Here is a 72,089-nt window from a genome sequence, read left to right on the forward strand (position 1 = left end):
AAACTCTACCTATACGCCATAATTTAAGTCCAGATTTTTAGTATTCGTATTGTCATCTTAGAAAGTCATACTGATCAAAATACTACAATAGGGAACACTGTGACAATGATTGAATTTAGTAGTGTCAATCCTGTTGTTATGACCAATGTATATAGCAAAATCCTAGATACACCGTATGGTGGTGCGGCTGTCAGATGCGGAACGTACATATAATGTAATAGGTAAAAGGTGAATGTACTATTGGTATTGGTATCGCTTTCGATCCGTTAATTATTGTCAATATTAATTATGTGGACAACGAAAGAGTCTGGAGTGGTTTAATCTTAAATCAACAACATTGTCCTATATTAGCTATATATAAAGTTAATTCTTTTTTATTTATCGTTTTTTGGTCGATGCCACTGCTGGTGGACGTTTCGTCCCCGAGGGTATCACCAGCCCAGTAGTCAACACTTCGGTGTTGACATGAATATCAATAATATGGTAATTTTTTTATAAATTTCCTGTTTACAAAACTTTTGAAAATTTCAAAAATAAGTATTTACTTATTCCAGGCATAGAATTCCTTAGTCGTATTTGGCACAACTTTTTGGAATTTTGGATCCTCAATGTTCTGTAACTTTTTACTTGTTTGGCTTTATAAATATTTCGATATGAGCGTCACTGATGTGTCTAATGTAGACGAAACGCGCGTCTGGCGTACTTAAATATAGTCCTGGTACCTTTGATAAATATTTACACCACTAGGTCGATGTCACTGCTGTTGGACGTTTTGTCCCCTGGGTATCACAAGCTTAAGCCCAGTAGTAAACACTTTGGCGTTGACATGAATATCAATAATGTGGTCATTTTTTTTTTATAAATTTCCTGTTTACAAAACTTTTAAAATTTTCAAAAAAGCTTAGTATTTTCTTATCCCATGCCAGCCATAGAATTCCTTAGCCGTATTTGGCACAACTTCTAGGAATTTTGGATCCGCAATGGTCTGCAACTTTGTACTTGTTTAAATTATAAATATTTGGATATGAGCGTCACTGATGAGTCTTATGTAGACGAAACGCGCGTCTGGCGTACTTAAATATAAACCAGGTACCTTTGATAAATATTTACACCACTGGGTCGATGCCACTGCTTGTGGACGTTTCGTCCCGAGGGTATCACCAGCCCAATAGTCAACACTTCGGTGTTGACATGAAAATCAATGATGTGGTAATTTTTTTTATAAATTTCCTGTTTACAAAACTTTTGAAGTTTAAAAAAAACTAAGTATTTTCTTATCCCAGGCATAGAATTCCTTAGCCGTATTTGGCACAACTTTTTGAAATTTTGGATCCTCAATGGTCTGCAACTTTGTACTTGTTTGGCTTTATAAATATATTGATATGAGCGTCACTGATGAGTCAAATGTAGACGAAACGCGCGTCTGGCGTACTAAAATATAAACCGATGAAAAAAACAACACAAATATTCAGAAATATTGAAAGTTTTTCTTATATTCTTTAAGAATACATTTATTCAAAGGATGCACAAAGGCAACAGTAGTATACCGCTGTTGATTTTTTTTTAATGTTTGTGCCTTATAAACTATTTTACCGTTTACAATGCGATTTGATATCTATATATAACCAACCGTCACTATATTGTCAATGCATGCATGTTCTATCCACTAATTGAAAATTCTACATTCTTGATCAGAAATGGAATCTTTTTCAGAAAGTATTTCACACAAAATCGAGATAATTTATGATATATAATTTGGATGATATAATATATACTGACTTTATCATTTTATGTATGTTTTACTATTCGATCAAATTTAACAAAACAAACTGGAACGAAGTTATTCATATGCGAACGTCTTCAATGTCAAGGGTAAAATTATGCTTACGGAAAAATGGACGGGTTTCCATTCTCAATTTTATTTTATATAAAGTTCCAGTAGTCTTGATAGATTGATTGATTTATTTATTGGTGTTCAACGCCACTTGATACATGTCGAATGTGTTGAAAAACGGAGACAACACAACAATACGCACTATCAACTATATCAACCAAAAATTGAAGAATAAAAGTATAAAGCTGGAAAATGACAGTGTTTTAACGTCTATCGATGTTCGTGCATCTGATTACTATCGGTGCAAAACTGTCGTTAAAAAACATTAAAATCTTGCAAATAGAAGTCTTTTCCTAATCGAATATCGTTTTTTTTTAATTTTATTTTGAAAAACTTTTAAATTCATTCTGTGAGGTCTATTCATGGGAATGTAATTGACAAGGGTCTTAAATGTCCTCTTACAGCTTGCACATTCACTTTACAATTTCATATACGGTCAACAATAAGTTTAACAGTAAGGATACGCATAACCAAAATCTGGAAGACAACTAACAAATAACAACTATAACAACTAGTTACATGCTTCATGAAACCAATCGTCACTGGAAACAATAGTTTTGATTGCTTATTTCCAATGACATAGAATAGTGATGTATCAACAAAACAATAGAAACAGCTGCAAAAGACTGATGTCTGGTTCATAGTACTACCAAATGAGCCATATAAATAACCTTATTGCAAAACAAACGTTAAAAAACAATTTCGTTTTCATCTATTAAAATCAAATGTCCTTTAGATCCTTTGGGTTTGTATCCACCAAAAACTTTCCCAAACATTCCACCGTCCATATATATGAATTTGCTTGGCCATCTTCGCGTGCACATCATGTATTTCTCTTCTCCCAAACCAACTATTTTCCATTCTCTTTTAGAACCTGTCTTTTTATTTTGACCTCTAACAGCTCCATTTTTGTTCATATACATAAACCAAGAAGGCCATTGAACTGCACTGATTAGAAAAATATTGTCGACTTTCGATATTAATTTAAAATGGAAAACAATATCACTTTTATTATTACATTTTTTAGTACTCCATATTGTTCCTGCAGGAAGGTTGGACATTACTGCCCAATGCTCCAGCCATCTTTGTGGACGAATTGCAAACGTTTGATTGTCCAACTCATGTGAGAGATCTTGAAGTACAATCCCTTTAACCTCCATATAATCATTGATGAGTTCATAATTTGATGGATAAAATAAACCAAAAAATGCAACAGTTTCCTCTGTTGGTTGTGCAAAAACTTGAAGGAATTGCTTTTGGGTTTCTTCTATATTCTTCAGTTCTTTGTACATTCGCTCTATATTATCGGACGAACGGCTGAAGTATCTGATACAATATGCAGATCTCAAAAACTGTATGTTCATATAAAGGTTAATTAATGCGTGCGATTTATTTTGCACTCTTATTACTTCATTTTTATTTTGTGTATTTTTGCTGTAAATTAAAGAAGTAATTTTTTTCTGTAAATCCTCGACAAATTTAGTTATATCCTCGACAGTGTTTATACTGTCTTGTTGGTCATCAGGTTCATTTAGACTTCCAGAAAGAGTTTCAAATTTATTTCGAACTGCTACAATTGCTTTATTCAACTTAACAGGCAATTTGTCATTTTCAACAATTTTCGTTAATCGGACTGGCCATATCAGCTTCAAAAGTGCCGCTGGTATTTGAATGCAATCGATGTCATCTCCACAAATAGTATTAGCTTGATCTGAAATAACCTTTATCAGCTTAACGCCTTCTTCTATGTTTATTTCATGTGTTCTAACATGTTTTACACAGTCTATAACAGCTACTAATAAATTAAATACTTCTTTACAACGATCACCTTTTGACTTTATCTGACAAATTGCTGTTCCAATATTAGTATCGAGTTTTGAACATATTTTCTCCAATTTATCAGTCAAAACAGCAAAACGTGTTGTTGTTGTCTGAAATACAATAGAATAATATATAATCAACAGTTTAGCTCTATTCAACGTAGATGTAGTGTGTAATTTAATGTTACAACTTAACATCAATTGCGTCAGAGTTACTTTTTTTAATCTATAATATCTCACATGACATTATTAAGCAGCCGCAGCTTTTAAATTTTTAAACAGGTATAGAGTTACCATAGATTTGGATGACTTTTTCAAAAGATTACATCACAAATTTGCATGCATGTGTTTATAGTGTTTATAATAAACTGTTCTTATTGGGTCAAACTTATCAAAACATCAACCAAGACGTGTTATTGTATGAACAATTTAAAGCTTAATTAACACTGAGATGTGAATAAATTTTAAATATTACTTTAACCAATCAGATAAATATACAGTTTTACATAAAAAAAAAAACAACATGTTCAACGTTTTTCAAAAGGTCATTATTAATTTGAAACTCTCAATAAACTGTTGAAAGTCATACTTATACGCTCGCAAATGTTTAATTTATTGACCTTTTAAAAATACGATCGAAAATGAAAATGACTTAATATAATTTGGTGTGTCCGGATAGCTTTCCTGGATTACAAACCAACAAATTTAAATGTATAAGGACATTCACAATATTCCAGAAAAATATAAAATATAGAAAAAAGATGTGGTATAATTACCAATGAGTCAACTGTCCACAAGAGACCAAAATGACACAGACATGAACAACCGAAGTTCACCGTTCGTGTTCGACCTTCAACAATGAGAAAAGCTCATAACGCGTACTCAGCTATAAAGTGCCCCGATATGACAATGTAAAATAATTCAAACGACCTTATTTTATATAAAAAATAAACGAAACACAAATATGTAACACATCAACAAAGACAACCACTGATGTACAGGCTCCTGACTTGGGACAGGCACATACACAAATGATGTAACGGGATTAAACATGTAAGTGGGATCCCAACCCTCCCCTAACCTGGAAATTGGAAATCAGTACAACATACGAAAGAACTATAAAAAGCAGTTGAAAAAGGCTTAACTCATCAGATGGTCAAAATACAAGTGGATGTGACCGGGTACTTGTAAATCCCGACAACAAAAAGACACAATGAACAGATCAGAGAGTACTCGCAGATATCCGACAGCTAGTTCAAAGCCACTAACAACTAATACAAAAAAAATCATGCATCTAAGACTAAAATATCAATCCGTACACATCCAACATCCAATGGATTTCATGTCATAAACAGTCAGAGAAAAATATACCTTGTACAATGTCAAGTTACAAGTATCGACATATTGTAGATCCAAGAATGTGTAGATGTATATGTTCCGGACCATATGAGTATTTGGACCATACGCGTATACTCATATAGTCCTACCATACGCGTATGGTCCGACCGTACGCGAATGGTCGGCCAATATGAGTATTATACTCGTTTGGTTATTAACGGGGCGGACCATATGAGTATTTGGACCATATAAGTATATTTTTTTCAAAATACATTATAAAAGTTTCAATAATACAGAAACGTTTTCTAAAAAAAAATGGTAACATGACAATGTATTATTTTTCTAATACAAATACTATGTAAAATTTAAATATTGATGCCATAGTTAGTTTTCATCGTTAGTTATACATTCTTATATGTAAGCTTGGGTGACATTTACTTCCATACGGTATCATAGTTTTTTGGCATTTGCAAGTCTTGGTTGTTCACGATCTTTTCCTTTACACCTTTTGTTTGCGAGTGAAAAGCTAGACTTTTTGTAGCTCTTCGTACAGTGACACAGAGGTCTTGGGCCATTCCGATATGTCTATGTCTATGGTGTTTTTTTTTTAAAGAAGCTCTTGATCTCAAATATCGTAACATGACTGCAATACATCATATTCACAAACCACTTAAATAAACTATGTTACTTTCCAGTTACTCGTTAATTGTGTAATATTGTTCAGTTTATTAAGAAATTTTTGGAAGTTATTTTTGTAAGTCGAAATATTGCCATCCACTCGCAATAACTATTCGATATTGACCATCGGTAATGACCATCGGTAACGACCATAAGTATAAAATGTGTTTATTATAGTTTTGACAAGTAAGTAAAATTAACTAGTAGAAACTTCTAATTTTATTTAGCTTATCTCTTTATTATAATATAATAATAAAATTGCACTTATGATAGCTTCTTTTTGATGAACGGTTAAACCATATGAAGAGTTTAGAAGTATTAAATGTAAACTGTAACAGAGTGTTAATTACCCCCCGACCATATGAGTATATACCCATATGGTCATGACCATACGCATATGGTTCAAATACTCATATGGTCCGGAACATATATACCATACTAGTAATATTAAGTTTGCTTTAAATTTACTGAAGATAAAAAAAAATTGCGGGATTAACGACAAATTATCCTTGATAACAAACACACAAACATGCTATATGCTTTAAGCTAAACCAAAAATCTCAGTAAAATGTGTCGTTAAAGGCATGAAAGTAATAACATGAGAATTGTAGACTGATGTGTCCGACTTTTCTTAATTGGTATTAATTACGAATAAAATAATTAATGTGTCAGCCTTATATTTTATCAGGTTTTGCTCGAAAACAAAAGTATGATAACAGTGAGAGAAAGAGAAAGATTTACTCTATTGTTTGGCTATTTACAGGACAAAACAGTAAACTCAAACACACTTAAAAGTAAAAATGATATACCCGACATTCAATGTGGGATAAAATTGAGAATGGAAATGGGGAATGTGTCAAATCGACAACCCGACCATAGAGCAGACAACAACCGAAGCCACCAATGGGTCTTCAATGAAGCGAGAAATTCCCGCACCCGGGTGGTCCTTCAGTTGGTCCCTAAACAAATATACATACTAGATCAGTGAAAATGGTCGTCATACTAAACTCCGAGCTATACACAAGAAGCTGAAATTCAAATTTATACCAGACTTACAAAAGCCAAAGGCTCCTGACTTGGAACCGGCGCAAAATTGCGGCAGGGTTAAACATGTCTTTTTTTAGATCTCACCCCCCCCCCCCTTTATACATCTAGCCAGTGTAGAAAAAACGCACAACAATACGCACAGTTAAGTGAGAGAAAGATAAAAATTAACTCTATAAGCGAATCAATATTAAAGCCAAACTATGCAATTGTTAATGACCTGACAACAGTATCGTAACTATATCCCTTCTAAATAAGACTGTTAAAAATGGTTTTGTTAGTTTTTGAGGTGAATACTGACATTTTTGTGCTTTGTAAAGAATATTACTACAAAAGATTGGATTTGAAATACCTGAACGTATAAGATGTCTGCATGTTGAGTTATATTTACGAATTATTTCTTTATACCGATGAAAAAGTTTAGTAAATGTGTTGACTAGTTTGTGTTATCGAAAACCCTGGTGTAATAATTTTTCAGTAATACATACAATTATCTCGCTAAAATCTGAGACGTTGTTACATACACGAGCGAATTGTACAAGTTGAGATACATAAACACAATAAGATGGCGACAAGGGAACGTCACTATCTAAAAATGGATAATTAACGATAGGGAATGAAAAATCATCTCTTTTATCATATATTTTTGTATTAAGCTTTCCGATAATGATATATATATATATCAAGATCGAGGAGAGTGGTCCTGACTCCTAAATAGACATAGTATTATTTGGAATAAAATATACAGACTTCCATTTTACATTACTAAAAACTCAAAATTACAGTGGCTCCAATACAGGATTAATCACAGATTTTGGGAACTAATAAATTTCTCTACAAAATTAAAGTCTCACAAAATAATAAATGCACTTTCTGTGCGGACTCAATAGAAACTATTGAACACATATTCTGGGCATGTCAAAAAATTTTTTGATGTTTGGGAAGAACTTAATAAATGGATATGTTCAAAAGTCCAAATTGAACTAACACTTGATTTAGATATTGTCTTTTTATGGAGATTAGAAAAACTACATAAGAAATCTCATAATACTATTAACTAAATTTTATATATACAAAACAAAAATGCAATTTGGACAATTACATAGTGTAGCCTTAAGAGATTATCTTAAAGAAAATTCGTTAATTGAATAAATATAATTTTATAAATATAAACCATTGCAAAGAGCGTACACCTGCTGGATCCCCTGGTTCCAACTAATATAATGATTTTATAAGTTAACTTTCACGTAATAAAAATATCTAACCAATCCATGCCACCTCAGATTTAGATTTTCTATTCTTTTTTTAAATTATTAATAATAGTATTATACGTTTATAGAGGGATTCAAAAATTCAACTTTATGTACTTGTCTCGATTTTTCTCATGTACTATGAACTTCTTTACTATAATTATTTTATATATGAAGTTCTTTGCAAATAAACACATTACAAAAAAAATCAAGATCGAGGAAAGGGTAGTAGTGATTGTTAGTATTAGCTTTATTTAAACTAAGTTCAGCAGGATAAATTTATTTAGTATAAAATACTGAAGTCGTAATTATTAAGATATAATTGAGGACGGAAATGGGGAATGTGTCAAAGAGACAACAACCCGACCAAATGAGAAAAAAACAATAGAAGAAGGTCACCAACAGTTCTTCAATGTAGCGAGAAATTCCCGCACCAGGAGGCGTCCTTCAGCTGGCCCCTAAACAAATATATACTAGTTCAGTGATAATGAACGCCATACTAATTTCCAAATTGTACACAAGAAACTAAAATTAAAAAAATACAAGACTAACAAAGGCCAGAGGCTCCTGACTTGGGACAGCCAGGCGCAAACATGCGGCGGGGTTAAACATGTTTGTGAGATCTCAACCCTCCCCCTATACCTCTAACCTAGCCAATATATCATCCAAATATCTAAAAGGATTGTTAAATTTTTGTATCAAATATTGTTTAGATGTTTTTTTCTGATTTCAGTCATACATTGTAACTCATATCAATAAAAAAAAAACAGGTCCGCAATAAGTGGTGCACAGTTAGTCCTCATTGGAATTCCAATATTTTGACGATAAACGGAATCTCAAAAGCGATCAAAAATGTTTTCAAGTAAAAATTTAAGCGCAAATATAGTACCAAAGCATGTCCAATTGACATATTCCTTTTATTTGTTGCTACTAATATCATTAATTATCCCATAATACTGTTTCCGGAGCATATATACCATATAGCACTTTTGCTTTTCAATGATCAACTTAATTTTTTCTATGGATTTTTTGTAGTGGAAATAATGCCTAAGCATCTTAAGGTTTGTGAGTTTTGCACCAACTACAATCAGTTCTTTTGTGTGATATAAAAATTTATATATATATGTAAGCTTCATCTTTTAATTTGAATATGTACAGGTGAATACGATATAAACATAAATATATTGCTTTGCACCGAAACAAAACCATCAAGAGCCATAGAAACAGATGCTTACAATGCATATATACCAACTTGACAGTTTGTCCTTCCTTGATAATATTTCCTTTTCTATGATTAAATATAAATGGTAAATAACCTGCACTAAGTCAAGTCTTTCACAACTAGTTTATCATTTCTTTTGTATGTTTTGCTAGTCTAAATATGGCATTATCTTGGAAAATTAAAGCTGTTTTCATTATTGGATATATGTATATGATTTGTCATAGAACGGATGAATTTAATAATGTACTTTCTATGCATCATTCACACAATGGTTTGCAATCGAACAGAATAAACAAATATACACACAAAACTCCACACCTGTCATCATCATATGTCAAGATAATTAAAGCTAAGTAAAAAATCATGCATGTCCGTAATTAGTCGAACATGTCAGTGTCATCAATAACATTTTAGTTATTAATATATTGCTGACATTGTACTTATTTTACTAAAAAAATAAGCATGATATGCTGACAAATAAATACAATAAAATTGAGAATGAAAATGGGGATTGTGTCAAAGAGACAACAATCCGACCAAATAAAAAAACAACAGCAGAAGGTCACCAACAGGTCTTCAATGTAGCGAGAAATTCCCGCACCCGGAGGCGTCCTTCAGCTGGCCCCTCAACAAATATATACTAGTTCAGTGAACTAACATAAAATTATGTTGGGTACGCATCATTTAAAAAAGCATTAAAACTTACATATTCCTCTTCGTCATAAGCGGAATCTCGTTCAATTCCATCTTCATTGCCGCCAATTTTGGACTGTAAATTTAGTTGAAAAGAACATTTACATTTTATTCCTCATCAACCCTTTTATTTATATTCTATCAGTAGCAAACTGTGAAGTAATTTCAAATTATTGTGTGAGAATGAAACGTTATATCATAAGCCATTATATAAATACAATGACTTGATTATTTCTGGTTGCTTTCCCTTGAAACAATGTGTTCTTTTCAAAATTGTACAAACAAAGCGCTAGCTTTAACCAGGTTCAATCCACCATTTTCTATATTAGAAAGTACCAAGTCAGGAATAGTACAGCTGTTTTTAATTCTTTTTATGTGTTTGAGCTTTAAATGTTGCCTTCCGATTACACTTCAAGATCTAAAACAAACTTAAAAGACCATATTGTGTGTTCCGCCATTAGGTCGAACACACAGTTAACTTAACAAGACTCGAAATAATCTCGCAATTACATAACTGTACTTTAACTGTATTCGACTGTGGTCTCGAATTTTCTTAATACTGTGGATTCATTATTATTCGTTGGATACCAATTTTCGTGGATTTCATGGGAACAGTTGAACCACGAAATTACATGTTTAACGAATGACAAAATTTCAAAAGGCTTGTATGTAGATTTCGACAAAACCACGAAATCAAATATCCACGAACATGTAAGATTTCCTCAATCCACGAAAATTGGTGCCCACGAAAATAAATGAATCCACAGTAAGTCTGATTAAGTCTTGATAATTTTGGTATAGTCTGCATATGACTCAGCCTCGACCTTTAAATTTAGTTCAGACATGATAGAATCATACCATTTATTTCAAATATATATTGATCTTACAAAATTCCAGGTTATTTTGAAGTTTAGTCTTTGCTGTCAAATTAAAAGATTAAATTAATCTATAAAAACGTTAGAATTTTCAGTTTCAGAACAAAACTACAAAATAACCTGGAATTTTGTAAGATATATAATAGAAATAGATGGGCTGATTCAGACAAGTTTAGACTAAATTTAGAGATCGAGACTGATCGCGACTTGTCGACAAAGATAGTAACGCTTTAAGACGGAGTCAAGACTTATCGAGACCATACTCAGACTATACCAAAAATATCAAGTACTTAATCAGACTTATTAGGTAAAAACGACCACAGTCGAATACATTAAGTACAGTTATAAACTGTCGAGATTATGTTGCGTTTTGATAAGTAAACTCTGTGCTGGACCTTACTGGTTGAGCACACAATATGGTATTTTAAGACTATCAGCATTTTGTAGTGTGTAGGACGTTTTTTTTATTTTCCTTTGAGTTCGGATTTTTTTTTTATTATTTTACTTTTGACAAGTACAAAAATCACATGGAAAAAAAAGTAAAATCACAAAAATACTGAACTCAAAGGCAAATCAATTTGGAAAGTCCATAATCACATGGCAAAATCAAAAAACAAAACGCATCAAAAACGAATAAAAAGATACAAGTCCTAAAGCCATACACACGTTTAACAAAGCAGATACTCAACATGCAGATACGCATAAATTAAAAGAGTTAAAGGTGCACAAAAAATACGAAGTCATAGTTTAAGGAATCGATATACAAATATTCAATTCAACATATTCTGATGTCCAAAGCTACTGAATCTTTAAATGCGGTTTAAGTGAGAGAAAAAAAAAACACTTTCGACACCCGACTTCATTTGATACATAATGTGCCCGAGTATGTGCTTTTAAACATATTCGGTTATTAGTATGTATACAAGGAGTACTAAAAACACATTATGTTAAATGCATTTGTTTAAGATGGAAAAGACATCTTATTATTAATTATTATTAATTATGATTATTTCATATTCTAACTAATGTTCATCTACATCTTTGTCATTATCATTATTCGCCTCCTTCTGTACGTTTTTGCAGCTACCTAGGCCTCTGACTGTAAAAACATTTACAAATACAAACAGCATTTACTTAAAAGTAAAATCACAAAAATACTGAACTCCGAGGAAAATTAATTTTGAAAGTCCATAATCACATGGCAAAATCAAAAAACAAAACGCATCAAAAACGAATGGACAAGAACTGTCATATTCCTGACTTGGTACAGGCATTTTGAAATGTAGAAAATGGTGGATTCCTCTCACTTTAATAACAGTCTCGTCAAATTCCGCTACATTTACATGATGCGTTAAATAAACAGTCACAATTAATGAAATAGTCAAAATAGGATAAACATTATTCGTGAGTCAATTAACATATATTTTTTTATTAAATTAATTTGTACACATGTAAATTCTTAACATAACGCCTAAAATGAAACCAAAAACTTGTCATGAAGAAAAAACACGCCAAATGAAAACATTTGTTTAAGAAATGATGTCAGATATTCAAATTATGTCCATTTTTCAATTATGTAATGCAAGGTTTGCTCATATATTGCACATGATTTAAGTAAATTATTACTTAATATATGATTTTAAACAATATCTCAAGTATTTTGAAAAAGGCTATTCAACACTATATTTTTCTTTCTTCTGAACTTCAGGGTCCAAATTAGCTGTGCTAAAAGGTGTAAGAACGTATGAAGAAAAGGGAATCTTACCAGAAATTACAGAACGTACACACTAAGCTTGAAAGCTTACACAGATCACTTCAAGATTTCCATGACGAGGTAAATATATTTTGAACTAATACGATTTAGAAAAAGCATGTTGTTGTTTTATCGTTCGCAATGTTAAATCGTTAGCAATCTACAAAAGAAAATGTCTGTACCGAATCAGGAATACGACAGTTGTTATCCATTTGTTTGAAGTTTTTCAGCTTTTAATTTTGCAATTTCCTAGGAGACTTTCCGTTTTGAATTTTCCGCGTTTTTTTGTTCTCGTTTTTTTCTAATTGCCTAGGTTAAATGAGATCACTAAAATTATTTTTTTCAACTTCGCAGGTTAGCTAATTATGGTGCTCTTGAATAGTCCCTAAGACTAATTAAAAACTGTTAACATGTAATTCGACAAATTTGCCAACACTTTTAAGGACAATTAATCATAAATATACTTCCAGTTTTAAGATAGATACACTACGAAATTCCAGAAATAAGATACAGAGAACCATTAAGTATAGCAACGCACATTTGATATTAAAGAAAACAGTTTGTACCTACCGAGAAAGGGAAAACAATGCAATTACATTACAGGAACACCAACTAAAAAAAGCATTTGTTACTTCCTGTTAGATAAAAATTTCAGAATTGAAATGGGGAATGTATTAAGGTGGCAACAACCCGCCCATATAAAAAAAACAACAACAGAAGGTCACCAACAGGTCTTCAATGTAACGAGAAATTCCCGCACCCGGAGGCGTCCTTCAGCTTGCCCCTAAACAAATGTATACCAGTTCTGTGATAATGAACGTCATACTAATTTCCAAAGATTGATGTAAAGATAATGCGATTATTTTGTATTTAACAATATGAATTATGTGAACTATACGTTAAATCCCTCCTGGTTTCCACATGTTCCATCTATCTCATCTCCCGTATTTCTACATGTTCTAATGTGATCCATCCGCACATGATAACTATCTGAAAGAAATTATGCTTACCATCTTCAATATATATATATCGGTGACATGTGTATGTGCATACTGTCACGGCTATCCTTTGTTACATGTACGAACATATTAATTTTTCTGTATTTGGCAAAACTTTTTAGTTTCGGGTCATGAATGCTTTTTAAATTCGTACTCATTTTATTTTTTGGTTTACGTTTTTTCTGGTGAGTTTTGTTAAAAACGAAATGCGCGTCTGTCGTACATATTTTTAATTATAGTATCTATGATTTCTTTTAATGTTACTGATGTAAAGTTCATTGGAAAAGAAGAATCAGGACACTTATTATTTGATTATCAAACTTTTTTTATATTTCCATGAAATAGAAAATTTAAATTCAATTTGTAAAAACATAAAACATTTATCCGTCTGTCATAGATAACTCATCATAGATAATCGGATTGAAGTTACGATCGAAAATACAATTAATAAAAATGCCAAATAATTTGAAGAGCAATTAGGACCAACAATTTCTAAACGTATTGCCAAATACAGCTAAAGCAATCTATTATTAAGGTAGCAAAGCCTACGTATTTCAAAAATATACAGTTTTTTAAACAGTTAATTTATAAATATGACTATATCAATGATAATTCATGTCAACTCAGGAGTGCTGATTTCCCGGGCTGGTGATACCCTATACTTTTTATTATTGAATATATATTGTAGTGAAATGAAATGAAAGATAGATAACAGATGCATAACGGACATAAGTTGACGGACATAAGTTGAGAATAAACTGACAACGACATGGCTAAAAAAACACAACTGAGCAACACGAATACCATCAAACACTTGGAATAATTTCAGGTGCTCCGTCGTGTTACTCATATAAGTAGAAACCCGGTGACAATTCTTATTCTGTAAATCACATTCGGGAAATAGGAAAAGGTGATGGAGTTACAACAATAAGAATATGCGTCATCATATGTGAAAAACGCTCAACTAACTCGTGATGGCGTCCGTAGATGTTACTAAAGGATGATTTCAACTTCACCACTTCGAACTGTATGCAGGCGCTGATAGAATGTTACTACATCGAAATGAAAATTCACAATTTGGGAGCTGAAACTTGTGTCTTAAAGTTTTGTTTTTAACCGAACCTCGTTGTCAATTTCTATATGTAAGTCAAGATATGAGGCAGACTCAGCTGTATTTGATGTATCCTTTATCTCAAGTTCGATCTAAATAGATGCGTTCAACATATTCAACATGTTCAACATAACTGTACAACAATTAAGCAGATTCAAATTCTAATAAGTTAGCTTTCTTGTTTAAATTGTTTTGCATTTTTCATTCGGAGCCTTTTATAGCTGACTATACAGTTTGGGCTTTGCTAGTTGATGAAAGCCGTATGGAGTGACCGAAAGTTAGTAATTTATGAAGTATTTGATCTCATGACATTTGTTCTTATTTTTTTGTTAAGAATAAAATGTGCGTGGTCAGGTTCTGTTATGCTGAACCATGATAGTATGTAAAAGCGGGACGAAAGATACCAAAGGGACAGTCAAACTCATAAATATAAAACAATCTGACAACGCCATGGCTAAAAAAAGAAAAAAGACAAACAGAAAACAATAGTACACATGACACAACATAGAAAACTAAAGAATAAACAACACGAACCCTACAAAAAAGTAGGGATGATCTCAGGTGCTCCGGAAGGGTAGGCAGATCCTGCCCCGTATGTGACACCCGTCAAGTTGTTTATGTAATAACAAATCCGGTAAATAGTCTTATTCGGTAGGTCACATTCATGAAAGTGAAGGGAATTGTAGTTACGACGTAAGGAACATGTCTGATATTATTTGTGAAACGGTTATTCCGTAAAATTCACGAAGGGATGATTTCTAATTCAGCATTTGGAACTCTTGGTTTTATAGCTTCCTTGTGAGCAACCCTCTATCAAGAAAATCATGATAGGAAATGCAAGCATGAGAATATCGTATCAATTGGAAGATATATACCTCGTATGCAGGTGCTGCTGGAATGTTGCTACTTAGAAATAGAAAATTCACAATCGGAAAGCTGGAATCCTCTCTTTTGTCGTAAAGTTTTGTTTTTAACCGACCCTCATTGTGAATTTCTAGATCTAAGTCAAGATGTGAAGCCGACTTAACTGTATCTGTAGTATCCTGTATCTCTAGTTCGATAGGATAGATGCGTTCTACATAGTCACCAAATTTTGAATTATTTAGTAAAAGAACATCATCTATATAGCGGAAAGTAGAGTAAAAGGATATTGCTAACTTTTATGTTTCTTCCTAAGAAGTTCCTGCAAGAAGTCAACCTCATTATAATAAAGAAACAAGTCGATAAGAAGAGGGGCACAATTTGTTTCCATTGTAATGGCGACAGTCTGTTCAAAAACACGTCCTCCGAACGTAACAACTATGTTGTCAATCAAGAAATCAAGTATCTTGATAAAATCAGTTTCAGATATTTTTTTGTTTGAATCAGAGTGATCCTTTACAAAGAAGGATGTATCCCTCCCTAAGACAAGATTCTTGTATCTACGTGGTTGTGTATGTAAGTTAGGACCATGTTGTTTACCAACGTTCGAAATTTGTTAATCGAATAAAAAAAATACAAATCTGCAAACAATAACTTAGGGAATCGAATGATCTCCAACAACGTGTCTTGCTATGCATGCGTCACCCTCCGTGCTTAAAAATCCCACTCAGTAAAGATAGGAAATAGGACACACTCGACAATATAACAAATATTGCGACTTACTAGTGTATAACGATCTCAGACCCCGAAAATATGTCGCTACTGGGTATCAGGTCATTAGTTTTCTCATTTGATTTGTTTGACGCTTGTCAATTTGGGGACTAATATAGATTACTTTTCAAGAACAGTAGCGATGATTTGTTTTCTAGTGGCGAGGTGTCTCATATGCAATTATACAATCTTCTTAATGTATGTTAAAACTATTAAAGAAAGAAGCTACCCGTTACATTCATCCTAAATTCTAGATTATTCGAGAAATTTGAGAAATAGTATGGTTATTTTTCTACGCTAATTAAGACATTTCTTGTTCTCATTGCTTAAGTGTCCTGTAACAAAATGACAAAATGACAACAAATGTGGAAATCAATTTCCAGCTACAAATACAGTTCACTTTTGTAGAAATGCAACACATCAAATCTTTTCTTGCTGTTGTAAGACATAAGGTAATACTGTTTGATAAGTGAATAAAATAATAAAGGTCGTAACGTTGATATTATTTGCAAGCTAGTATCTTAAAGAATGGTCGTTGAAATCGTCCGTATATCATGTATATATATAATAGACTCTTTGATACTCATCGCTGATGCTGAATACCTCGACTTAAATGTGTTTCTATAAAATTAATATCAATCCATTTTTTTTTAATAATTTAAGGAAGCTTGCATCGTTTTTTTCACGGCATTACTTTGCTATAATTTGTTCAAGATGTTGCACCTACTGTTATGTGTTCCACATATTCTGGTACTGCACGCACTGATGTACAACTTGCCAAACGATATTTTACGTATGGGTACGTGATTACAAACAAAAATGTTGAGAACTGGAGAAGCAACAACAACAAAAAAACGAAACTACAAACATTCATGGAAAAGGATAATAAACTTACGGTACATGGCAAGTGCGATAACTACCATTGATGTTACACATGCTGCTATTGCAGCTGCTTTTTTGTTACTTCCTTAAAATTTAAAAAAAAATCTGTATTAGCAAAGTACATAAAGTAACTTATATTATACTTATATATGAATATATTGATCATGTGGGAGTACGCAGCTCTATCATCATTGTGTTCCTAAAAAATCTTAAATTGAAAGAATTAAACCATGTCAATACATTTACACGACAATGGCAAGCAGTACCGCAACATTATTCTTTGAGCTAAATATATATCTTTGATACGGGTAACTGTTAAACACAATATTGTAGTACATAGTTGACAGGAGAAATATATAATATGCAGGTATTTGCATATACTTGTTTTTACTAGTTTCATTACGAAATGTCTTTACAACCATACTTAAACTGTGACACTTGAATACGGTATCATACAATGTTATATACAGATTTTATAAATGTTATCAATTGATAATAAAAGTGTGCCTGATATCTTTTGTCGGTGTTCTGGTTAAAAGAACGACTTAATAAGTTTTTTAGTTGTCTATGACGCAAAGTAGAATACAATTATATAATAAGTACAGCAATTTTTAACATTAAAGTCATTTTGATTAATGTGTCACTGGTTAAAGGGTGGACGTGTGTATGGTTCTGAGAAAACAACAACATTAAAACTCTATGAAATGTTACAATTCGACTACATTTTTATGATAAAATATTTCGATCTAATTGGAAAAAGAATTCGATTTAGTTCGACATAATTGTAAGAATTATGTATTAAAAGAGGTGCAAACACGGAATTGTTCATTTAACTTTTAAATCTTACAAACGTTATCATGCATTTGCTTTGAAAATTTCCCTTCGACTTCACACAGTTGTATGATTTTTGACAAAGATCTGAAGTCTTAAAAACAAAATAACTAACCGATATATATATCCTAGTCTGTTCGGTATGATAAAGTGTACTGTTCATTGAAGACTTGTTATATTTTAAGTCTTCGTGGGAAAAACGGAAATCAATGGGTGGCATATTTAAACCACTGCCACTCAATAATTTTGAAAGAAATACAGAATCCCCATACGTAATTGAACATAAACTTTGATAAGCTTTATATTTGTTTATTCTCGCTTGATAAGTTTCGTTACATTTTCATAACACAAAATATTTTCAGATAAAATTGAGAGGAAAAATGGAAAATGTGTCGAAGACACAACAATACAAACAAAGAACCTCGTTAAACTACTTTTCATACATTATTAACCAGCTTACTAGTTTAAATTAATGTAATATTAACTCATTCTTTACACAGTACACGGTAAGTTCCTATAGTAACTGATAACTACACTTTGTTCAAAATATTAACAAACCTGTTGGAAGTACTAAATTGTATGTGAAACCATCAACGTTCCCATTTGTCACTGTTTCATTTTGTTTTGACCTGTAACATATAAATCAGGTCTATTTAACTTGACAATTTCATAACAGTATGGTTAAATCTACCTTTAATCTTTCAAGATGAAATAAATGTATCAAACAATACTGATGGATCAAGACATTACAAACCATTAAAGTCTGAAATGGCCTATATCTGTACTCGACTGTACTGATTTTTACTCGACCAGTCTGAATTGGTCTGACTTTTACTTGACATTACTCGACCCCAGTCTGAACCATACTTGACTGTACTGAATCGTACTTGACCCTTATCTTTGCCGTTGAAAATAGTCTGAACTATTACTCGACCTGTCTTAAACAGTCTTAACCCATTCTCGACATGAACTTGACCTATTTTGCCAGTCTAAACCATACTTAACCAAAGGTCTGAACAGTACTCGACCAGTCTGAACCATACTAGACTTAAAACCTCTACGTTTTAACTGTTTAAATAAATTTCTTTTTAACTAACATGATATAACAACAACCAACAAAATTGATAAAAAAGTTTTAACCTTATATTAGAAATATATCTATGATTATATTTAGGATGAAACGAAATATGTTATATACAATTTATTTCAAAAAAGGATAAAATCAAATAAATAAATAAATATTTTTTTTCTAATTAGTGGTCAAATATAAAAAAATATTCTCTGCTTGGGGCAATTAAACTCATAAATAAGATTACACCTGGTCAAAGGTATTAAATTCTAAATAACATTGATTCAAATTTGCAACATCCTTTTTTAGTTAAATAACAAGGCCTTTCGAATATACATGTATGTACTAGATAAGTAAAACACGAAAAATCAATTTAAGAAAATAGGACTTTCTTTTTACCTGTAAACCATTTACTGAGGTAATTAAAACATATCAAAGTAATTTATGTATGCCATATTAATTTGACAAAAAAAAATAATTAAATTAATTGAAATAAATTTTAACTGTTACTTTGGAATACATTTCCTTTTTAAAAAATGTTATCACGGATTGCTATAAAAAAATCTATTTACATGATTACATTAAATTCTTGGTTAATAAAAACAAAATAATTAAGCTCTCATTTTTTTAAATTTATTAAGTGTTTTATATACTATTTTATATATATATATTAATAAAAAAAAAAGCATTCACTGCATTATAAATTAAACTCAACTACATCTATACTAAGTTAATGGTGAAAATACTCCAGTTACCATATATTACTTCCGAAATATTCAAAAAAATTTGAATAAATATTGTAAATATTAGTCATTTGTTCGTCGCAATTCTTTTTTTTTTTTTAGATTATTTGATAAGCTGGTTTATTTGTATTTTAAAGTTAATATATATTATTACCTAAGTGTTGATTAATATTGTATTGAAGTTATATTATGATTGATTAAATTTAGATTTGTTGTTCAAATTTCATTTTTTTAATTTAAAAAAATCCTAAATTGTTTACATTCAGTTGATAGATACAAAAAATAAGTCTAGGTTGGTTCAGACTTGGTCGAGTATGGTTTAGACTAGGTCGAGTGCGGTTTAGACTAGGTCGAGTACGGTTCAGACTAGGTCGAGTACGGTTCAGACTAGGTCAATTTTGTTTTTATTAACCAAGAATTTAATGTAATCATGTTAATAGAATTTTCATAGCAGTCCGTGATAACCTTTTTAAAAAAGGAAATGTATTCCAAAGTAACAGTTGAAATTTCTTTCAATCAATTTAACTAATTTTTTTTGTCAAATGTCTGTATTAACGGTTTGTAAATAAGGTATTGTCCAATCAGGATTTGTTTGTAATCAAAATTGATCACAGGTAAAAGGTATACATGTAAATGTATCTCACTTTCTAGCCGTCCTTTGAAGTGTACACATCAAAATGGACGCCGAACTTCAAGAGCAGATCAGAATTCAAGTCTCGAATATTCTGACGGTAAACCAAAATGACATGATGAACCAAATGCGTTCGATTATATCCAGTGAAATGGGAAAGATGCATGTGCAACAACAACAGCTTGCAGAAACACAGGTTTCCAAGATAGAAGCTACCTTGACGGATGGACCCAAATTCAAGAAACGAGGGAATGAAGAGCAATTTAAGCAAAACGTGAAGGTGCTCAGCAAAATGAAAGAAGCAGACAGTATATTGGACAGTAACAATCCAACGCCAGATACCGTATGCAAAGCCAAGGAGAAGTTAGCGGAAGGTATTTCTTTAATGAACTATAGACAAAAGTTAATACGTATTGCTGATTCATCCAAGCTGGGCTGGCGAGTTGTAAATGAATATGAAACCAACCCGCTTGCAGATGATTCTGAGGATGAAAGGAAATTGTACAAGGCTGAAAACAGAGCGGAAAGAAAGGTGAAAGCTGATAAGACAAAGAAAGCTAGACGAGTGCATCCCTACGTACAACCAGCAGAACAAGCAGTTACTAGTATGACAAGAAAACCAGGCAGATGTTTTAATTGTGGTGTAAAAGGTCATTGGAAACAGGAATGTCCTGAGAAACAGCAAAGAAAAAATGATAAGATAAGTAATATTAATACTTTATATAGGAATAATATAGAAGTACACGTAGATGATCTACGTACAAAGGTTGATACAATTAAATCACCAGTTAATAGTTTGAGAAAACACATAAACAAATGGAAAATCATTCAAGCAAGTGATTACATTTTAAATGTTATTGAAAAAGGGTATATGTTACCGTTAAAAACTTTACCTGAGAATGTTTTATTAGATAATAATAGATCAGCTAAAGAAAACAAATCATTTGTAACAGTTGAAATCGAGAAATTAGTATCTAAAGGGTGTATATCAGAAGTATTTGTACAGCCTAAGGTTGTTAATCCATTAACGGTTGCAGGTAACAAGTCAAAACTTAGATTAGTGCTTGACTGTCGTCACATCAATCCACATTTATATCAGTTTAGCTATAAATATGAAGATGCAACTGTTGCAAGAAAATTGTTTTCTGAGGGTGATTATCTGTTTTCTTTTGATTTGAAGTCAGCTTATCATCATATATTGGTACAGCAGGAAGACAGAACATATTTGGGTTTTCAATGGGAGTCTAAATTTTACATATTTAATGTTTTGTGTTTCGGTTTGGCTACAGCAGGTTTTATATTTTCAAAAGTCTTAAGAGAGCTTATAAAGTATTGGAGATCTAACAGTATTAGGATCCTAATGTATCTTGATGATGGTTTAGGGGGTGCTGACACTTATGATGAATGCACCAAAGTTAGCCATTGAATAAGGGCAGACTTAATTGATTTTGGTTTCATTATTGCTGAGGAAAAGTGTAACTGGAACCCGGTTCAGGTGATAACCTTTTTGGGAATGGTATGGGATATTTCTGAAGGTAGAATTAGAATAACGGATGAGAGAATTAACAGGATATTAAAATGTGTATCCTGCATTTGTAACAGGTTACCAGACAAACGTGTGATATCAGTAAAACTGTTAGCTTCAGTTGTTGGTCAGTTAATATCTACACAAGGTGTGTTGGGTACAACTGTAAGGTTAAGGACTCGGTATGCATATGATTGTGTTCAGGATAGAACATCATGGGAGGCACCGGTCTGGGTTACTCCAGAAGCAGAGGTAGAACTAGAGTTTTGGTTATCAAACATAGTAAGGTTAAATGCGGATGGTGCATTATTTAGTCAGTTGACAAACGGAGCATGTGATGTAAACATGTTTTCGGATGCCTCAGGTGAAGGCTATTGAGGATATATAGCCGAGGCAGGGAACAGCAAAATGGTAGAAATGTTTGGTGCATTGGATGCACATGAAACAAACATGAGTTCTACTTGGAGAGAACTTGAGGCTGTTCATAGGGTTTTGAAAACTAATTTGCCTACATTGAATGGGCAAAGTGTAAAAATACATACTGATAATAAGAATGTTGAAACTATTTTGAAGGTCGGTAGTAAAAAGACTCACTTGCAAGATATAAATATGGAAATTCAAAATGCATGTGAACAAAGCAATGTTTCGGTTTTTGCGCAATGGATACCAAGAGAAAATAATACACATGCAGACACTTTAAGTAGGTTGAACGATTGCGATGACTGGGGTGTACAAACATGGCTGTTTCGTATGCTAGATAGAGAGTGGGGTTCTCATACAGTAGATCGCTTTGCGGCTTCATATAACAAAAAATGTGATAAATTTAATTCAAAGTTTTGGTGTCAGGGAACGAGTGGTGTTGACGCTTTCAAACAGCACTGGGGTAAAGAAAATAACTGGTTAGTCCCCCCTCCTTCGTTAGTTACAGAAACAGTTAAAAAGGTGTTGAAAGACGGAGCAGTTGGTACGTTAGTTATAACCGAATGGAAGTCGGCTCCTTATTGGCCGGTCTTGTCAGAGGGTAACCGATTCAAATATTTTGTTAAAAATCATAAGATCTTTCCGGGTTCAGGGATAACTCATAGAGGAAGAGGGCGAAATGGGATATTTGGTATGATTAAACAAAATTTCAATTTCGTTGCTATGCGTATTGAATTTTAGGTTGTAAGATTATCATAGATTGATTTTCTGTTTTCCAGGAATAGGTTTGAGAGACAAAATTAAGGATGATGTTAAAGAAGCCGGAGTAGACGAGGAATCTGAACTTTTCAAGTATGCAGAACATATGTCCAGTTATATTGTGAACAGTAGAAGTGATAATACAGCAAAATCGTACTTTTATGCATTTAAACGTTAACGTTGGGAAACATTTATTAAAAAATTATGGTTTTCAAGCTTTACCAGCACAGCCGGTTCATATAGCTTTATATACAACTTACTTGCTTGACACTGGTGCTACATGTAACACTATTAATTCTGCTATATATAGTATAAAATGGGTGCATGAAATGAGTAATTTTGCAGATCCAACTAAAAATTCATATTTACATTCATTACAAGAATCTGCCAAGAGAGTGGCTACTGTTAAGAAACACAAGAAGGATCCCGTTTCATTAGATATGTTATTGAAATTGTGTAGCATGTTTTCAGATAGCCAAGATTTACTTGTGGTTCGCGATTTAACAATGATTTTACTGTTTTTTTCTGGGTTTTTGCGTTTCGATGAGATTAGCTCTCTTTTGTGTAAACATGTTGAAGTTAAATCAGATTATTTAATTTTGTATATACAGAAGAGTAAGACTGACCAGTATCGTAATGGTAATGTGGTTTTAATTTCCAAGGGGGATACCATTGCTTGTCCATATGAGATGTTTTTGAAATATGTAAATCTTTCAGGTGTCAATTTGGAATCAAATTTTTTCCTGTTTAGACCTATTTTTCGTTCTAAAAGTATTGTAAACTTATATATAAAAACAAAAAGCTTAGTTATTCTACAGCCAGAGAAAGCATTATTTCTAGACTGAAACTAGTTTCAAAAGACCTGAAGCTTGGATTGCATTCAGGTGGTGCTACTGCTGCAGCAAATTCGGATGTCAATGATAGGGTATGGAAACGACACGGTCGTTGGAAAAGTGACAGTAGCAAGGATGGTTACGTTGTGGATTCAGTTCCGGTTCCCCCTATATTTGTAAGTTTTCAAGCGTACTTGACGGGCTAGTCGGCAAAATTAATGTTGTTCTTAATTTGTATATTAATTATGGTAAACGTACATAGTGTTTATGTACAATATGGTGTAGGCCGGTTAGTAGGTAATAGAGTAAATACATGAATTTTCCCGCGCTTCGACTAGTAATAGCGGGAAAATGTCTGTACTAACGGTTTGTAAATAAGGTATTGTCCAATCAGGATTTGTTTGTAATCAAAATTGATTACAGGTAAAAGGTATACATGTAAATGTATCTCACTTTCTAGCCGTCCTTTGAAGTGTACACATCAAAATTACATTTTTGATAATAGTTTTCAATATCTCAAAGCTGTGGGAGTATTGTATATTTTTAATTTTTTGAATTTTCAATTTCGAAATGTTATACATATTATAAGTGTAGTTTTTGACTAGGAATGAAAGTTCATTATCAACGCAGGTTCTCGTGTTGTCCCTATGAGACGGTCTGTCGAAAGATATTTTTGCTGTAGAACACAGGTTTCCAGAGCTTTTATGACCATCAAAGAATATATGGTTTTATCTCTGGTTTTTCCTGGGCGTGTCTTGGCCGTTGGTACGGGGAAGAACTTTCTTAAGTTAGTTGTAATGATCAATGATTATAAAATGAGTGGATGTTTACTTAAACAATGTTTATCATATTTATTACATGTTGTATATCTAAAATAAAATCCGGCGTCCAGAGTACTTGACGGGCTAGTCGGCAAAATTAATATTGTTCTTAATTTGTATATTAATTATGGTAAACGTACATAGTGTTTATGTACAATATGGTGTAGGCCGGTTAGTAGGTAATAGAGTAAATACCTACATATGTAAACAGTTTAGTAATACAAAAAAAAATGAACATAAGTATTTGATTGAAATGGAATTACCAAATCAAACATCTTTAACCTGAAATCAGATTTTTTTTTAACCTACTTGTAAAACTGGTTTCACAATATTTATATATTGTTCCTACTTTTCATTGGTTCAACCCTTAACAATTAACTCCGCCCAAAAGAAGGTTGTATCTTAGCTATTGGTGAGTGCATGGTTCACGTAGCAAGCAAGGTAGACAAATCTATTACCTTTACCAACACACTCAAGTAAATTTGATGTAATACGTAGAATGTGGTGTAAACTAATTTATGGTACCTTTGATAACTATTATGACAAACTTTGTTTGTACTAGGTCAAATACTAAAAATGATATATTTAAAAGAATCCATCAAACAATGCCTTGCCTTTTTGGATAAATCTCCAATGTACATGTATGTGATTATTTTGGTGAACAAAAGTTACAAATGATTTGCAAATCTAATCGTTATATTAATATCAAAAATATGGAACGAACAGTTTCTGATGCTCTACAAATCATGATAACGTAAGCCCCGACAAAAAAAAAGATGTAACTTCTCAATATACATTGACTTACATGTGTTTGTAAAATCAGCAACATTTTGATTTTATTGCATACTTGTTAAGATATCAAAGTGGCAACCGAAGTTAAATAAGGACAACAAAGACCATAGGCAAAACGAAACGAAAAGCAACAAGGAGAAGGGTAACTCTCGATTTAAAACAATAAAATGAAATACGAAGTATTTCAAACTGATAATTTCAAAAAGTGGTTTTGCAAATTAGTATCTAGTAATCCAGGGAGTTGACGAAATAAGTTTTTTTTTAATAAATCAATATTTTGTAAACACTGAATTTACAGAAAATCAACATTACACTGATGTTTTGATATGCTAATACAACAGTTATATGTACCGGATGTAGGCTTTTTATACCTCTACTATCTTGAGCATTGACCAATTAATGTAAATATTCATACTATACACAAGGTTTATCTATTACTACGCAAACGCGCACTGTATCAATATGCATGTGACAGTAATATGTGAAAGTATTAGTTGGAAGTTGAAAAAGATGTAACAAATACGGCTTAGACAATATATAGCAGGTATGCTTGGCGTAGAAAACTATAGTTGTACGACAAATCAACAGTGAATATACAGTTATGAACTCGGATACTTAATGTAAGTTGAGAAATAATCTACAATAACAAAAACTAATCTAACGAAATTTTATTTGAAATATACACTTATATTCCAGTGTCAGTTTTTTTGGTTAAACATGGGGAGAAAAGAAGTTAACAAGGGTACAGTCAAATATTATTAGTCAAATAAAACAGACAAAACATATGGTATAGCCCCGCATTTTCCACTCTCTAAGTCGTATCAGTACACTTTTATCATCTTTATTATTTTTGTTAACTAAGTAGTTTGTACTTATGAATACATTTCTACATAAGCCCGTGTACGGTTTGAAATTTAGAATCAACAGATTTATCTGAACACCAAACAAGGGTAATACGCCAGTTTTACTTGAATCACTTACTTTGTTTGCGCAATTAATGGAACAAATGAAGGAAACATATAATCTTGTGTACATTCATTATCTACAAAAGATGAAAAATAATCATTATGTAGTTTTGCTGTACATATTTTGTACCAATTATATCTTTTCAAACGTGCACTGGTAAAATGCTAAAATAAGAAATCGTTGAACATGTTGAACGAAAAGTTGAAAGAAAAAAGTAACGGTTGAAATGTGATGGTATTTGATTTTTTAAGGTGTGTGTCTAAACTTACCTTAAATATATCCTTTAAGTTAATAAACATTATTTTTTTGTTCGTTTATGTACAGTTTATTAAACCGTCCTGCATATTTTAGCTTACCGAAAGACGATCCATTGTTCTGCGGGCAGGAGGTAACGTAACATGTACAATCTTCCTGTTCCGGCATGCAAAATTGAATATTTTTAGGACGATGAAGAAAAGTGTATTCATGTGTATAATCACAGCCACAGGTGCTATCTTCTTTTGTAGAGCCAGGATTAAATAGGAGCTGACCTTCTTCATCACATGACGTTTTCATAAATGCGCACTTGCTAAGTTGTGAAGAGAAAAATTTAAATGGTTGATATCTGTTGACAGCGCAGTTCATATTTCTTCTATTGCCTTTAATAACATACTTTTGACCTGAAAAACATGTTCATAATTTATGAATAACTCTTTTTGCAACCCGTGTTGCCTCTAGTCTCTTGTTTGTGTATATACTGGATGTTATTTTGAAACTATTGCTATCTGATTGAATAATGCTCATCTCTTCATGTTCATATATTTTAATGTAACTAGATAAAAAAAACAGTTAGGTGTAAATCATTTATGTAGTATGTACAATTTGTCTAACAAACAGTTAACACATGAAACATAAATAATTTTACTTTATTTACAGAAAATGCATATTTTTGACAATTGTATAGACAAATGTCTATTGTTGAACATTGTGTATTGACCTTTAGATGTATTTGCGTAATCTGTATAGCTTGATAGTTGTCTCACAAAAATATTCCATTCCATATATTGTCCCACAGGTATACGTATTTTTTTACACTGTCACAAAGGGACTAAATCTCACCACTTACTTTTCTTTTTATTGCTAAAATTTTACTATTTCGCCCGGTATACTGCAACAATTTGCGTTTATATTGATTATATTTGAATAGCTTCATATCTTGATTATCATTTTAAAGAAAGTTGGCAAGGACATTAACTTAACGAGAAAAGGATTTCTTTTATAAATATCTGATTGCAGACATTTTTTTTAATTATTTGTAGCAGCATTCTAGCAGCTACTGCATATGTGTTATATCAATTTGATTATACAAAATTAAACGAAATTTCTTTACTCAAATGATTCTTCTGACATCATTGTTTTAAAGCTTAATTTAAAGTATTTTCTTTAAAATCATCTCTGAGCGCTTCTTATTCTATAGAATTTGAGACACAGATGACGAAGGATTATTTATATATGTCATCAAGCTTATAGTGGAGTTACAAAACAAGAAAAAACGTGCATTTTTACGAATTAAAGGTACCGGCACTTTTTTGTTTTCATCCAGTTTAAACATTATGCACTCTATTTTTATTTCCGCCCGATGGATACAACATGTGTGAATTTTCAAGTACATCTATATGTTATTTCTGGAAGATGTATACTTTCTGTAGTCTACTAATGTTTACATCTTTGCAAGCTAAAAGACGCCGTGCTTCAAAGAAGTTTTTTTCAAATACAGGTTTAAAACAAGTAAAAACACCTTCCTGTTTATTTATACTGTGAAACAAGAAAAAAAGTGTGCTTCACACAAGCATGATAAAACTTTAAACAGCCTGACATTTTTAGATGATCATATAGATGCAGTTCACATATTCTTATTTACGGACAGTTAAATCGTGGAGTTTCAGAATTATAACGTGAGAAATATTGTGAAAGTCATTTCTCATAGATGTATAGAATATATTAACGCATGGAAAGTGGGTATAACTTTGACTGTGCAGAATGTTTAAACCCACTGATAAACACTGATAAGCTAAGAGTAGGAATTGTTGTGCACTTTGTTTGATAAATGGAACTTACAGAAAATCTTTCTGATGCGTCAAAAGTGGGCTATTGATGTCAAAATTCCTACCGATACAAACACATAACTCAAAACAAAAAATACGGTAGTCTAACAATACTTCACTTGAAACATTTTTTTTTCTCAGTTACCTAGTAAATTATTTGCCGCTCGCAAGGTGACCGGTATATATTTTAAACAGAATCTAAATTATATTGAATTTATTTTTTTAAAACGGCTTAAAATTCAGAAATGTATTGCTATTGATGTACATGATATCCAGAACGTATCAAATAAAAGGCATGTCTTGTTTCGTCGTTGTTATGTCGTGTTCCCACCTAAATTCCCTAAAAAAATTGAATTTTTGTAATTAAAAAGTTACCAAAGTGACCAGAATATGTATTTTTTTTCTTCTTTCATATAAGAAGAAACTTCTTGCCCATTTTTTAATTCAGATTTATTTTCTGACGTTTTATAACTCCATGTGAAATGGTTGACATTAAACAAAGATCAACTACGAAACTTTGACCTCAAATTTGAAACAATATGCACACTTTTCCGATTTTATGACCAGGCAAACGTTTGAGTTTTTACATTTATCTACACGAACAATCATTGTTTAGTCTGCAGGTAGGGTGACCGATCAAAGTTTAAAATGTGTTGGCTGCGTCATTCCACTAGTTTCTCTTATTTTTGAGTGTAGGTTCACATTGCGATAGGACGTGTCGCGGTCTGTCCCAGATTCATGTATTTGGTTTTGATGTTATATTTGTTATTCTCGTGGGATTTTGTCTGATGCTTGGTCCGTGTCTGTGTGTGTTACATTTTAGTGTTGTGTCATTGTTTTCTCTTATATTTTATGCGTTTCCCTAAGTTTTAGTTTGTTGCCCCGATTTAGTTGTTTGTCCATGGATTTGTGAGTTTTGAACAGCGGTATACTAATGTTGCCTTTATTTACAGGTTTTAAGGCCTCATGTCTTTCTTCAAGGCATGTCAATGTTGTACTTTCCTGCGAATTCTTAATTTTCCTGTTTTCATGTGAAATGAATACACTCCCTCTATCAATATTAAAAATACTAACCCATTCTGACGAAATCAGACTTATATAAGCAAGATTCTCTATAAGAATCCTGCCTGACATCTTTCAAACAAGAATAATTTTCTTCTGCTGTTTTACATTTCCAATGAGCTCGCATCATTCTGTGGGATGCATGTGGACATGCGAAATCATATTGCGTTGTAGCAGGTGACACCCACGTGACGATACAGATCTACCAAAAAATCAATCATATCTGACTTTATACCATCTAGGCCATGCAATGATACTTTTCAAAACTGATTAACAAATTATGGCAATGGCTTAATTAACGCAACCTTATCAAAATCAGTCAAATCTGAACGTTTGGTTTTGAGGCAAAAAAATGATGATGTCTAGGTATCTTTCGAATAGTTCGTTGATGAACAATAGCAAATTTTTGTTCAAATATATTGAGTTGTTTGTGCATGTGGTATTGTGTATACAAAACAGTAGCTCTATTCTTTTGATATAAATGAATGATAGATACATGCACTTTATTGGTGTAAATAAAAGCAATGATCACTAAAAGAAAAAAAAAGTATCCTTCGCGTATAAAGAAGAGATCTGGTATACGTTGCATTTATCGAAAAACAATATGTCTTCCTATAAACACTTAATAGTAAAATATCAAGGTCTTCCTTATTTGAAATATTTTTCTATCGGCAAAAAGCTTAAATTGGAACTTCTTACCGCATGCATTAGTGCCATAAAAAAGGTCATCTTCTAAATGATAAGGCTTCTTTTTTTCTGTCTTTAAAATTGATCTACGGTCCTGAAATAAACGATTAAATCAATAGTCTTATACAAAATTACTGATAAGAATTAATCAGAACCGTATTGCTTGGTTTGTGGGAAACTTTTGATATTTTCTCCAGTATATCAAATTTATAAAAAATCAAAAACTATAATTTAAGCTTATTCAAAAGGTTTAAAAAACAGTATTGGCAAACACACACAAACCAATATGATATGTTTTTGTAAACAGTAACTCAAGTAGACGCGATTGCTCGACAATTTATTTTCTCACACGGTACTCATTACAATTAAAGAGCTACATACCAACTACAAAATATTTTATTAACCAGCAACAATGTCCACAGTAACATACTACAAATGTGAAAATAACGTTAAATTCACATACGCTAGGAATCTGTCGATACAAAGAGAAACAGACAAACTGACATCCACAAATTGTTTGTATATACCATTGTAGTGTTTTCGGGAGCAGTTACGTATATTAAGGAAGGAAACATAGCAAATTGTATTTTGTTTCATATGACCGATATTTTAGTTTACAGTGGTTTTGTACTTAATACTGAGGTCTGATCAACAAGAACTTTAGAATTATATGTATTTCACAGGTTTTGTCGATCTATTAGATTCGATGTTAATTCGTTTTGTGTTGAATGTAGAACTCTTATCGCGCGTCTGGCCTATTACATTATAATCCAAGTACATTTGATAACTAATTTAACCATGCATACATTGGTTTATTTTGTTTTACTTGAAAGGTATAACAATTGTTTTAATGTTTAAACTAGGTTCACTGTTGCCAAAAAAAAAATAACAGTAAGCAAGAGGTTAAGAAAATAAGAAATTGTATTGAACACAAGTAGTTAATGTTCCTGAAATTATTTGATTAAAAGTGAAATGAAAAACAAAAATAAACATTTAATGCAATTTAAGAATAGTTATCAAAGGTACCAGGATTATGATAAAATACGCCAGATGCGCGTTTCGTCTACATAAGACTCATCAGTAACAATCCGATTAAAATAATAAAAAAAGCTAAACAAGTAAAAAGTCGAAGAGCTTTGAGGACCCAAAATTCCAAAAAGTTGTGCCAAATACGGCTAAGGTAATTTATTGCTAGGATAAGAACATCCTTAGTTTTTCTAAAAATCAAAGTTTTGTGACAGAAAATTTATAAAAATAACGATATAATTGATATGCATGTCGACACCGAAGTTCTGACTACTGGATTGGTTATACCCGAGGGGACGAAACGTCCACCAGTAATGGCATCCATCCGGTGGTGTAAATAGTAATCAAGGCTGAAATGATTATAATTCAACCTATCTCTTTATTTCCAAATTTTAAAACAAATGTCTTTCTCGTGCATATTGAATGGGCTGCGGTATGTTTCACACTATGTACGTGACATGAACGAAAAGGCTTTATCATGGTTCAATGTGTATTTGTGTCTTACAATTGGTTATCAAAACTATCATTAGAGTTTCACCATGTTTCCAATACATGGCGTTAATCTATGATCCAAACTCATGCAATGATGACTTTAACGGCATCATAATTATCGCCAAGCATTTAATAACCTAACGTCAAAAACGACGTAAAAGTAAAGTTGTCCATGAGGATATGATTCAATTCCTTACTTTCTTCAATGAAGCAAGAGGGCCACACAAACGAAAAAAAAACGTGTCAATCTCACTACAAAAGTTAAAAAGTCTGAAAAGACCAGTTTTTGTCTTGATTTGCATGAACTTTTACTCGAATTTCTCAAAAAGTATGACTTGTGTCATATTTGTATGAAATTTACTCGACATATTCTTGAAATTCTGAATATGGTCTAAAAATTTCTTGACAAGTTCTTGACATTTGGATACTGTCTTGAAATTTCTCGACATATTCTCGACATTCTTATTCTTTCTCAGTATGTCTTGACATATTCTAAACATTTTGAAGTGTGTCTTAAATTAACTTGACAGTTCTGAGTTTTACAAATCATGACCAACATTCATAATATAACTTTGATCTTTATATCTTTTTACATAATCTACTGTTGTTTTAAGTTACACTTCTTACAACAAATATGAAAGTTGGGCATGTAGAATAATTTTGGGTAAAATTTGGGTATTTAAATAGTTTCACAAATGCAAATATGGCTATGAAATTTAATATATAAAATAATTTAAATGAGGGTGTGTTGATATAAAACAATTTAAATGTGGTTTTTTTTTAATTTTGATTCCCAAATCCTATTAATTAAATGATTTAAACCAATCATACCGTAGACAGATTTCACTCTACATTCATAATATCCAATGTTAATATGGTAAATAATTATTGTACAAAATGGATTATATAAATAGCAAATTATGATAATATAAAAATCATTTATTTAATAGAAGAAAAATTTGTGTTATGTTATATGTTGGAATATATTTTAAGTACTACACATGGACAGGATGTTCCCCATAAAATCAAGGTATTACACACCCCAGAATACACGCAACTGTCAAATAGAAATTACTGATTTACCTGTAAGCATTCATACAACTTATCAGTTGACCTGCCATAATGATTCCAAAGATTAAAAGAAAATTATTATCTACTCCAGTAATAATAATAAAAAAACTTTTCATAATGCGTCCCATCAATGATTTCTATTTAAAAAAAAAAAAAAAAGTTTGAATCAAGATGAGAAAAAATTCGTTGACCAACACGAAACCGCCCCCCCCCCCCCCCCTTTCCTCATTTTTGAGCCACACAAACACAAAGGATGTCATAAACCGTGCAGAATAAGTCAGTACACATTTTGGGCCAAATTTATACTGTTGAGATAGTGTCAAGATATATTTAATACTGTCAGGAATGTGTCAAGACATATTCAGACATTTTTGAGAATGTCAAGAATATGTCAAGACAGATCAAGACAAATTTAAGACAGTCAAGAATTGGTCGAGACTAATCCAGACTCTTATCAGATGATACAGGAAGTGTCGTGAAATTTTAAGACAATGTTAATACTGTCAAGACACTTGTCAAGAAAAATCAAGAACCTTTTTAGACAAACTAATACTATGTCAAGAAATTTTAAAAATAATGCGGACAAATTAAGAATGAGAAGTAAAAATTCATGCAAATTCAGACCAAAACTGGTCTTTTCAGACTTTTTGACTTTTGTAGTGTCTGTTCTTACGGCAAAGCGACTAAGGACACTTTTAATACAAATTTTGAAGATTTTTTAACATGTTTATGCAAACCTGTATTAAAGAACCAAGAAAAACGATAGGTGTAAATTTCGATACATTTTTTTTACGATGAAAATGTTAACCATTCGATATTTAGCATTAACTCTAAACCATTGAATGAAAAACAATATACCACTAGTAAATACTATTCATTTAATATGAACGGTTGAAAAACTTCCATAACGATTCAAACAGATTGCATTGATTATATTAAACGTCCATTTAAACTTTGCTGCGTCGACATGTATTCATATCTAAAAGTGTATACAATTGTGTGTACAACTCCCATGTATTCACATAAGTATTGTCATGTTACTATAATGTAATGTATTGATTTTCTGTATACGAACCTATCGATTCAAGTGACCAAAGAACATGTACATTTGTAACTGTGTTTAATTCTTAAAATAACTGTGTCTTTGTATGAGTTGATAGAAGATTATTTTATGAAGTTTGACGATGTGTCCGTTCTCGATACAGTTTTATTATGATGCCTTTGAAAATGAGCCTGGTCAATTACAGAAGATTTCTGACTTCTATACAATCAACGCAAATGCCAAATATTATAAAATAGAGGAACATCAACAACCAAAGTCATCTAATAAAGTCATCGCTAGTATACATAGCATGGTTGTTCAAAAGAAGGAGATTGGGTGTGAGTGACAGTGAGACAACTCGCAATCCAAGTCACACTGTGTAAAAAGTAAAATATGCATTTTTTTTTAAATCTAAGCCATGTTGTGTAGAAATTCAGCATAAATTTCCTATCTTGAACATTAAAACGAAACAAAATTAATGGAATAAAACCCTAACATCGAAAAGTCACTATTAATTACTTCAGGCTTTTATAATTTTTTTGGGGTTAAAACCATTTGTTTGGTTTTTTGCTGTCTCTGTAAATATCTTATTTCAAACGGGACATCACATGATGTTTCTACTGTGATGCTGTTAATAGTGTAAAACTGTTTCTTTGAATTTACTGAAATTGTCTCTTTCGGTAAAAAATAAATATTTGTCCTGGGATCTTGCAAACGCAGCTAAATATGTAACAATATGCATGCGCTAATTGTCCTACCCTCTATCGATATTTGTATTTTCATATTGCACAAGGTCGTGCTACTTCTCAGACTGTTAACGGCGTATTTACACTTATTCCTGTTTATGTAAAGTAATTGATATATATGTCTTTGAGGACATGATTTATTCTTAAACGTCGAACTAGGCTTTGATCCAACTTGAGTTAAAATGTCAAAAAAACACCTTCCAAGTGCACAAATCTGTATAAATAATGAATTAAAATAACTGATTGTTCTTACCTGAAATGTGATATACATGTTTTTAAAACTTATAAATAATATCAAATAACATTTAAGGTTTAAAGTTATTTAAATAGTTGAAAATGACGGACATGACAGACGGATACATATATTATAAATATTTAAAAACTAACGTTAAATTTTATTGAATTTCTTTGAAAAATTCTTAAAATACATCGGATAAGAAAATTGTTTTTGTTGTTGCCTTATAACTATCGGTAGTGTACCATACTATTGAAGCGTTACATAGAAAGTTGACGAAACATATACTTAATCATATTCATAACTTATAATCCTGGTACCTTTGATAATTATAGCGTTAATTCAATTAAAGATCTTTTAAAAACATTACCTTGATTTAATGTGTTGATATTAATATGCTGGAAGATTGGCAAGATATATATATATATATATAAAAACAATATCATTCGGAAATACACAATTTCAAATAACACCTGCGATGTTTACTTTATCATTTGAAATATGCGAGACATTTAAATGACTTGATTGTACTGAAATCTAATATTAAATGGGAAAAAAACTTACGTTAATGTAATATGCAGGTTGAATCACGTTACATACTAACAAAACTTGAATTAATGTTCATATAAAATTCATATTTACTGGTAGTAATAAAATCTGTAGTTAACGGACAATCTTTATATTGTATGCAGTAACGAATAAATTGGTAATTCATATGTATACAAAGAGTTTATATGAAAATATCCATAACTAAGAAGAGGTAGCCAAAGCAATGTGTTTCCCTGATATTTGATTAAAAAAAGTAACCAATGCAATTTATATTAATTTCTTTATATTAAAGATAAAAAAAGTATATCTTTGATGTGTGTTATATGTTGTATCATAATGTCAATTTATTTCTCAAGTCTTAACTTGTTTGCATTTTATCCTATTTGTCATAGAATTACTGGGAATATATCATGCATATTCAGAAATATGCATTGAATTAATATTCTGGGAAGTTTTGTCATCCCAATTTGAAGCAAGACACATTTGAGCAGCCTTTGAAAAAGGTGTTATGGTACATTGAAACAAATATTAATTCTATAAATATGGTAAGGCTACTAGTGATTATACAATTATTTCATATGAAATAGCCTTATCACTGCCTTATCATTTTCTTTAAATAAGGGATAGAAGCTAACAGGTAATAGTTGGTGATCTACTATTTATGGATTGAACATACACACCTGTAAATCAAATGTCAGCTATAGCATTTAAAAAAAACCTGAGGCGTTGTGTGTATAAACAAATGAATGCATCTAAATTGTGATTGTGAAGAAAACATAGTGAAATTTTTAGTTCCTTAAAAATATAAGTTATTTTTCGTATTACAGAAATTATATTTACAAAGAAACCAGTAAATATATAACCCTTGTCTTACCTTGATACATACCGGAAGTTAAATGAACTGTTAAAGTTGTATTATTAGCTTTTATTTAAAGCCGATATCAACGTTTTGTTTGTAATGGAAATTATTAAGATGTGCACACCAAGTTATCTAAAAAAATAATAATCTGATGTCAATTCAAATAAATGTTAACAGTTCGTAGGTGCTTAAATATCCTTTGATTGAAAAATTGGCGTGTGAACGATTTTGCACAGAATTCGATTTACGTAAATATATGTAATTATTTCCGTAATTCTGTATATACAGAATATGAATAACGTATATACTGAATTCGATTTACTTATATACAATTGAATTATGTATATACATAATTAATTATGTTTATACATGTATAAGTATTTTTGACCCTGATTCCGCGCCATGAATGTCTTCTCTGATAGTGCGAGTTCGTGTATTATTTCCTAGATTTTTCCTTTAAATGTTTATTTGTCGCTGTCATAATGACATCCACTTCAAAGGTATCTGCATGATGATTATAATTGATTTTGGCGTATTCCTTAGATTCCTTCTAGTTATAGTGAATATATATGAATTTTAGAAGACATGTTTACTACGATAAGCCAATTGACTAAAAGGTAAATTACAACTTTGAACAATATCATATTAAACATCTATCGTCCGTTTATGATATGAATGAATTATTCTAAAAAATAGATATTCAATAAGGCTTGACTCGTTTACACGTGTTCTCAGAGGCTTTTACACAGCAAAGGACACACATTAGTTATGATATGACCTTAGATCTGTAACTCAATTTCTTCAAAGAGGCCAATGATAAATAATTACAGGGATTTACGTATAACAGATTTTGACCACATCAATAGACTGGCTAATAGGGGAAAAAATGAAGTAAAACATGCGTATCATCCGAACCACTTTTTGTTTTTATCTAAACACGTATTATACATGTTTAAATATAAGTTTTTTCAAACAAATGTTTAATACTTGAAAGTCCTTAAATGGGGAATTTAAACAACAACAACAATCTATCCATGTTCAAATCTCACAAGACATATTAAGGGAACGAACAAAAACATGATCATGTAATCGCATGAATTTTAAAAAGACCGAGATCGGCTGCATTAACAGCGTACATATAAGTGTCTCCCGCTTCGTATGCATCACTCCATTTGCAAATCAGCACTCTGTCAAAGTTTCAGAATCGTAAACGTTAATAAGACACACTCAGTAGCATTGGAGATTAAACATTTGAATATCTGGTATTCAGAAAGAGAATTGTGTTCAGCATCGTCTATCCTAAAATTGGTTCATTGCAAGCAAACATTCCTACTGTTATAAAGATACCATAATTATTATGTGTATCAGTAAAATGTAAGTATGTGTATCAACGTAGTTCGATAGCATTTGCACTTTTAAAAGGGCATTGATTGTGTGATACAATGTTGTAAAGTTTCACTTTTACCTGAAGTGTATTAAGGTTTCTGCATTGTATGCATATACTTATAAAATAGAGGGTGCATTTTTTCTATCATAAGTTTTTCTAATATTACGCATTTAGGTAGCATTTATCGATAAAATATACATATGTAGTTTTGAATTCGATATGTCAGGTTCCTTTTTAATAACTTTACCCACTGGCTACGTCGGTAACGTAATACTAAGTAAACACAAGACGTAATTATCATGATGGTTATGTTATAGGAATTATAGTTATAGTCATTACGTATGTATTGAATTATTACAGCAAAGTTGTACATATGCAAATTGTTATAGCGATTATGATTCTCAATAAATGACGTATCTTAGTGTAAAAAAAAGATTTTAAAAAAGGCTGATTATACGTTATTACTAGTATTCCAATGAAACGGGAATCAGGAGAAAAGGTCAAACATATTCCAATATTATGAGGTAAATATTTATTATAAATGTTGGGAAACAATGTAATGAATAATACTAGTTTAATAAAAAAAAAAAGGTTTGCATCGAAACTTGTTCAATCGGCCATACAAAATAAAGTATAGCAATTCATGATCCGTCACAAATATTTGAAAAAAAAATTTCGTTTCACTTTCTGACAGACAACACTCAACTAAGTTGATATCAACAAAGCTCTATAATCTTAGGTTCACAAATATAAGGACCCTCAATTAAGGATATTTGTGACAGTTGAATTTTTAGTCCGAAGTTATCATATCATACAATATGTTATTGATGTAAATCCGCAATTTTAATAAATATTTGTAAAGCTCAAAAGGATGTTCAAACGAATACAATTCTCATTTATTGTATGGAATAATGAATATTTCCTGTTAACAAAGTTATGATGCGTTGTTTGTCCTGATAACGAAATTATTTCCTCATAAACAAGTGCCAGATTGCATGCTTAAAAATATGACGGTTCCATTGCTGATATACTTTTTTTCTTTTTGGTGGTGTCAAGTTATTTCCACTGAAGAAGGAAGATGTTATGAAGATTTACGGTAAAACGATTAATGTATTTTGAAAATGGAGAGAACAATTTGTGTATGCACTAAGTGTCCATATAAAGTGATATAGAGTTTAAAGAACATAACGAACAGTTATATATTTATCTCATTTTTGGATAACACTTTTTTGTCACAGGACTATTTTTGGTAAAATGAAATAAATGTGACATGCATGACATATGTGTACAATAACACAATATTTTTATACAAGTTTTCCTCTTGGTTATATTTTCGTAATCGAATACTTTATCAATATTTTAATTTAAATATGTTTGCATATTTATCAATTATAAATATTGATGTTGTGTTTACCATTTGCGAAGATAGTAGCCGGGTGTGAGACAATAGTGGACGTCCCAAAAGGAGAGTGCACTATGGTCCCTCACCCTGGCTACTAGTTTCCATAGTCAATGTTAAACACAACATTAACATAATCAGTAAACTGACTGTTTACTATTTCAAATAGTGCTGATTGTATATTTATCTGTAAAATAATGCTTTATCGTGTGAAAAGTAGCTCTTTTTGTAACTCTGCTTATATATTTATACTGTCTTAAAGAAAGTTGATTTTGTCTTTTTGACTGTTAGAAAGAGTTACAAATGAATATATTTAAAAGTATGTGTTTTGAGGTGAAATGATTGATTTTAACTATTTATGAAATTTAGTATAAATCATTATTGACTAGTTAAACAAGTAGATTTTACTCAAGCTGGTACTAGAGGTTGTCTTTAACCTGCTATAAGGTACCTATATTTTGTTCATTTTGGAAGGCATGAACTCATGTTGACTTGAAGATGACGAAGTATCATAAATGCATTTTGTCATATCGATGATTGCTCAGTATCAATTGTTTTGATTTTGTCCATATGAGGTTTTCTTCACACACCCATCCATTTCATTATCCTTAACATTTACCATAGAATTCAATAACTTACAAAAAAAAACAGTGATGTGATCATAACGATCTGTAGCAAGTGAACTGTAAAGTATTCAAACAATTTAGGCTTATAAACCGATTGTAAGCAGAAGTAACCAAAGAACAAAAACGTTCTAAAAGAAACTACAGTATTTTAAAGTGTCTTAAGACGTCAGAAAAATTGGAATGATACCTACTAATGTGTTCTGCATTGTTTGATTGTTGTAGTTAAGTAAAAAGGCTAGTAAATCGAGCCCACTTGTCTGTGAAAGCAACTAAGCCCCGCCTTTGCACGTGAAACTGAAAATGATTGATGTGAAAATCAATAGTATGTTGCAATAGCAAGACATACTTTTTTCGCATAGTGCAGTTAAGACTATATCTTTCTTTCTAAAACTATACAAAAAAAAGAGCAATTTTACTATAAAAGGACATTTTTACAGGGAGTGATATGATCATCTGATGTTTACATGTATGTTTCGTTTCTTGTGTTGATTATTAATTTGATAAGTTGTGATGTCATAGAAGCATTCTATTGAAAGGATTCAAAACACTGCATGTTTCTTTTTATCCTGCAATAAACCTATATACTTTATGCATACAGCTGTCCTGCTATGTTATGAGTGAACAGTTATATTTAATGCCTAATTAGCAAGGAAATTAGCTAAATTTTAATTTAAATCGAGACGCGTGTTTATCAATTTTAAGTTCGTCACCGTATCTAAACATTTAAGAACTGAATTGCTTGATGCAAAACATTTAAAACGATACTAAAACTATGAGTTGAACAATTTTTTTCAAGTGGTTTGATACAATATGTAATATGTCAAGGGTTTTGTTTTTACCAGTATTAACAATTGGTCAGAACGGATGTAGACAATTATATACATGTATATGTAATCATTTATATACAATTATATTTGTCTAAATATTCGAAATTGAATTAACTTAATTTTTCAATATAACATATATTATAAGCGTTAATTAGTAAATACAATTTCAGGAACGATTAAAGCAATACATCTTAATTTATATTTTGAATATAACTTGAAAAAAGAATAAAAAGGGGATCTTGTAACATAGCATGCTTGCTACCTAAGTTTTGAAAAACAAAGTAACATTTTTTTATTTTTAAAAATAAACAGTAATCAGACTTTAGATTATGCACATACATGTTCCTATCCTTATGTTAATCGTCCAGTCTTTTTACGACTGTAAACAGATGATTATAGGTGTTACAAAATTACTTGCTTAAACCCAAATTACACTGACTTTCTAAGTAGGAAAAAGGTCATTCTATGGAATGCGTCATGAAATTGTACAATTCGATTTTTAATTTCCCTCTCATGAAATAATTGCATAGATGAAAATGATATATGGTGTTAGAAAACTGCAGTAGGTGTTGCCACTTACCATTATGTTTTACGGCTTTGTTTCGAACCTTGACAAGATAACAATACAATTTTGCAAATGCTGATATTGATTTATCTTGGTAAGACTAAACGTATGTCTTAGTTTTTGATGTATATTAACGTGTACATATTTTAATATTTAACTTAGAAATGGAAAGACAAAATGGCATTGTTGTGATAATCGAGAAGAGAAAGATGGAAGATGCACAGGTGAGATTTATGAACTAAGTGTTTAGTTGTTTGAGTTTATAAAGAAACGACCATATTAAAAGCAGAAACATCTGGTAGGTGAATTTCGTCAGAAGTCTCTCTGAAATCTGTTTATGGATTCCGCGAATTCAGATTGAGGAAAATGTTACCTTTGATGTACCATTCTGTGTTTTACAGGCATTCTCGTATTTATATATCAAGTCAGTCCCCTATTACCTACATATATAATATAACGGTTGACATGCATTTCGCAGAATTGTAGAATTTGAATGTATCTTAATATATGTTAAATTTGTCACACTGTACTATCAAAGTTTGAAAAAAATGTTTTATAATAGTTCATTACGAAATAACTCAAACCCTTGGCAAAAAAAATCAAATTATTCTTCAGAACTATGTTATTTGTAGAAAACAGTTTTTCTTATTTGATTTGTTTTAATTGGAAATGATATTGAATATTCCATTTACCAAAACAAATATAAGACATCTTTGTGAATCTATCGTGACATTGATGATTTTTGATTTTTGTTTGTTTCATTTCTTGGTATTCGTTGTGTCTTTTTGCTAAAGGTTTAACCGTAAAAGCGCTATTGCCACAAAAAAAATATAAGTGACGTTTTGTAAATTTCATTTTAAAATATGTAATTTGATTAGAATTGAGAATTATCATTTAAAGACTACACAAAAAGACACGACATACATCGGAAGATACCAAATAAAAAAAACTGAGATATTGTGATTCAGTGATTAATATTATATATGTTATAACACATATTCTAATATGACGACCTATTAACGTCAACCAGTATAATCACAATATATCTACCATTAGCGCAAACGCAGAAATAAACAAAAACGGCTGTTCCGCGTTACGACCAACTTATTTATACAACCAGGTATTTTCAATGTTGGACACCAAAACCTCCAGTTTACGTAGGCAAAGATTCAGATACAATATTTTTGTCTCTATTCTACAGCAAAATCAGTCCGTTTTTATTCTATTTGCATGGTATATTTTCATAAAATGAAAATTCCTCGAAATGATGTTATTGTCTTGCAACGAAACAAGTTGACGTCAGAAGTATGCATCCGTAAACAAAAAAATTAAAATGTGCGCTTTAAAAGCTTCGTGTACGCCTTAGAACGAATAAAGTTATGTTAGAAGAAAATATGCATAAAGTGAAAAATGCAATTAAAAAAGATCTTTAAATAATATAATATTACTAATATATCATCAATATTGAGTAAAACGGAACAGCCTAAACAGTATCGTATGTAAACAGTATCGTTTGAAACGGGCGCTCACGGTTAACAAAATTACCAAATTTGTCCTATTAAAATCGGAATAATTCATGGCAGCCGTAGATTTGTTTTCATTTATGTCCGCGTCACACTGTCCCGATTTTTATATACGATGGACACCCGAAAGCGAAAGCGACAGAAGCAAGTACGATGAATAACGAAGTCTATACGATTGTGCCGAAATTGTATACGATAGCAAAAGATTGACATACGAAGGTTAACCGAAGACGGGTATTTAAGCTTCATATCTCAGCCGAAGCCTACACGATTAATCACAAAGGCTACACGATGGATTACGAAGGCTACACAATGGATTACAATGATGCCCCGACAGCCATACGATGTCTACAACTTAGTTTATTATCCCCTCGCCTACTACATGTAAGTTGCGTGTAGATAAAATTTGTATGGACACTCCAGAACCAAAATGCTCAAAGCTTGGTATGGTGTTACTCGTTTAGAATATCTTAAGCGCTATTGGCTTTAAAGTTCAAAGGTCAAGGTCACAGTGGCAGTTGTAATACAAGGCAATATCATCCTTGTGGACACTCTAAAACCAATATGCTTAAAAAGATTTTAACTACATTTGGTATATTGTTTCTTCTTGTAATGATCTGACATTTTTTACGTTCAAGGCCAAAGGTCAATGTCATGCCGAAGGACTTGTTTTTTCTCCTTGAAATAGCATAGTACACAGGGAATTAGTTGCTTATTTTTACCTGCTGGTTCTATATATGTTACATATGAGGGGATTCCATGCTCGGCATCGCCCTGTTTGAACTACAAAATGTGTGCACTAGTCTGAATAATCACCAATAAGTATGCCCATGTTTACTGATCTATCTTAAAGGTAAGGTAATGGGTTCGTTGATCCCTTTTATTCAAAAAGAGCTGTTTCCAGGAGAATATCATATCATGACAAAAGAAAGGATGTGGGGAAAGCAACAAATGCGACAAAGTATGACATATAGAAAATAAAATGGTTATGGAGTAAACATTCGTGTGACAACATCTCAGACGATTCATAAAAAATCAGTATAATGAAGAAAAAGTTGGTTTCTCTATATACGTGTACATGTACCTGCAGTGTTGGTGTACGAGGCGCATTCATGATTTTGATTATGTTATTTGATATAAAAAAATTGACAAAAAATAAAATTTTACTTGTAAAAGTAAATCCTGAGCCTGTAATAACTGCTCTTCTTGTTCCATTTAAATAAATAGAAACAACGCTGTCTCCTTTCTTATTTTCATAGAATCATATGATATGATCTCCATGTTTTGTGAACGTCTTTCTTAACTGTCGTATTAGACTGACCAGTGCATATCGCGTATGGCACTTAAAAATGTATTTTAGCGCGAAAATTAACTTACATTTAGCTGGATGTATTGCCGTCGTAGTTCCACCTTGTCGCCTTCGTACTTTTATTTGATGGCAACACGACGGGTTTACGAGGTCTTCACGAAGTCGTGTTGCAATCGTGAGACCTTCGTGTAGCTTCGTGATTCATTCGTGTAGACTTCGTAATGTCAACACTGCTTGATGGAATCGATGGAAACACGAATGCAATACGCTCTTCAAAGATGCATTCCCGGTGACATTACGATGGTGAGGATGGTGATACTAACTCAGTACGAACCCTCAACATCGGACGCACCTTCGTGGATTTTTTTAATTTATGTTAAAAAATTTAGAACCCTTCCCGAAGTTGTCCCCGAAGGCTAGAAAAAGAGGCCGATGGTTAAAGATGGTTAAAGATGGCACTACGAATAGCCCGATCTGGATACGATTAGTTCCGATTTTGAAAAGGAGTAGGGGCAATAAGGCCCTTATTTCGCCCAAAAATTACTGCAAATTTAAAAGATATCAGACATATTCTTAAATTACTGAAAACTTGACTAAGGTATAAGGTAATAAGAAACACAAAACAAATTTGACATCGAACAAGTTACCATGGCAACAAATCATGACTTAATTTGAATAATTGATTAAATTTCGTGATTTTTCTTGTTTTTTCGTCAAATTTTAAGCATATTTTAGTTTGATAAAGTATGTGCGCACCCAAGAAACAACTTTATATTTGGTGAGATTATGCCAATAGTTGCAGTAAAGCTTCTGTTAAATTATTTTGTTGTTTCTCGGCTGCGCACGATGTTTTCACAACGGAAATAGAGATAGAAAACAGCATAAATTCTGTATTTTTCTTCGTTTTTGTGAAAATAGCACACATAATGACGAAATTGTGACGTCATCAGAAAAAAATCCTTTTGTTTTTCATTATATTTCTTGACCCTATGCATTTCTAAACATTATGGGCAAATTTGAAATAGTTGTAAAACGTTTTATTTTCTTGGGCCAAAATTAGGCCTTAATGCCCCTACTCCTTTCCATAATCGTATTGCCATCGGCGTAAAAATCGAGACAGTGTGACGCGGGCATTAACCATGGGTTCGGCATTTATATTGGTATTTTAATCCTCGCTAACGCTCAGGAAAAAATAGTCGAATATTAATGCCAAACCAATGGTTAAATGAAAACAAAATCTACGACTGCCACGAATAATTTCTTAAGGTGTAATACCACTTTTGACAGTCTTTGTTAAATTGGCACTTTTAAACAAATTGTACAGTATTTACCTTTATTTCAACCAAATAAATACTTTGCATGAATAAGGTTTAGTCATGTCTAGTACTACAGTGAAAATTTCACACTACATTTAATTATATATAAGAAAGTAACCATCACCGGAAGTAAACAACCCAATTTTACACTTATTTACTGAATACCTGCTTTGGTAACTATGCAACCTTAACGTTCCAAAATATAAGACTATCAAATATAAAAAGAATGATTCTTTCAGACACCCGACATACATGTTTATGACTCAGAAAAAATTAAGTGCATTAAAATGCAGGGCTAATTTTCTACAACTGTCAATTTCAAGGGAATATGTTTGTAGGCCTTCTTTCGTACAACCGGATGTGACGTACCATGATTTGGTGGTATAACACCTTAATTGACTTCTTTACTCTTATTCTTTTTTTTCAATTTGTTTGCCAATACATTCGAAGGCACAATCAAGACATACTAACCGTTCTTTAATTTATAATTTTAAATAAAAATGCATGCATGCATGTCAATTCCTCATTTTAGCACATCAAATAATATTACCATCAAGTATTATAATTTTGACATAAACACCATACCTTATAATGGAGAGACATGTACAGGTTCGTATTCAAAATTTTCGACATATTGTGTACATGATACTATGATTTCTAGTACCCATGTAACCTCCGATTTCTAACATATTTTTAGAAATAAAAAAAAAAGAATGGTGCTTTGAATTGTGTTAGATACATTTTTATGACAGACAATATCTGCATTGAAAAACAGGATTAACTTCCGAAAACTGTCAATTCAAAGGAATATATATTTTTGTATGAAACCGGATATGTCATACTTTGATTGGGTAGTATTACATCTAAAGAACGGGGATCAAACGAACAACATGTTGACTAAATAAACAAATTGAAGAGGTACGAGAAAGGATAAATCGACTAGGAATTTAAAAAGCAAATTCATTATATTGAATAGATTCAATAACAAAAATATTTGAGAAAAAATAATAATATTTTGTTTATTCTTTAATCTTTTCTTTTGTTCATGCACATATTTATGAACATAATTGTTTTACATTTGACAGAATGTCTGGTTGGATATAGGTCAGATGAAGGTGAACCATGTCATCCGTGTTTAGGTGAAAACTATGGTCGCAAATGTGGAGAAGTTTGTAGATGTATGGGGTACCAGATGTAAGTGTTATAACTGGTATAACATCATGACTTACCTTAAACATGTCCTTTTTAGCTCAACTGGCCCGAAGGGTAAAATGACCTTTCTCATCACTTGGCGTCCGGCGTCCGTCGTTGTCTGTCGTCGTCGTCCGTCGTAGTTAACTTTTTACAAAAATCTTCTCTTCTGAATCTACAGGGCTAAATTGAAACAAACTTTACCACAGTCAAAGATGGCCACCATGGGTAAAAATAGAGCATAGGGTTAAAATGTAGATTTTGGCTTATAACTCTGATACCAAAGCATTTAGAGTAAATCTGACATGGTTAAAATTGTTATCCGCGCGTCTGGCATATACATATTTTTTAACCTGTTACCTTTTGATGGCTATTATTCGTTTGTTTCTCTGTCCTTTTTTTTCTCACATGTGTCTGTTTATTTATTGCAACCCTGTCGTGTTATGTTGTCATTTTAATGTTATTATTTACACTGTCATTAATTAAAGCGGGAGGTTTGGCATGCCACAAAACTAGGTTCAATCCACGAACTGTACCAAGTCATGAAAATGGTTACATAATAGTTCGTTTCTGTGTGTGTTACATTTCGGTGCCGCGAATCAAGATGGCCGACATGGCTGAAAATAGTACATAGGGTAAAACGCAGATGTTGGCTCATATCTCTGAAACCAAAGCATTTAGAGCAAATCTGATGAGATATAATTGTTCATTAGGTGAACATCTGTTTGACCTGAAAATTTCAGACAAATCAGGCAACCTGTTATTTGGTTGTTTCCCCTGAATTGGTTATTTTAAGAAAATTGTGGAGTTTTTGGTTATTATCTTCAATGTTATTATATATATAGATAGAGATAAACTGTTAACAGCAATAATGTACCGCAAAGTAAGACCTACAAATAAGTCAACATGACTAAAATGGTCAATCGACCCCTTATGGAGTTATTACCCTTTTCATGAATCCATATTTGTTCTTTGTTTAATATGTACAAGGACCGAGATGAGCAACACAGGCTCTAATGGGCCTCTAGTCTTTCCATAATCCATGTTTTCATTCACGATGATGCGTTAGAAAATGATTGATATATAAGTGTAAAATATGGATTTATCTTAATAGTTTTTTTTTTTTTTATCTAAATTCACTTTTGGATGTCATGGTACCTTATTATTGAATTGGGTGCGAAATGCATTTTTTTAAATATATAGAACAAGCAAGTATACACATTTTGATCGACTTAATTTATCTAATTGAGTTCAAAAAATTCTTAGCAGTTTTTTTACTTTTACCACGTACTAAGCAATTAGCAAAAACATATTAATATATTATAGAATCGCTAGGTCATTCAAAGGATATTTTGGAAAGAAAATTACAAAAACACATCACCCTAATTGACTTCTGGTATTAATTTTTGAACTTGATTAACAGTTGTGATCATATAAGAGGATGTCTGAATAACTCTGTAAGTGTGACAGTGTTACCAAACATTTCAACTTACACTGAGACCGGAACTGTACTTGGAACTAACACTGAAACTGAAAATATGGAAAGTATGTATGAATAAAACAAAACAAATGAATTTTGGAAATGATATTATTCGGGTACGTGCACATACATTGTAGTTTATTTGTTGAATAAAAAAGTGTTTCTAAGACATGTATTTTATTACCAAACTGAACACGTTGTATGAATAACTGGTACTACAATTATGGAAATTTCGTAAGCCTTTTATGAAATGTGATACAAATTTGGTACTTTCTATTGGTTATTTGCTAGGTTAATGATAACTGGGAAATTTAACGACACACTACTTTCCATAAATGGCCGCGGAAGAGGAAATTGCTGAAACAAAGGTCCTTGTGAAATAAAAACACACTTGGTTTTATACTTGTACTTAATAGAGCATGTCTTTAATTATCACATAACAAAAAAGGAGTTAACCAATGGCTGGTTAAAACTTATCGGATTTTAAAAGCCAGTAATTTGGTATGGAAGACCTGCTTTCCTTCATAAAATGTATGGTGGTTGCTCAGCTACATTCACTGTCGATTGTTATCGTCAATACATCGATAATTCTAATAAAAAAAACATTTTTCTAATATGTCATTTTCATTTTTATAATTTTGACAACACGTATCACTAACGAAACTTTTAATTGGCATCTGGTGTAAAAACTTATGATGCCTTTGCTGATGCACAATCGGTGTTACTAGTCATGTGCCTAGTTTTGCTGTACTGCCGTTGAATGGTGAATTACGCATATTTTTTTTTAATTAAATTTGTTATAATAAAATTAAAGAAATTATTATAAAAATCCATACATGAATCACACTCATCTATAGTTCTGATTCACTGTTCACGGTCTGGATTTGTCTCTACTTTTATTCTTTTTCAGTTCTATAAACTATCAAAAATGTGAATACGGTTTAAGATTTTAGATTGTACTAGTTTTAAGCACCACGGAAAAAAAACATTACCCGTCGAATTGTGTAGCATATATTGTAAATTGAAATTATTATTTGTTTATGTTATTTTGTTGTGTTAAAACAACAATTATTACTATCACTATACTTATTAAACAGGCAATAAAACTCGATCAGTTATATGTACATTCCATTTTCTTTTTCATACGAACGATCTTTTTTTTGTAGGAATTGTCAATACAGATGTGATGACAGTTATTATTACTTGCACATGTATTATAACGCTTGCTATATTAGTATGTATGGTATGGTTCCGATATCACGTGAAGAAAAAACGTAAACCAAATGCTTCTCATCTTATCGGAAAGGAAAAGGAAGACGTTTTCATTTCCAATGGCATATATGATTATATAGAGGAATCTGAAATTCGCAAAATGAAGATCCCAACCACAACTCAACAAATTGTAAACGAGAAACGAAGATCAAATGAATCATTCAACAGTACAGACACCAACGTGCTTCTAGACGACGGATACTTGAATCCCTATCAACCAATTTTGGATGTACAAGAGATTCACGAATATTGCGGAAAGGAGATTGCAAAGGGAAGTCTGTCTGACGGAAACCTTAATGATAATGTCAAGGTTGCAAATACAGATACAGCAGACACACATCTTATCCAAGAAGATACTCCAACGGACCATGAAGCCCGGGATTAAATTAGCTATTCCTTTTTATATGCTGGTACTAGTCTATAGTCTTTATAACCGTATATATATATATGAATACATAATATTTAGGGTAGTATAATAACTTACAAATTTGAATGCAATAACCCAACACATGTGTTTGTTTCTGTCTAAAGACAATTGTCTGTAATAATGTGTGTCCTGTTGGTTTTTCTTTTTCTCTTTCGTTCCAACTTTTGTATATACTGTAACTACATCGTAAATGTCTTACAATCATTTTTTTTTCAAAACTGGGTATTCTGTATTCTTTAGAGGTTTTGAACCATGATTGATAACAATTTACCTATCTATCAAAACTGGTAATATATTGTGATAGTAGTTCACACTATATTGATTTGTAAATATTTTTTTATACATATTTTACTGTAAAAAGTTGATGTTTTGTCGATATTATATAAAACATTGTTTATTATGATATATTGGTCAGAGTGATTCCATCATCTTTATTTTCAAAAGATTCTACTATGTGTGTTCCCCAGTTAGTATTGTCGATATAAAAATAGAATTGGGGAAATCTTCACACACACATAGATATATGTATTCTTTAGAGGTTTTGAACCATGATTGATAACAATTTACCTATCTATCAAAACTGGTAATATATTGTGATAGTAGTTCACACTATATTGATTTGTAAATATTTTTTTTATACATATTTTACTGTAAAAAGTTGATGTTTTGTCGATATTATATAAAACATTGTTTATTATGATATATTGGTCAGAGTGATTCCATCATCTTTATTTTCAAAAGATTCTACTATGTGTGTTCCCCAGTTAGTATTGTCGATATAAAAATAGAATTGGGGAAATCTTCACACACACATAGATATATGTTTTTCCTTTCCGTAAACAATGTTTAAAAAGCATGTATATAAATATTTCCAATTACAAAGATAATAGAAAAATATGTAAACGCTTGTCAAACAGGAACAACTCTTAGATTTCTTTTTCGTGAGAATTCATTATCTCAAAAGACATTCATGAGGGTTATCAAATGCATTACCACATACTTCAATTAATATCACCGAACAGGGAAAGTGTTATTTTCAAATAATTTTGAAATTAGAAGTAAACTTGAATTAATAGCTCATACTATTTATGGAATTTATTCACAACCAACAGTAGCTCAGTCGTTGCTTTTAAAGGTATCGTCTGGTACAATGTATCTCCAACTGCATGATACATTGATAAACAGGAGACAATTGCTTTTTAACACTACTAACTAATAGTTAGAGATTATATTAAATTGACTGAGAACTATTTTCTCTGTTCGTTGATTTCATAACAGATTTTCAAACTTCATTATGTGTTACACACATTATATAGTGCTGATCAAATGGATAAAATGATGGGATAATGTGCATACATTTTCTGTACATATAATGTCTTTTTAGAAATTTTGACAGCGAGTGATGAACTCGATTAAAAAAGTAGGAGTATTTTGATATTTGTCATCATAAAAATAGTTAATATCATCTTCACTTTGTAAATATCAAGCTAAACAGTGGTAAACTATCGTGAGTTTCTTTTGTCACTTCCCTGGATTTAAACATTCATAAGATCGTAAGTACGAAGAATAGCTCACTTCAATCTTTGGGCCAGATCAACTAAATAAGATTTGTTATTTTTCCCTATATCTCGACATCAAGTGTATTAGTTATCTTAACGTTCTAAACAGTTAACATTGTAATTTTGAACACATCATAGAAGTATAGAAAAATCTTCATTAAAAGGTACAACAATAACGATAACAAATCGATATAATCGACTAAATTCTGTCGCCTTGCCATGTAAAACACTTTAAATTCCGAATGAAATCTAAATATGTGATTCTACATTAAAAAAAACATGTCAAATACATGCTAAGCATGCCTCCTGAAAACATTTTGTCCCAAAGATCCATCCTAGATCTTCTACTGTTGTTTTCGGGACTCCGGTTGAAATCAGTTCACACTTCATCATATATTCGTGATTGTTATTTTCCATTCATGTGTAATGGTGGTTGCATATTCCTGCACATGCCACATGCAATACGACGGATGCCATATGTAGAGCAGGATCGGCTTACCCTTCTGGAGCACCTGAGATTACCTTCAATGTTTGGTGCAGTTCGTGTGCGGTTCGTATATTTGTAGCCATGGCTTTGTCAGTTTATTTTCAATCTATGACTTTGAGTATCCCTCTGATATCTTTTGTCCCTCTTTTATTGACGGTAACTTTATCGATCAAGTCCATTCTTCCTCGGGTTCTTTTTTTGTAATGCAGAAGTATTCGGATGCTGTAAATTGCAAATTATCACACTGTAAAAGCTGTTCGTTGTACTTTAATTAAGGGTACAATGTAACTTTTGACATTATTACGATCAATGACAAACTTTTATTGAAAAATTAATTAAAAACAGGTACAAAATTCAGAATTTGCGACACCAGACACATGTTTCGTATCCATGTATATCCATTCGTAGAGCGCAAATGAATACCACAACCTATATATTGTATAAGGCCATACTAAATAATAGGTTTGTTTGCCAAAAACCCTACCTACCCAGAAAAAAGCTGTCTATTCAAATTCTTTCATTGTCCTGATTTGAAGAAGTTTTTTTTTAATCAAATAGGCATGAAGACTAACAAATATCTGATACTTCAATTTCTTTTTTTTTTTTTTAATTTAGAAAATGCCTTCATACCAACCCACTGTCTCAACCCTTCGGTAGGGTTCTGGCAAACCAAATTTTGTTAAGGGTGGCCTAAAGCTACTGCTTTAAAATAGTTAACATTTTTTTCATAGTAAATTTACAGAAAATGAAAAAAAAAAATGATGAATCGTTTCAACCCAAACAATAGAACGGTGATAATTATGTTTTAAAACAGAAAGAAATGTACTTCACATATGAACTAGTTAAATTAAACAGTACGAATGAAAGTATTCCTTGTCTAGTATGTCTTAATTGTATATCTTCTGTACCCTGTCAGCACTTACGTTGAGAGTTTGAATCCCGCACGTGGCAGATTCCAGCTGCGTTCAATTACATTATGTATAAACTGTCATTTTCAGTTTTTCTGCAGAAGATCTTTTGTTATCTCCAAGTACTCTGGTTTTCTTCACTAATAAACAGACTGACTGCCTCGAGTAAGACAAAACTGTTGAATTTGTAATAATAAATAATCATACAACACGTACAACGAGTGATATAATTTCATGTTTATTAAACAATACAAATTAAGCGCTGTTGAATGCTGTTCATTGTACATTTAATTGTGCGCAAAATGTAAATTTTGACAGCATGGACAGTATAATGATTAATGAAAAACTTTTCTCTCTATACATATATTGAAAGTTCGAGAGCAATTGATATGATACGAGATTTATAATTTACTACGCTAGACGCCTGTTTCATATACTGTGGCACCCTACTGGACCGCTAGAATAAAAATATTTAAAAATGCCGAATTATATACAAAAAAAGCATGCAATTCGAAAAGTGAACTTAAATGTAACTACTTATAGTATTAAACTTTTGCTTTCGAATAAATAATCTGTCTACATAGTAAATTTATATTACATCAAATGCATATATCAAGTGTGTCATCTCAGGTCATCTCAACACCAACGTGTCCATATGTGAACGGCGATCAACATGTTAAATTAGACGAAGTCTTCTTCAAAGATTGAAAATATCATCAATTTCGGGAACCAATACGAATTGGCTTCCTTCACCAATGAAATTGAATGCCACGACATATTCAATAGTGTTGAAAGTGGCGTTTTACACCAACAATTAATACTTCAATGCGTACAACGAGTTATAAATTGTCATGTTTATGATACATAGCTAAACATGTTAAAATAAATTAAAATGTCAGTTGAAATAAATGTAAGTGAAAGACAATATGTAAAAAAATCGCTGATACAGCATTGTACAGGTCCAGATCGCTTTTTACAAATAAGAAACCAAACATGGGTGTTTGATTATTATTCGATTAGACACATACGCTCTTACTTTTTTGTATGCTAAGTCAGCGCTTGACTGTATTGAAAGTGTTTTAAAGTTACCTTTCTGATAAATTATCCATTTTCTGTCTGTTTGTTTATGGTCTTTACTCGTAAAATGATATTGGTGATAGGGAAATAATTCAGATCTTCCCAGTCAATTTGGGTGTGTCTTCCAACTTACAGCCCCTTTCCTATCATGATATGTTCCTTTTTCCTAGAAATCCATAACGGTCGAAAGAGGTTGCAGCATGCTACTCCCTTTTTTATGACTTTTGCAACAACCTGTTCCCACTGGTATTTCCTCCAACGTAAGACTATCATTGTGTAATTGTTTCCTCCTGAACAAGTTTTTTTAAGATACAAACAAGATTGTATAAATAGATGTGATTTAATAGACTTCAATTTAAACCCCAAAAACATTGTAAAATTGCAAAATTGACTTCACAATACTCATATAAAAAATTCCCCCCTGACTGCTAGATATAGAATAATTTTAGTTTCATATATGTTTCCTTGTTCATCTCTGTTACCATTTGTTGGCTAAGGATTCGTTAAAAATAGTTGAAGATCGTTTACTATTTTTTTCTATTGTAGCAATAATTCTTAGAAATAACCAATGTATAAGAAGTTGCTATAAAATACATCCGCTAATTCCATGTACCAAAAACTTTAAGAATTTTATGACTCTTTGTTATCGCAGATATATTTATACACCACTGGTGTTCCGATTTTCCTTTGTGGTGATTTTAACGGCCGCCCAGGATTTCAACAAGACTTTAACGATTCTCTAGACATAGTACTACCTAGACAACCTATTGATGAAACTAAAAATGCCTTTGGAGACTATCTGCTCGACTTTTTTAGAGACGCTAAGTGTTGTATGTTAAATGGAAGAGGACAAAAGAACAAGGTTAACTTCACATATGTATCGCCGCAAGGAAGGTCTGTTGTGGACTATATGATAGTACCCTATGAAGAACTCACTAAAGTTTCAAATTTTGAAGTACATCTTATATCTGATTTAGTGATTGATTACAATATTCAATTATCGTCGAACGTTCGTCTACCAGATCACTCGATTCTTACATGTGTAATACATTTTTCAGAATATGATTAACTCAAAAAGTTATCAGAAACAAGTCATCATAATTCTAATACGATATCGGGAAATACATTTAACCGTAAATATCATATAACAATGATTCCTCGTGATATATTCAATGGTGAAAGATGTGTACGATCTCTTCAAAGTATAATCGATTTGATGCTTCACAGGAATAACATAGAAAATATGATTAACACAATGTACGAACGCCTGGTAAAAACTTAACATGATGAAATGAACGAATATTTGGAGTACAAAGACTTTTATGAAAGTACAAACAAACGGAAACGTAACATTGGAAAACCGTATTGGAATGCCGAACTACAGCAACTACTGCTAGAAACAAACAAAACCGAAAAAGAATTTCTAAAATTCAAAGGACATAGCAGAATACGGAAACAACTCGAAAATAACTATAAACTCAAAAGGAGAGAATTCGATAAGCGTTTAAGACAAGAAGAACGTAAATACACAACTGAACGACTAAATAGAATAAAAACAATGAACATATCAAACCCTAAAGAATTTTGGCGGGAAATTAATAGACTTGGACCTGGAAAGGAACACACTAAAATTGATTGTGTTGTCTTAAATGAGAGTGGTTATTCTAATGATCCAAATATCATCCTTGGAAGATGGAAAGAAGAGTATTCTAAACTTTTTTCGGGGAATTTCAATGAAGCGAATAATTAATTTATAGACGAAATTGAAAAATTGAACTCAAGATGGGAACAAGAACTGAGTAATATTGACATTGAAACTTGTATTGAAAATGAGCACACTGCAAATGACATTAATGACCAGATCTTAGAAGAAACGAAACAAGCTCTTCGAAGTGTAAACTTGGTAAAGCGGTAGGAATTGATAACCTTCCAAACGAAATTTTACTTAATGATAACTTAACTAATGTATTACACGAACTGTACAATACATGCTTTTGTAACGGGATAGTTCCTGATGTATGGTGTCAAAATATAATACAACCGCTTCTTAAAAGAGGGAAGGACTACCGAGACCCGTTGACATACCGTTGCATTAACCTCATGTCCACTGTTGCAAAAGTGTTTAGTCATATCTTGAATAAAAGACTTGTAAAGTACATCGAGGAAAATGACACTCTTATTGAGGAACAGAATGGTTTTCGAAAATTACGTTCCTGTTTTGACCATATTTTTACGCTTTGTACAATTTTGCGTAACCGAAAAACTATGAATATGGACACTTATCTGTGCTTTATTGATTTTAGTAAAGCGTTTGACTCTGTAAACCACACACTACTATGGAACAAACTATTGTCAAATGGTTTACATGGAAATTTCTACAGAAATATAAGAAATATGTAATCGTATTTGCAAAGCGTTGTGCGAATATCAAGAAACACACTAACTGATTGGTTTTCTGTTGACGCCGGTGTCCGTCAAGGGAACAATTTAGTACCCACTCTTTTTGCGCTTTTCATAAACAGTCTTATCCCAGAAATCCATAACTTACACAAAGGAATTAACATAGGAGACGACATGGTAAGCTCTCTCTTGTATGCCGACGATTTAGTTATTATGTCCGACAGTGCTGATGGACTACAATCTACTTGACTTTTGCACAAATGGACAAATGATCATTTAATGACAGTCAATTACGACAAATCTAAAGTTATGCACATTCGGAAAACTACTGTTAACCAGTGCGGTCATAATTTTATGTTTGGTGATAAAGCATTGGAACTTACCTCAAAATATCGCTATCTTGGCCTAGTCATCTGTGAACACACCGAATATTCTGAGAAAAAGAAGGTATTAATAGTTTTAACCATACACTTTAATCATCTGACAACCTAACTGTCATAATATACTTTGTTTCGTGTTATTAATATACTGCATATATTGTATCTAGTGTATATCTCTTCAATTGTATTAGACATGTGAAGAGGAAAGTTAGTACAACGGGTTTTAGCATTATTTTGTTTATAGATTTTACAATATGTTTGTCTAAAAATTTATGAAATACGTAGCAAAATTTAACAAGACAGAAATAATTAAACAGGCATTCCAAACTCTAACTTTTACCATATTGCAGAAATGACATTGTTGATGTCAGTATGGAATCAAAAACATATGGAAAACTTCAACGTGTAGACATACTATTTTGGAAGTGAGAAATTATATATTAGTATCTACGATGAATAGGAATTGCGTATGATATGCATCTTTACAATCAATTGTTTGCACAAGAAAATGTTTTCCTCCTAAAGTTGATTTTTTTTTTTATGCTATTCCATCAGAACTTGAAAGGCAGGTGTAGACATTATCATCATGTGAATATGTGATGAATTATAAGTGGAAGGTGTGTTATGAGTGCCAATACGACAATTTCCCTACCGTAATGCAGAACTGACATTGTTGATGTCAGTATGGAATCAAAAATATATGGAAAACTTCAACGTGTAGACATACTATTTTGGAAGTAACAAATTATATATTAGTATCTACGATGAATAGGAATTGCGTATGATATGCATCTTTACAATCAAATTTTTGCACAAGAAAATAGTGTTCTCCTAAAGTTGATTTGTAGTTTTTTTATGCTATTCCATCAGAACTTGAAAGGCAGGTGTAGACATTATCATCATATGAATATGTGATGAATTATTAGTCGAAGGTGTGTTATGAGTGCCAATGAGACAATTTCCCTACTTAAGCCTATAATATATTTATTACATCAAAGAATAGATCATTTCTGATGTTTCGTTTGCAAACATAAATGTTTCCAATTTTGATATAAATAAAACAGACTTGCTGTTATCATTTATAAGAATAACTGTTTTCTATCAAAATACTTCAATTCCATTAGATAAAAAAGTGTAGTTCTTCTGAGGAAAACGCTTCGTTTCAACATGGCATTCAGGATGTTAGACGGGTTTGTTATTATTCTTTTCACTGAAAGATCAAGTGCTGGCAAATTCTTGTGAAAATGACAACTGAAAGGCTGCGATAGACATACCTGTTATCACCGCTGAAAGCGAAATTGGATATATCGGGTCTGACAACACAATTTACGGAACTTGTACGATACGAGGTGAAAAAGGCTGTGTCCGTAGCAATGAAGGACCTCGCTGAAAATAATGTGGATAAGAGAATTCATCCTGCCCTCGAAATGTTACAGACTAATAACAATCGTACCATTTCAATTTTTATACAGGAATTGGAAGGTAAGATATGAAGAAATTAAAGGTTAGTGGTTCAGATGCAAATTGTTTTAATAATTTATGGTCTACTTGTTTTATTTCTTTTATTGCAATTAAGTTTATCGATTTCAAAGAGATCATTTGGTATTTTTAATTATTTCTTTTGCTGTAATGATGTCTATCTATAAAGAGGTCATTTGGTATTTTTTTATCATTTCGTTTGCTGCAATAACGTTTATGGGTTTTATTGAGGTCAGTGATGTATTTATGCAATCTACTTAACCAAGCATGGTTTTCAACCGATTAATATTTCAAAAAGGAACTGATATATATGTCGTGTACATTTTATTATTTTGTACAGGTTATTACTTGTACAAAAAATGTGGACCAGTAATTACTTGTATAATTTTTGTTGAGAAAAGATAATAGCTTGTACAACACGATATCTTTGAGTTGTATGTGCTTCCACTTTTATCTATTTGTTTTAAACTTTAATTGCAATGTATGATATTATATATGCAACTTTTTTATCATGATTTATTTCTGAAAATAATTGTAGAAAGTTTTCTTTTTCTTTTTGCTTTTAACAACTTTGTCACTTTGTGCCAGTAGTCAGTATTTAAGTGGCAACATGCTGTTTATCTAAATTTGACCAAATGTCTCATGCTAGATTATGTTGTTACTCTGTGTTCGTCGTGTGTCTTAATTCTAACATTTCAAAAATTATACTTATTTAAAAAAGAAGATGTGATATAATTGCCAATTAGATATCTCCCCACAAGAACCCAAATAACGCTAAAAGTAAAAACTATAGATCACCACACCGCCTTGAACAATGAACGAAGTGCATACTGCATACCGCATGCAGCTGTAAAAAGCCCCGAAATGGCAAATGTGAAACAATTCAAACAATGAAACTAATGGCCTCATTCATGTGCAAAAATGAACGAAAAAAATGTAACACATCAACAAGCGACAACCATTGAGTGACAGGTTTGGGACAGGCACAAACATGCATAATGTGGGCAGGTTAAACATGTTAGCATGATCCCAACTCTCCCCCTAGTATGGGATAGTGGTGTAACATTACACAAATGTACAAAATAAGAACGAAATGCAAAAATCAGTTGACCGAGGCTTAACTTATCAGATGGATACAATTAGAAATAATACACAGAGTAAACATGGCCGGGTTATTTTAAGAATGTTATTAGAATTTTAAAATTTAACCGCAGAGTTAAAGTATTGTTTCCTGGCAAAAAAAACCTAAGTAAGTCCATTTCAGTATAAGTAAAATACGGGAAAAATGTTTTTTTCAACAAACTTACACATGCATACTGTCTTATAATCATAAACAAGCTTCTGTTCAAGTTGGGTAGAAATCCAGGATAGTTTAAGAAAGTGATTAAAATCAAAATAAAATAACAACAGAGTAAATGTAATGTTTTCCGGTAGAAAAAGTAAGTCCATTAACAAGTAATAGAATGGAAAAGCAGGAGTTTTATTTTTACAATTTTACTTTAAAGTACTAGCTTGTGATCATAAACCAGCTTCTTTCAAAGTTTGGTAGACATACAGAATAGTTTAAGAACATTATCAAAATACCGAAAATTTTTAACCATAGAGTAAATATTTGTTGACGCCGCTGTAATGTAGGATCGCTATGTCTCGCATTACTACTAAAGTTTAAGGCTACACTAAAAATAAATAAAAAACATCCGAGAAAACAGTTCAAGAAAAATATAACCGACAATTAAGAAAACAATCCCAAACTTACTAACTCATAGAAAGGTGTTTTTCAATGAATCATTTTGTTTAAAGCAAAAGAATGAGCACATACAAGTTAAAGATATTGTGTTGACAGTTTATTATCTTTTTTTCAACAAAAATTGTACAAGTAATTACTAGTACAATTATATTTGTACAGGTAATAACTTGTATGATGGCATCATACAAGTAATTACTCATAAAAAGTTTTTGTACAAGTAATTACCTTTACAAAATAATAAAATGTACACGACATATACATATCTGAGTAATGAGCCTGTATCAAGTCATGTCTATCATGTTTTTGACTATTCTTTGTTATATATTAATGTTTTCGTCTTTTTTAAATGTAGTAAGATGCAGATTGCAAACCTTTGAAAGTTCATGTTGAATTTAAGATTCTCACATTTCGTATGTAGTCGGAACAAATGAGAGATTGCCATTTTAAATAGACATTTTTAATATTCAATGATTTTGTGTAATTTATCTTTTATTTTTCTTTTTTTTTCATTTGATTAGCTTATGTCTCATGTCTCAGATTATACCATTTATATCATCTTCAATTTATCAAATTGATAAACGATATCAAAGGATCAGATAATGTTTTCTTTCTAGTATTGATTTCAATCCAATTGTCAGAATCACACTTGCATTTTGTACAATAAAAATAGAACACAATTACATAATCCAAATGATGTCTAAAACCACTTGTTGCTGTTGAAGGTATATCGATGCAAATCTGAATTTTTTACATGTGTTGTCAAACTTTGCATTGAAGGACTCTGCTCATACAAATTGATTGATTCAGCTGAAATAAAACTCATAAATATTTAAATTAAACCATGTGCCAAATACAATGTACTTATTGAAATGTTTACAAATAATCCATTATCGTGTAAGTGTTTTAAAGTACACGTATTTGTATGTGTCTTCGCAATCAAATTTATAAAATAAAAACGTTTCTCTGCTCTTAATTTGAAGATTTATATGATTTTTTGTGTACTTTTGGGTATTTTTCAAAATTTATTTGATGTTGAAAGATTTGAACAATGAATGTCCCTCTTTGACAGCCTTGTTAAAGATATGTAATGCTTTATAAGTGTGATTTCTTATACAAGATAAACATAATTCAACAGGATGGAGTAAATTCAAACACAATTCAATACAGTAGAATTGTTGTTCAGAGAGCACAGAATTAGAGCAAAGTTATAAACAAACGTTTAGTATTTGTGTATTGTATTGCGTGCTGTTTGTCTTGTTTGCTTTTCTTGACTTTTCTTTTTTCGGTATTTGGCTGCTTCACTTTTATTACCTCCTTTTTTTCTTTATACTATTTTGATTTAGAATAAACTTAACTTATTACAGATGAATCTATGAAGACAACCAACAAATTAAATGAACTCGAAGTCATAATTGAGACGAATAATGAAAAGATTGCGCAGCAGATGAAAAACCAAATCAAAGCAGACTCAAAAATATTATCTATTGAATCTGAAGTTACTAAAACCAGTGAGAAAGATAAGCGTATTTGATAATTTTTTTAATAGTGTAAACCAACCTATGTTCGCGAATACTTTCTTTCACTTTTTGTCCTTCTTTTTCTCTTAACGGTTATTTGATTACGCATTTTTTTTAAATTTTACTCAGTGTAGTTTTATAAGTAAATATTTAAATTTTGCAGATTCGTGACCAATTAAATCTGCGATATTTTTTCTATTCGCGAAAACTATTATTTCGTTTCATTACAGACCTCATTAAGAATGTGATATTGCTATTAACTATTTATTATAATGAATGTATTTTTCAGTTGCGATAACAGCCTTTTTGTCAAGATCAGGAAAAGTTGATAGTCGTTCCGTCTTAAAATTTGACGAAGTTGTCAGCGTTGGAATCAACAACCTGATAACCTTTAAAAGTACTGGAAAATGTGTATGCGAACATAATTGTTTATATATGATGTCAGTGTGGATTACGTCTGATACGAGTAATGCAAATTTTTACATTTACCTTAATGGAAACAGCATATCATCAACATACATCGCCACTTATACACGTGGGCGGCACACAGGAACAGCTGTTGTAGCTGTTCAACTCAAAATCGACGACAGCCTGTGGGTGCAAACAAATCTATTCAGATTTAACTATCATTAAAGTAAAATAACTCGGGTTTTTTTTCATTTAAATGACGTTTATGTTAAACTATCAGATTATTACATGGCATTGTTCATATCGCATGTAATATCTGCCCTAGGTTCAATATCATCCCAAGAGCTGCATGACTCGAAAGCTGATATTGACGAAGGGCTGATAATGCATGTGATATAGATATAAAAAATGACAAGTTATGATCTTTTTACCATATGCTTCAACAATGGAGAAAATAAAAGGTGCATATATTGATCCTTTTAAGTGGTTCCCAAATAGAGTGAAAAAGAGTGTAAAGTTCATGGACGTCGGACCTCAAATTTAGTACATTCGATATAAAATCTTTCTATCAAATGCCTCATCGAAGAAGAAAAAACATTTCATTATGGACTAAACGACGAAAAGGATTCAACAATATACATAATGAACTCTGTTTTGAAAAGACAACTTTTTGAAGGGACTTTCTCAATTTGTTTAAAACTTTTAAAAAATGCATTTATTTAATAATTTGATTTTGTTTTTTTGTTTTAATTATTTTGTATAATATACTTTCTAGTATCCAAATAATTGTTTTGTTTACTACTGTGTGATGTTTTTCAGTGAACACGTGGAATTGATGTGTTTTTATTCCGGAATTTGACGAGTATCACCAGAATGCCATGCGATACCGTTATGGAAAGGCATGTGATAACACTCGAAGCATGTGATAAACTTTTCATATCAGACCGCTTAGCACCAATTCGAAAAAATATGGAATTGACGTTAATTTAATGTTATTATCATACAGTAAAAATCATATGTTATTTAGTCTAAGTATATGAGAATTGATTATATCATGTATATGTTGTATGGCATAATGTACTTGAAAAATAGTGATATAATGCATATCAATTTGATTTTATAAGGGTACTATGTATGCAAATAATTCTTTGTTTACAGTTGTTTTTTATTGTTTTTTATTGTTTTTCTTTTAATATTTTGCAATAGAGTTGTTAGATGATTTTCGATAGATGACTTTAAATATTAGTTTGGTATCTTTCGTGTCTGTTTAATACAGCGTATATATATATAGGAAGATGTGGTGTGAGTGCCAATGAGACAACTCTTCATCCAAATTACATTTTAAAAAGTAAACCATTATGGGTTAAAGTACGGCCTTATATGTTTGCGTCACATGCTCGTTTGCCATCCTCAAATATGTACTTCTATTATGCATGTTGGTTTTTTTTCTTAGATTTGTTTTGATTTGTTGAGTTTTGCTTTGTATTGTTGCTGTCTCAGCCAGCCATACCCTAGATATAGTAATGTATGGTTATTTGTAATCAAAAGTATCAAACCGTTACTTTTGAGCATGAGCATGTTGTTGCAAAATTGTTGAAACATATTGAATGAAATGTTGCCTGCTAGAATACCACACTACCACACATACAATGAGTAATGGAGAGAGCAACGAAGGAGAGACAATCAATATCCCCGGTATGTGATTTTGAGTGATATTTAAGCGATTACTAACAAGTTATGAATACTAATTTTATAAATGGATTTATACATGCGCGTCTGTCATTTTGTGAAAGTTTAACATTTTCTTAGAAGTTTGTATAGATTAATTAAAGTATTAATTTGAAAAAATCTAGATAACTTATTTTTAATTGTCAATCATAAGAAAGAAATTCCTAGGTAAAAAAAAAATATGTATATCATATAAAAAAGAAGATGTGGTATGATTGCCAATGAGACAACTATCCACAAAAGACCAAAATGACACAAACATAAACAATTATAGGTCACCGTATGGCCTTCAACAATGAGCAAAGCCCATACCGCATATAGTTCAAACTGTCACACATATAAGAAAATCATGAAAAACAATGTCATTAAACGTATTTTCTCTCACCAAATGATACACTGAAGTCGAATGCCTTATCGTCTTCAGTCCTTTAATTAAATATTGTTTGATAATTTATTCTAAACAAGAATTGTAAAGATCGATTATAATTTGCGAGAAAGCGCGAATATAAAATACTTTTTAGTCCTTTAAACGTCCGTTCTCATCCGTTTAGCATTCTTCCATATCCGTTTCATTTTCGTTTAGCGTCTGTTTAATCTGTCAAAGTTCGTTCTGTCCGTTGATCATGTTCAAAACGGATTAAGTGTCTGTTAACGTGCAGTGTGCTTTTTCTTTACGATACTTTTTAGTTCCGTTTCATTATTGTATCCGGTTCTTGTTCCTAATACATCTGATATATGTATTACAGACCAATTCAAAAATGAACTGATGTGAACAAACATGAATGGAAGCCTAATGTATGGAACGCCAACACTGTCTTGTTATGACCATTTTCATTATATGATGTGCATTTACCTTTATATGATGTGCATTAACCTTTATATGCTGTGCTTTTACCTTTATATGATGTGCACTTGTCATTATATGATGTGCAAACACCTTTATATGATGTGCAAATATCTTTATATGATGTGCAAATATCCTTATATGATGTGCAAACATCATTATATTATGTGCAAACATACTTATATGATGTGCATATATACTTATATGATGCGCAAGTATACTTATATGATGTGCAAATATACTTATATGATGTGCAAACATTCTTATATGATGTGCAAACATTATTATATGATGTGCAAATGTACTTATATTATGTGCAAAGATCCTTATATGATGTGCAAGGATCCTTATATGGTGTGTACATATCCTTATATGATGTGCAGTTTTCTTTATATTACGTGCAAACATCTTTATATGATGTGGTTGTGTCATTATATTATGTGCTTGTAATCTTATTTTATGTGGTTAGGTTTACTTCATTATATGATGTCGAAACGTCATTATATGATGTGCTTTCATCGTCGTTATGGTCAATGCACATGATTACGATTAGAATGATTACTGTCTACGTCGTAACTGATTCCGATCTGCTTCTGTAAACTAGTAACCCGGCTCAAATATGTATCTATCGCTAGCGAAAGTGCAATTTATAGGGAAAATGAGACAAAGCAATTTAACAAAATTGAAGATTAAGATCAGTTAATACACAGCTAGTTGAAGAAATTCCGGGCTGTGGAGAAAATGATAACAAATGTAAGAGCCTTTTATAGCTTGCTATTCGGTTTAAGCATAGGCTCCGTGTTGAAGGTCGTACTATGACATATAAAAAGTAAAAACACAAAAATACTGAACTCCGAGGAAAATTCAAAAAGGAAAGTCCAAAATCAAAAGTCCAAACACATCAAACGAATGGATAACAACTGTCATATTCCTGACTTGGTACAGGTATATAATTGTTTCCTCTTACAAATTATGACTTGGATGGAGAGTTGTCTCAGTGGCTCTAATACCACATTTGCTTATTTCTATTCATTGCAAAAGACACCATTGAAATCACAGTCTGTTTCAAAAATATTTCATAACAATAGCTATAAAATTATCTACTGATGCATAATATGGCGAGATGGTTTGTTTAATAAAATGTTATTGAATAATATTAATCTGTAAATGGCAAGATGTATAATGGAGTATTGAATATGTACAATGATATTAAATCTAGAATATCATATAATCTATGCCACTAAAGCCTTTAAGGAAGAGACTGATTTCATTGAGCCGCAACTCCTCTAAAACCATACCAAGTCGGAAATATTTGTGATATGACGTTTACCTGTAGTGTTTTTTACTTTTAATTTGTCTTTGAACCAATCTTTTTTCCACGGAAAACGCCAATTATGTGAGAAAATACCCAATTTCGAAGATTGCAAGCTTAGTCGACATAGTGCCCGCGAAATGCGAAATGGCTATGTGGGTAATTATAAAAAAAGAAAAAAGTGGTATCTTTGCTAATGAGACAACTCTCCACAACAGACCAAATGACACAGAAATTAATAACTATAGGTCACCATACGGTCTTCAACAATGAGCACATATTGGCATATACAGATTGTTTATTTTCAACTTATTTTAATGGAGATTTTTTTAATTGCTAATAAAATTCTGAAACATGAGTACTAGTATGTCAACAGATTTGGAGTAGCGTCAACGATTTCTGAGATACAAGGGGTTGATTCCTGATGAAGTGTTTTAGATTTAATTTTTCGTCCGATTACATCGGATTTTTCCCATTGTGGTAATGGCAACGGATTTTACGTAGACGATACAGTTATTGAGTTAAAAGGGAAAAAAACCCACTGAAAATCACACTTTGCCACACTTTTTCCAATTTAGGGTATTTAATATTTTTATTTTCCAACCGAGATGAATGGGGTGACGCCCGTCTTTTGCATTTGTTCCTCTTTTTCGTCTCCTTAAAAAAATTGAATAAAAAGGATTAACTTTGTCATTACTGTGTCTACCTTATTATTTTGTCATCACTCTTTGTTTCAACACTTGCCCACTCGCTGGCATCTCCGCGTATCATCGGTACAGCGGATATAGGTACTAACCAAGGGGTCGTGATCGATTTTTCGTCTGACACGGTACGAAAATCTTTGTTTTGTTTACATTATATCAATGTGTACTTCAATCTAAACATATTTGTTGTTTAAAGAAATGATTTGGTCGTAGGGTGGTGATTAGAGAAGTCTCACTATTTGCCCAAAACAAGAACCCTTACTAAAAACATGTGCAAATACTTGTCAAAGAAGTTGGCGCTCGTCTCATCCGATATGATTCGATATTCGTTGCAACTCTTTTTCTGATATAAGGCCACTGTTTGTGCGTAATAAGTATAGTTGTTTCAATAATTGGCATTGAAATATTTTGTACATAAGTTATTTTTCGATATTTTATTCCGACAAGAAGCGTTGTGTAGAGCTGACCAAATGAATCCTTCTGTACAGTGCATAGTTAAATGAATGTACGGTATATAGTTTTTCACGCTTCGAAGTAACTATAAAGCTATATCCGCTGTACCGATGATACACGATAGTAATTATAATTCGGAATACTTTGCTTGCTTGTGACAATGGTGCTCGACAAGGAGAAAACTTATCACCTTTCCTATTTTATTTACTTTTGATTGACTAAATTAATTTCTTAGTGACTAAAAATATTACAGGACTAACAGAACTATACCAGAAGATCTGGAAAGAGAATTAGAAATATATCTTAAGTGTTTTGTTATATTGTTTGCAGATGACACGGTGTTGTTGGCTGAAACAGCACAGGACCCGCAGACTCAACTGAATGCTTTCCATGATTATTGTAAGGCTTGGAACTTGAAAGGAAAGTTGACAAAATTAAAGTCTTTGTGGTTTTTTTTTTGGACGGAAGCCAAATAATCTCCGATTTTCTTACAATGATACTAACATTAAGATGATAAAACAATATAACTATTTGGGAATTATTGTTACTAAAACCGGAAATTTTAATATGACAAAAAACATTTATCCGATAAGGCTTTAAGCCATGTACGAAAACTTGAAAACAGGAAGGATGTATAAGATTTCTGTAAAATGTCAACTTCAGCTTGTTCGTTTATAAAAAAAAAAAATATAAACACGTGCGTTTGTCCTCCAGCTGGCTTAGTAATTTTGAAATCTCTCTCTCTTGTTTTGTATATACTATAAATAGTTATTATTTTTATCTCTGTATACTGATGTCATACATTGACTTTGTGAGACCAAATATATAGATTTTGAGGCCATAAGTATACCGGTATGGATTATTGATTGACTTATTTAGCGCCACTTTCAACACTTTCATGCTATTTCGTGGCGGTGAGTTTATATTGGTGGAGAAAGCCGAAGTGCCCGGAGAGACCCCCTGACCTTCGTTTGGAAAACAGACAATTCTGGTCAATTAAGATTGGAATCGAGCTTACCTGCCACGTGCGGAATTTGAAATCGCACACCTAAGTGTTGACATGCTAGTGATACAGCAGTTCGACTACTTATAAAAAAGAAGATGTGGTATCACTGCTAAAGAGACAATTCTCCACAAGAGGTCAAAATGACACAGAAATTAACAATTATAGGTCACCGTACGGCCTTCAACAATGATCAAAGCCCATACCGCATATTCAGCTATAAAAGGCCCCGAAATGACAATGTACCCACTCTACCACCGAGCGCCCATCACTTTCACCCGAAATGGATTAAGGGCATACGATACAGTTACAGGGAAGGTAATGACGTTGCTAACGTAATTTGTTATTTTCGCGACGTCAAACTGTGACATATCGGGAAAAGATGCATTTTTCAACTGATTTTTATCATTGAAACTGATTTAATTTGAAAACGAGTTCATGGACCCCTATTTTTAAAAACGGCATTTTGTTTCATTTTGCAGGGAGATTATGTGACCCAAATTTGATAAAACAGTAAATAGAGGATATTTTTTAATTCTGATAAACATGCAGTAAAAAATGACGTTTTTTTCTCAATTCATGAATATTTGATAAATATGAGTTATTTCGGAATAAAAAAATGCATATTTTGTTTGGATATTTATAAAATACAGAAATTACCGATTATTTAACAAAAACAATATGCGTTTATCTTTTATAACAAAAATGTTATGTCTTTCTTTCGAAAAAGAAATTACGGCCACAAATCTGAATTTTGAGCAAATATACAAAATTTCGACCTCATTTTACTCAAAAAATAGCACATGAAGGTATATTTTTTATTACATATTTGATTTAATCAGGTAGAAAATAGCCTATATGCAAATTTTCACGAACTTGTAAATACAGTATCAAAACTATATCGTATGCCCTTAAAGGAGATATGGAATGAAGCTGAACTCGGTGCATTACATTTACGTGCAGCTTTTTATCATGTTTTTTGTGCATATATTTCACAGTTTCAACTGTAGATGATTATGAGTGGATTCCTGAGGTCCAGCGGCAAATTGATATATGCATATTCGTACAAGAACATGTTAATGTGATATGAATAATAACCCTGTTTTGTACTAGACGGATTTTTTAACATGCTAGTTCAAAAGGTAGCATTCCGAAGCAAGACATTATATCTCTTTACCCGGACACATTTTTCTGATTCCGAGCCGACCAGCTTTTGCTCTTACTCCTTAATCCCGCGTGCTTATATAATTAGCTGGGAAGCAGCATGTAAATATGAATTTTAAAGTCTTTGGCTTTTACCCGGCCGGGGTTCGAACCCACGACCTCTCTCACTCAAGGCGAACATGCTACGACGAAAGGGGGGGGGTAAGTTGTTTTGTAAATGTTTGATTCTAAATTTCTTGAAAGAGATTTTATCTATTTCAGAAGGGAAGCGAAATAGTTTGTTTCCATTTAAAATGAGGAAAAAATAAAACAATGATGAAACTTAAAAAAAAAAAAAAACATGTTTTTTTGTGGTTTTTTTTTATTATTAATTTCGAACAAGGAATACACGTGCTCCTTCCCTTAAACTAGAGTCGGTGTCTACCACATTTTTTATTAATATATAATGTACAGATCATCTGTTTAAGCTTTGGATACAGAGATCTGACAACACGTCATTTTATTTTCTGTCCTTGTATATATTACATCAGCCAATGAAATTTCAGCCTTCAAATTTTTGAAGGTGTGTATCAATCCAACAAAACTGGAGAATTGAGCGTTTTTAATCTGGTGTCTAAATGAACTTAAAACACTGCATTTATTTATTTTTTACTGAGACCTGTTGTTCTTTTACAGATATATAGTGGTGTTTTGAATTTTCAAAGTGAAGATTTACGGCAGCGGCTTTTAATATTTTGCGTTTATCCTGGAAACATAATAGATTTAAAAAAAAAACAAATAGTGCAATGTGTCTGAACTATACTCTATAGTAAAGGTTCTTTTTGGGCAATTTTGGCTTTTCAGAGTTTTGTTGTCTTATTTGATATTATCTTGATAACTAATAATAGAGAAACCTTTTCTTGCAAGGTATAGACAAGAACATATATAATCAAAGTACTGAAGTATGAAAGTTGTTTTCGATTTCAGGGAACTTAGTTTGGATTTGCCGTTTGTGGTTTCATTAATTTTTACCACGCCTTCATACAATAATAGCTACAGATGAAAAATTATCTGCTAGAAGAAATTGTTGAAACTAAATTTTCAGGTTTTAACAATTCAGGTGAGCGAAACGAGGCGTAAAGATTGATGCCTACGTTTGACGAAGAATTCGCCATAACATTATACCGCGGCAAATTTATGACTATATAAAATTGAATGTCACTTTTCCATTCCAAAAATGATAAAATGAAAGGCCCCCTTTATTTTTTCCTATCCCCTCTTTTTTTTTGGTTTCAAATGACCGGTTCCTTACATGAACCATTACTCTACCAGAGTCCGTTTTTTTCCCAATTGTTTGTGTCTATCTTGAGAATATACAAAGAGAAACTCCAACAGCTAAAATGATCAGAAAGGCAATATTTACATAAATGACAATACTAATATTATCGTGTATTATCTTCTAAAAATATAGAAAAAATACTTACTTTAGGTATACTGAAATTGACAAATATAATGCCTTCCCTCGTTAAAACGTTCATAGAGCATGACATAAAAGAATTATTTATTAAATTTAATAACCTTAACCGTATTGTAGACTTCGTATGAATATGTCGATTTAAACAAAACTTTGCAATTCATATATATTTTTACAATTTTCCAACAATATCAGATGAGATTCTTTGCATCTTAAAACGAGGTACTAACATGGCAAGGCTTATCTCAAGTCTCATGCAACCATTTTCTAAACGGTAGCTACAGATTTGATCCTAATTAGTAGTAACGGTTACTCCGAAGAAGCAGATCGGAATCAGTTATGACGTAGACAGTAATCATTCTAATCGTAATCATGTTCATTGACCATAACGCCGATGAAAGCACATCATATAATGAAGTTTCGACATCATATAATGAAGTAAATAAAACCACATAATATAAGATTACAAGCACATAATATAATGACACAAGCACATAATATAAAGATGTTTGCACATAATATAAGGGAAACTGCACATCATATAAAGATGTTTGCACATAATATAAGGGAAACTGCACATCATATAATGATATGTACATATCATATAAGTATATTTGCACAGCATATAAGTATATTTGCACAGCATATAAGTATATTTGCACAGCATATAAGTATATTTGCACATAATATAAGGATCTTTCAACATAATATAAGTATATTTTTTACATCATATAAGAATGTTTGCACATCATATAAGTACATTTGCACATCATATAAGTATATTTGCACATCATATAAGTATATATGCGCATCATATAAGTATGTTTGCACATCATATAATGATGTTTGCACATCATATAATGATGTTTGCACATCATATAATGATGTTTGCACATCATATAATGATGTTTGCACATTATATAAGGATGTTTGCACATCATATAAGGATATTTGCACATCATATAAAGGTGTTTGCACATCATATGATGACAAGTGCACATCATATAAAGGTAAATGCACATCATATAAAGGTAAATGCACAACATATAATGAAAAATGGGCATAATAAGACAGTGTTGGCGTTCCATACTAATGTATAAAGGATACGTACCGAATGTAAAACAGATAAATGCCAATTCTATTTGGTCAGTAAACTAACGGAATCCCAGCGAGAACACATTTTTTCAACGGAAAGTTGTTCTTCATCCCTTCGTCGTCCGTTTGGACTATCTTTGTTTACATTATCTAAATTGGAAAATCCATACACAAGTATATCAAAGTTCTATTTGTAATATCCATAATTGTGAAATCTTCTCCAAATATATTACTATTGAAAATAACTACGTAATTGTTCCATGTCATTGGTTTTGACATTTAAAGGCTTACAATACAGAACTACACCAATCCTTTACAATATGTTGCTCTACTGTTGCTTTAGTTCGTGTATTGTTATTGCACTAGTAAACCTATTTAATCTAAATAAAGGCAACAGCAGTATACCGCTGTTCAAAACTCATAAATCCATGGACAAAAAACAAAATCAGGGTAACAAACTTAAACCGTGGGAAACGCATTAAATATAAGAGAAGAAATATAAACGGTCATTTAATATATATATAATTAGCTTTTAAATATACTTAATATTTTATAGCGTCATTTTCAGTGTTTTTTTTTTTATTTACAGACTAATCCATTGCAGTATATCAAGTAC

General features: G+C 31.7%; 2 protein-coding genes across 2 annotated transcripts; one reads left to right on the forward strand and one right to left on the reverse strand.

The window, feature by feature from the left end:
- Positions 1 to 2,121: 2,121 nt before the first annotated feature.
- Positions 2,122 to 27,031, reverse strand: LOC134696754 (uncharacterized). Its single transcript, XM_063558691.1, has 7 exons — positions 26,937 to 27,031; positions 26,596 to 26,656; positions 18,580 to 18,650; positions 17,204 to 17,275; positions 13,466 to 13,557; positions 9,953 to 10,015; positions 2,122 to 3,825 (listed from the first exon to the last, which is right to left on the reverse strand). The coding sequence occupies exons 1-7, from the start codon at positions 27,001 to 27,003 to the stop codon at positions 2,584 to 2,586; spliced, it is 1,668 nt and encodes a 555-aa protein (XP_063414761.1). The 5' UTR covers positions 27,004 to 27,031; the 3' UTR covers positions 2,122 to 2,583.
- Positions 20,464 to 21,890, forward strand: LOC134696851 (uncharacterized). Its single transcript, XM_063558806.1, has one exon. The coding sequence runs from the start codon at positions 20,511 to 20,513 to the stop codon at positions 21,888 to 21,890; it is 1,380 nt and encodes a 459-aa protein (XP_063414876.1). The 5' UTR covers positions 20,464 to 20,510.
- Positions 27,032 to 72,089: the final 45,058 nt, after the last annotated feature.

Source organism: Mytilus trossulus, chromosome 14, assembly GCF_036588685.1.
Source record: "Mytilus trossulus isolate FHL-02 chromosome 14, PNRI_Mtr1.1.1.hap1, whole genome shotgun sequence".
NCBI lineage: Eukaryota > Metazoa > Mollusca > Bivalvia > Mytilida > Mytilidae > Mytilus > Mytilus trossulus.

What these genes read in the sequence shown, in the direction of transcription:
- LOC134696754 (XM_063558691.1), bottom strand. Translation starts at nt 27,003, where the DNA reads ATGCCGGAACAGGAAGATTGTACATGTTACGTTACCTCCTGCCCGCAG. An exon ending in GAACAATGGATCGTCTTTCG is followed by an intron (nt 26,657 to 26,936) that starts GTAAGCTAAAAT and finishes CATCTTTTGTAG; the next exon opens with ATAATGAATGTACACAAGAT. An exon ending in CAATTTAGTACTTCCAACAG is followed by an intron (nt 17,276 to 18,579) that starts GTTTGTTAATAT and finishes TTAAATTTTAAG; the next exon opens with GAAGTAACAAAAAAGCAGCT.
- LOC134696851 (XM_063558806.1), top strand. Translation starts at nt 20,511, where the DNA reads ATGGACGCCGAACTTCAAGAGCAGATCAGAATTCAAGTCTCGAATATT.